The following is a 72089-nucleotide window of genomic DNA, read 5'->3' on the forward strand; positions in this document are numbered from 1 at the left end:
CCTGTGATAAGCTAAACTGCTATTTTTCACATTCTTGTGGCCTGTAAACCTTCTCTCAGTGTAGGAAGTTTTTCCCATGGACTGAGATCAAAGCCAGTGTCTCTCTGAGCTCTGGGCTGGGGTCCCAGACCCCCCTGCCCAGGTCCCTGACCCTCCAGGGCAGCCAAAGGAATGCCCTGGACTCCAACAATTTCGCACTGAAACAGTGAAACATGAAATGAAATTGTGTCAGCAGCAAAGAGTGAAGTATTTTGCGGTTGGATGGCCGCAGCCCAAGGTTTCTGGCCTTCTCCTGGAATGGGTGGTGGGCCTCCAGCCCCCGAAGGCACAGAGGAACGTGAGAGCCCCACTGCTGCCTTGAATCATCACCCTGAGAGGCCACACCAGAGCTGGTTCTGACTGTGTACTGCTGATAAAGGTCCCTGTGAAACAAACAGGCAGTATTGGTGTTATTATTGGCAATATTATAAAGTCATCAAAAACCAAGACAAAATGCCAGCATGCTTTCTCTGTTTCCCAAATCTCCCATATCTGTCTGGCCTAGGTTTTATGCTAATTTCTTCTGAAGATGTACCTGGCTTGTTTGGACGCTGGAACTGTAGTAATTGTAACTGAAGCCTTGACATCCCCATGTAGCTCCGCTGCTGGTGGATATCTCTTTGCAAATTGTCCAGATCATGAGACCTTGAAATTAATTTATATTTTGAGCTATAACTGCTATGTAACAGGATACACTTCAGCTGGCAGATGACGTAGATGCTGGTGTGTCTCTAAGTAGTATCTGAATATGTAGAGAAAGCCCAAGCTGGATTGTCATAATTTCACTGTTCATGAGTCTCTGGTCCTTTGCTTTTTAGTGTTGCTTTTAAAACACAAGCTCTGTATCTCAGGGGTGTACTTCTCCCTTCCTCCTTTCATGATCTTCCTATGTGATCTAGGGCATGTTTCTGTGTGGGTGGGATTACCTCCTCTTCACTTTGTTGTTTACAATTGCAATGTTTTGCATTGTTTTGTGTTGAAAGGAAAGAGGGGAAAAAAAAAAAAAAAAAAAAGACACAGCAAAACTGGAAATGTCTGATCAGCTTCCAGAATGATCTGGCAGCTGGTATTTTCTTCCCCATTTTCTATAGTCTTTGTTTTAGATACAGTATTAATAATAAAAATAACAGGGAAAAACCTCTGGAGCTTTTGGTTGTATTCATCTTTTTTCAGTGCCCGCTGGCACTATAAACATATTTTGACTTCTGACTTGGAAATAAACTTTCTAGGATATAACATCTTTGCGTTCTGTACTTGAATCTACACCATACTATGAAGCCTTTCAGAAAGCACTGAGACATAAGGTTTTATGGATTGATTAGTCTTTTTTTAAATTGTGTATGATATTGCAAACTCTAGTGTGCTGTCTGAATGCTCACTGAGAATAAACATTTGAGTAAGTGACACTTTTTTCCAAAACACTAAGACCATTTGCTCCTAATGAAAAGAATACTGACTAGGATTTCCAAATTTTGGGGGGACCCAAGTCCCATTGAAAGTAGTTCACCTTAAAACACTTCTGTCATTCTGACTGAGCTTGTGGCTTGTGGCAGAATTGTGAAAGACTGAATTCAAAAAATGCAAATCTCTGAAACAATCTTGTAAGAATTCTTGGAACTGCAAGCATGCTTAATACTCATATTTAACTTTCAACAATGTCTTATATGATGCTACAAAACAGCAGTGGAACCACTTGCTTTAGCCCAAAATACCATAAATGTATTTCTGCTGTCTTTGGATTTTGATGTAAACTTTATCTGAAACTTTAGTTTCTGAGTCTGTTGCAGTGCCAAAAGAGGCATGGGTGAGTTTCCTTCACCAAGGAGACCTCCCTGCTGTCCTGCACCAAGTGAAATGTGTGACTTGTCACTTCAGTGAGAACACTCACACCTGGGACCCTGTGACTGAACCTGTGGAGATCTGAAATGTGTCTGAAAATAATAGAGTGAAAAGAAATCAAGTCCTGATATGATAGCAAAGCAAGTTTGCTTCTGGAGTGTATTGAAAACAATAGAAAAAGTTCCTGTTTGCTCCAGACTGCTTTTTTCTACAAGGTTTGCAGTTTTTTTCCTCTTGATAGTGTTTTAAAATAATAAGAAACTCAGTGACTAACCCAAAGAAGTGATAATAGATTTTCTTGCATTATAACAGTGTGTAGCATAATGCCATCACTGAAAACCAATTTTATATTTGGACAGTTTGTTTTTAGAATTTCTTGAGAGGAAATTTAAAAAGGCTAATTTCCATTATTTCTATTTTACAAATTTTAAAATATTTCCTTTTTTCATTTTCAATAGTACTGTATAAAAGTTGTCCTATTCATATGTTCTGTTCACTAGGTATAAATTTTTCTTTCTAATAATTCCTTGACAGGATCTATTTACTGTTATTCAATCAGCTGTATTCTTACAACAGTGCTGCTCTAAATCACTCTGTACTTGTGGCTATTTCCTACAAAATCATCAAATACTTACAGTTCAGAGTTATGACACTCTTGAGGGATTTGAAACCATCTCAAGACTGCAGAGAACCAAAAGGAGTCAAAGATGACAGTCCTGCTTAGGTGATGAAGCATAAAGAATTTTCTCAGTGCTGTAGACTTATTAATCACAAACAACACTTCCTAAATCAGATGTATTTTAATATAGGAAAAAAAATGCTCCTGACAATTTATTTCTTTTGTCATGGTGCCTAGCACAGGCAAATAGTAATACTTAATTAAAAAATAAAGATATTCTGAATGCTCTTTTGTGTACTGTAGTTGAATTCTAACTCCTGTCCTAAGTAACATGCACAAATCATGTGTAAATGTTGTCATCTGGCAAACACTGTCAGTCTCTATCTTCCAATAGAATAAATATATTTAAAGAACATGGATGTTAAATGTGTGCTATGTTCTAATTCTACTTAAATAATATATGTACTTTACTTAAATAATATATGTACACACATATTAAATTCTTCCCAGCAGCAACAAAAAAACTGAATGAAAATATAAATCTCACTTTTACTTCTACAGAAAATGCTATAGTAATAAAGTCATGTGATAAAGTCTTGCCAGTTAATGAAATGGAATATCTCATTATAATGATAATTTTTAAAAAGTCCAAAATGTAAATTCATACACCTTGTCTTTATCGAGTATCTTTCTCTGCTTGTGCATTTAGTTTCATTTATTTGTTTTTCATACTGTCAAGGAGGTACATAGCATGACTTGGAAAATATTGATCCAGGCAGTCCAGCTGGAAAAAAAAAAAAAAAAAAATTTAAAAACATATTTATGAATAACATTCAGCAAGGTTTTCATGAAAATAGATCTGTCAAAAATTGGATTGTTAAATTCACGAAGTGGATTGATAAGAAAAACATTCTGAAATAACAAATACCCATAAAGAATCTAGTGTCCCACAATATTTTGGTATAATACAGTATATGCGATACATACAGCAAATATTGTACAGGTTAAGCCTAGTTACCAACAGAATGTAAAAGGCAATTGTAAACTGAAATCACTGTCTGACAGGAGGTTTCTAGTGGGTCCCTCTGGGATTTATTCTCTGTCTACATACACTGTCCTTGGTGGTGTTAGGAAAAAGAGTATGAGATCATTGCTCTTAATATTAGCAAGTGATTAAAAAATAAAAGGTAAATAGAAAATATTGATGGGGACTGATAAGATATGCTGGGAAAATGAGCTCATTGTAACACAAGTGAATGTCAAGTCATGTTTCCAGGAACAAAGAAACCAATCTTAAAATAGGATTTCCTCCTGCAAATATGTCCTCTAGGACTAGGAAAGATGGAGGAGATATGGAGATATTAGTATAAACAGCTAGATCTGCATGAAACAACAGCATGATGTAAAGCCACTTGGGGATATATGAACTGAGAGACAATGTTACCATATTGATAACAATACTATGATTAATGCTGGATATGTCACTGCAGTATTGTTGACTGTACTACATAAAGGAAACTAGAAGATGCAGAGATCAGTGCAAAATTAGTCTGGTAGCTGAAATAGTTCTATAGTGCACTGGTTCTTAAAAATCCATAACTCCTTAGCACAGTCAAGTCAATTTTAAGGAATAACTTGGTATCTCAATCTAATGAATGTAAAAAATGGTGCAACTATAGCAATTCTTTGGACAGTATCCAAAGTAAGTAGAAAGTACAGCTTTTAAGTAAGAAAATACCTTATAGAGTGGTTTTTGTCTTCACATTTTCAATTGCATGAGTGTTTTTAAACCAACTTTTTAAAGTGTGCTTCTCAATGTACCTAAAAAAGAGGGAAGGCCTGACTCAAGACTTCACCAATAGGACTGTCTACCTCCTGCAAGGCTACCTCTGACTGCAGAATCAATAGCTGTTTCCTTGAGAAAAGAGCTCGGAAACAGGACTGTGCTGATGTACTGCTCTGCACTTCTTCCCTCTTCCTGGTCTTGCTGCTTTAAAACTTGGCTCCCTGGTTTTGCTCTTAGTTCCTTGGAGACTACACTGGACTGCTGGGTTCAGTGTCTGTCTTCAGAGGGACATAAATTCAAATACATTCTTGTCTTAACATCCAAAAAATGAATTAATTATAAAAGAATACATTTTGTACATATTTTTAAATCTGTATTTTAAGTCTTTTTTCTTTGACCTGGTTTTGTTTGGTTTGTTGGTTTGTTTGTTTGTTTTTGTTTGTTGGTTGTTTTTTTAAATATTCAGTGAGATTAAAAATGCCTAATTTATTTTCATGCTGTATGAAACACTGAGTTCCATACCAGGAATGGTATGGAACTCTTGGGACAGCAATGATAAGAAAGAAAACTTTTTGACTGGTATACTGGGTGACTGTACATGAAGTCATGGAAATAAAATCAAGTAACATATGTATGCATGCACTTAAGTCCCTAAGGTGTTTTCAGAACAAGCCCATTCTATAAAAGCCTTTTTTAATATGTTTCTTCATAATTTTGTCTTCAAATGCCATCTGACTTTAATAAAAATGCCCTGGCTGCTTTACAGGGCATAACGTACTGTTCCTAGCAGCCTTGTGCAAACAGCAGCATTTTTATAGCATTCTCTGATAATCTTTCAGAGCTGAGCACAGTTCCTGATAAACTGGTGTTATTCTACCAGGTTGATTGTGAGCAGTATTAAACAGGTAACATGGTATAAAACATGACCAGGATTTTACCTGCGGAAAATTTTAGACAAAGTGTGAAAATTTATATTTGAGTAGAGAAGAATTATTCTTCATGTGATTTTTTTTTTTTCCATAGGAGTCACTAATCCTAAGGACTATAAAAAACGTTGTGTGTATTCTAAATATTCTGTTCTGTTAATGCACAGATTTTAGCAAACATTTGCAATAGTGATGTTTATAAATTTTTTGTCATCAATTAAAAGATGGTTTTGCAATATTTTCCTCTGATTCCTGGGCTTTTTTTATTGTTTACTGGTCTCTGTTGTGTGATGTTTCTTTCAGAAGGTGTGCTATGCACAATAAAATTCTGTATAAAATTTTATTGTATTGGTGCATATTTTCCCAAGAAGTTGCATTCAAAATAATATTCAAACTCTACCACCAAATACTGCAGTTTGATAATGTTCAACTGCAAAGACACTGTTTTAGCCCAATATAGATGCTCAAATAAAAATTAGTAATTAGCACAGCCCATGCTGTCCACAGAACAGACTGTATCTGTGATGTTTTTATTTGTATGCGGCTCAGTATTTTTCTCTTCCATGTCTAAATTCTGTAGTGAAGTAGGAAGGCCATTGTGCAAAAACTTAGCCCCATATTCTTGGTTCCTTTTGCAGACTTTACATTTGTACTTGTAGAGGAATCTGAGGCAAGGCTTGCATAGGTAGCTGGAAATCTCTCTGCCAAGATGCTGCAGAACCTAATAGTCAGCAAAAGTCAGCAACTTCTGACATGGCTATACAAAATTCTGCTCACACACTTCACAGATCATCCCCTTTCTCTAAATGTCTTTTTGCTGCCAATTCATATGGAAAAGGTTTTCTAATTCCGCAGTTGTAAACTAAGGCCTGTGAAAGTATAACAGCTCATTTGGCTTTTGTTGTTGTTGTTGTCTTTCCCTCTTGCAAGTGTATGTCTAATATTCTGCTCAGCTTAAGCTCTTGCATTATTTCCTTCCACTAAATCTCAATTGGAGTGTCTTCTCACAGGTATGCCTTGCATTTTTCCACTTTTAATCTTATTTTCTTGCTCCTCTTCTTAGCTGATTGATGTCATATTAAATTTTTTCCTCTCTATCCTCCCACCTCAGTGTAATCTTTGATTTTCATTTATATGCTACATCATGAATGATAACATCAAATATGCCTAGACTGAGTACTTACCCCTGCAGTACCCCAGATGAAACCTCTCCCTCCCCTGAACTGATACATGGTCATTTATCATTCCCCTTTGTAATTCTCCTGGAAAGGTTAGATCTAATGGCTTTCTAAGCAAACACATAAAACCTTAACTTCCCTATCAGAAGTGAAGTGGTGGAAGACAGAGTTAGGACTGTCTTTCATCAACGTAATATTTATAGCCAAGCAAATGAACATTTCAGCTCTGCAAATCCTAAATTTGTTGCCAGACAGTATCTGGAGATTGTTTTGCATGTTTTGATTAAATGCAGATTCCTTAAACGTTTTTTATTGGTTTTTTGTTGGTTTTTTTGGGTTTTTTTTGTTGGTGGGGGTTTTTTTGTTTTTGTTTTTGGTTTTTGTTTTTGTTGGTTTTTTTGTTGTGTTTTTGGTTTTTTGGGGTTTTTGTTGTTGTTGTTGTTTGTTGGTTTTTTGTTTTTTTTTTTTTTTACAAAGCCAGGGTCCTGTTGTTGTTCTTGTTCTTTGTTTTCTCTGGTAAGGGTCTGTGATGAATGAGATGTCCAATTAATGACCCACATCACTGAATGTAAAAAGTCTCTTTGTTCATGAATATAGCAGTTCACTTAAATTGACTTTTTACAACAGTTCTGAGGCAAAATCTCAACCTTTGCTCAAACCAGACACCTAGGAGGCATGAAAAAACAATTCTCAAGCTTTAAAACAACTTGGATTTTTTAGATATGTGGGGTTTTTTGTTTTTTTTTTTGTTTTAAATCTTTCAGTCGGCCAGAAGCTGGACACAGAGAAAAGAGGTAATATTTGAATAAATAAGATTTACCCTTTAATATGTCCAGATTGATTTACTGATGTCTGTTTCCATGCTATTTGAAAAGAACATGCTTGATTCATAATCACGTGAAAAAGAAGGAGCTGGCCATTTGCAATACTTGAGCAATTGTATTATCAAAATTTCAATGGAAAATTAAGTGCTTTTTACTGCTCTCAAAAAGAGATGAGTTTCTTGTGGATTTGAGACAAATATAAGAATGAAAAGAAACCCGAATCAGGAAGAGACCAAACTGAAAAAAATACTTTTGTCTTTTCGAGCTGAAACTTCTTGCTGAATTGGAATCACCCTTTGGTGTTTCTCAGAGAACCCCTGGGATACACCTGGCTCATTGGAGAGAGCCTCGTGCCCCCTGAAGCAGCTCTTGACCCATGCAAGGGAGCCAGAAATTAAACTTTGAATGAAGCCACAGGTTTTACCAGGCTTGAAAAGACAAAATAATTTTACAATTCAATAGCTCTCACCAATGTAGCCTGATGAATTTCCAGTAACCCTTTCATATGACTCATGCAATCAAACATTGAGAATGGACAAAGGTATTTGCCCTGAAATACTGGAGGTTTATGAGCTCCATCAATATTTTTTGCTGGTGTAGTGTTTAATCAAAAGCAAATGACCATCAATTTTTTTATTGTGAATTGCAACAAAAAAAGGCCTTATGTTAAAGAAAAAAATATAAATTCTAGGTTTTGTTGGTGGGTCCCATGGATCAGATTGGTGCTGGAGAACAAACTGGCTCAGATGTCTGTAGGAGCATTTGTGCCCTTGTGGATTCTGTCCAGCTGTGAAGGGTTGTGCTGTTTTGTGCCCAAATTAGACCCCAATCGTACCCACCCCGACGCAGGAGGGCACCATCCGGGGGGGGGAGGGGGAAGGGGGGGCGGAGCTTACTGTGCTGTGGGTGTGGCTAAGTGGTACTCTAGAACACACATCACCACTGGGGGCAAGGCCTCGGGAAGAAAATGAGCCTGCCCCCAGAGCGGGTGCCATTTTCTCTCTTTGTTGCAGGCAGAGTGTTGGGATTTGCCCCTGTGGATCTGGTCCTTCTGCTGCCTTGCAGGTCCCTCTGCATGTCGCAGTGTCCACCGTGCGCGTGGAAGTGCAGGCTCACGGGCTAACTCAGTTCCTCACTGCGGCACACGCACTTTTAGGTAGGAGTCACTAGTTCGACTGGCTCCCTCCTCCCTGTGGGATCTTGGTTCCCCACACCCTGTGACGGACTTGATGGTAGTCACGACCACGGTGACGGACAGAAAGGCGACTCTCTGAGTAGGGTTAACAGGGTTTTATTGAGGGGGAGACCAAACGGGAACTCCACACCTGACCACTGCTACTCAGGAGAGACCCTGAGCAGTGGTTGTGCAGTAACTTTAAACGGGGGGAGAAACAAGAGGTGGTAACAACAGATTAACCAACCAGGCTAACTCAGGGTGGAACTAGGGGTGTAAACATTCAGCAGGGGAACCACTCCGTGATGGGGGAAAGGGGATTTCCCGGGCACCAGCCTATCACTTGACACCCTCCCTGGAACTTTCCAGAATCCGGGGAAGGGTCCCAAAGTGACAGACAGGGCGCCCAAGGAGAGAGAGAGAGAGAGGGGATTGACAGCAATATATAACAAACATAAGGGGTAAGAACCATTGGGAAGAACGGGGGTACAGGGAACGAACAATTTTTCAAAACTTATTATAAAAAACTGTAAATTAATTATATAAAACACTTAAAAACCTAATAAAATAACTTTTGCACTACCACATCTGCACTTCTCTCCATAACGCTGTTAGAGGATGTGGTGCTGAAAGGAAAGTGGCGAAACGCAAGTCGATGGGTGTTGGATGGCAGCACCAGCAGGGAACGGACTGGTGGGGGTGATTCCCAGTCCAGCTGAGCTGAGCCAAATCCAGCCAAGCTGAGCTGAAAGGAGCACAGCAGAGCAGTAGGAAAGCAGTGGCAACCTGTGGGAATGACCTCCAGCATGGTGTGAAGATATAAAACTCCAGAACAGGCGCATGTGCAAAACTGAGCCCAGCAGAGCAGCGACACTGCCCAGCTTGGAAGATGTAGCTTTTAGGGGTTTCTCACTGTTTTTTGCTGTTTTGGGCTGGGAGGGGCAGAACACTAGCTGTGGGAGCTCCCTCTCACCCTCACCATCTTGCCTTTGTTCCTGATGGATGTGTGCCAGGGTGCACAGGAGGTCCTTAAAGTGCCTTTGTTCCTGGCTGCTACATGCCACAGTGTGCAGCAATGGTTGCCATTGTATCTTTGTCTGGGGAAGCCAACCTGCGACCTACAGAGAGAGTCCATTGTCTTGGTTTTGTTCTTGGTGGCGAACAACTTTTTTGAGGATAAAACACCTTCTGTTTTTGTATACTTTTGTAATTAATATTGCTGGTGTTACTGCAAGTTTCTTATTCCATTGGTTTTTGCCTTCAGTAAATTATCTCAACCCACAGCCTCTGCTTCTGTTCCTTCCTCACTGGAAGGTGTGGGGAAGAAGGGGAGCAGCTTATTTGAAGGTTAAATTCCTGCTGGTGTTAAACCACCACACCTTCATCCCGCTTTCTGCACGGCTAGTCCTGCACTGCCTTCTGTGCTGCAGCCAAGAGGCAGTCAGCCCCCAGCAAGCTCCCACAATCCTCACCATGGAAGGCACTTGGTGGGTGCCTTCATCACCCCCGGATGGGTCAGACAAGGCCATGTTGAGGCACTGATGATTCTCAAGACAGCTTCTCCTTCATACAGCAGCAGATTATGGAAAAAAATGCACAACATGACCCCAGAAACAGACTAAAGTTGGGTGTGACACCAGATTTTGAAGGGTTTAATGATTAATTTGGACACTTAGGGGACAAAATCTGATTCTTACCTCTGATTGATGATTTCATCTTCCCAAACGTATCCACATGCATGATACCTATTACAAATAATAAGTATTAATTATACTCCCTTATGATAATTCCTTAATAATTACTTAAGATCCATTACAATTTTAACACTAATCAGAGCAGGGATTGTATCATCATTGTCCTTCTTGTTAGCTGAGTGGTTTAATCAGTGTGATGAAGTGACATTTTCATTCTCCCCTCTTCTGTTTCAGAAAAAGTGTTCTCTGAGCGGTCACTCCTGAAAAAATCCTGGAGTAGCACATCCTTGCTTGTCTGACCACAGTAAGGAGATCACGGGCAGAGACTTAGTTTCCCAGATTCTCTTCCTGTTTTTTTCTTTCCAGACCAGTTTGAATCCTTTCTACTAGATAACAAGACAATTGAAAGTCATGTGCTGTCATGCTCAGTAACAGTGCTCAAATAATTTAACGTCATGTTTTTTTCCTGCTAAAACTCTTATGAATGTTCTGAAAAGCTCTAAAAGAGTTTATAACCTTGTATTTCTCCTGTGTTGTGTATTTTGGTTTTGTAGCTGCACTAGAAGGAGATGAGCTGCTGTGAATTAGTTGCTACACAATACCTGTTATGTCTAAGCAAAAGCTGAGAGGCAGTATGCAAAACAACAACAGAAACATACCCTTGGCTGCATTTACTCAAACATCAGGGCAGGGAGAGGAAGATCAAGCTTAATAAAAGTGTATAAGCTTCGAGTGGGAGATAGTTGGATTGAAGAATAAATGCTTATGTTCTGGATATTGGTCTTGCATTCCACTTTGTTTCTATATTATACACCAGGTTGCAGAACAATAATTGAGCATAAAGGGGAAGTAGATGGAGAATGAAGTTACTCCAGAGGAGAATATTGCAAATGCTTCTACATAGTGCTGTCACTAGAAGCAACAATACAAACCATCTTTGGTACCTCACCAAGCCACGCTCAGATTCTGAATGGCTGGTTGCCTGTGTCTTCCTTTGCAAGACTTTATTTAACCCATTGTCCCAGGCTGCAAGCAACAGATCAGCATTTAAGTATGTATCTCACTAGCAAACTGCTGACTGTGGCTTTCTAGTTCATATAGGCAGGCATGGGCAGTGTTATAAAGCATTCTTGACAAATAATATAATACTTCACTAATAGGCTCTGTATTAACCAGAGGAAAGTTTTTAGTAACTTGAGAATCCTGTTAGCTAGTGGTGCTTGAAATATGATGACGATTGCTCTAAAAGTTGCTTTATTCTGCTTCCCATAAGACATTTCCTGTCCATAGGAGTCACTGGTAGGTTGAAATATCAAAATATTCATGAGAACTTTCATCAAATATCAAAAAGCTCTGTATTTCCCTAGAGAGGCTATTTTGCCTATCAAAGGATGTGAGAAATTATCCAGAATCAGTGTTGCCAGAGCAGACCCTCCTGCTTCCTCCTCTCTCCCTCCCCTCCTCCTTCAGCTGCCTCTGAGGCTGCAGCTCTCAGCAGCTCTTTCTCCACCCAAGTGCAAGTCAGGGTGAAAAACAGCAGGTCATCATAACCCAGCCAGGTCTGTCTTCCCCTGTCAGCATGTTCCACTAGCACCTTTAAAACCTTGCTGCTGTTTTGTTTACTTTGCCCTTTTTCACATTCCTTTCTCTGAGAGTGACGCTGGGGTAGTTTAACAACTCACTGCTGCCAAGAGGGAGGTCCTTCTTTTCTCCTGCTCCTCTCTCAGGTGCTCATCAGGCCTTTCACTGGTTCAGCTTGTGAAGCCAGCAGGAAAATTGTCACTTTTTTTTGGTCACCTTAGCTGTCTTGCCAGGGAACTTATCTAGCCCAGCACAGGGCTGAATTTCAGAGTCTATGCGAGGAAAAGGGGTGAAGATGAGCGAAGGTAAGGGAGGACAAGAGACTGTCATTCAACACTGGTCTGCCACTAGCTTGTTTTAGGTGGTGAGATGTGACTTCATCCTAAAATTCATTATTATCCTGAGTGGAATTAAAAAAGAGTAAATGTAAAACCCAGCATAAAAGAGCAATGTGCGAATTTTTTGTCCATACACTGAACTAGTCTTCATAAGAAAGAAACGCATTTTTGTGCATTAAGTTCTCTGATCCCTAAGAGACTGGTTTTTCAAGTGGACACCCATGTGTTGTGGCTTCCTTAGGCTCCTGAAAAAAATCAGTTTTTCTCCTTTCTATTTAATTTTGCCACTTCCTTTGCCTTAGATGTCTCAGAATTTGGCACCAAGAAGGAAGTTTTGAACTTTCAGTGCTTATCTGTTAATGGTATTAAACCATTGCAGAGGAATAAGAATACAGGCTTTTAGGCCTGGAAAATCCTAGTTCTTTTCTTCATTGTTGAAATAACTTCCTGTTTCCCACTTCCTATCCAGTGCCTTCTGAGGAAGATTAAGTTGATGTGACTGCACTTATCATCACATTAAAAACAATGTGACTGAGAGATGAGTTTTCTCCTGTACAAGTGTGTAGCAAGATTAATTTCTCCTGTCTGGAGAAATCAGAGTTCTAAGCTGTGCTGCAGAAGCGCTGGCTTGTGTTACAAGTCATGTGGTCATTAATTCCTGAAGAAAAAAGGTAGCCCATCCCAGTCAGTCTGCTACATAAAATACGTGGGAGACACATCCCTTATGAGAAATGCTCTTGAGAACACTTTTTGTTACATGTCTTGCGCCAGTGTTTCTATAGAGCGCACTCATTACCTCTAAACTGAAAAAAGTATATACCTGTTTTTTTCCTTCTATTTAATAATAATAATTGTCTTTTCAAGACTGAAAACTTTTCAAATATTCTTTTTTCCAGTTTTTGACTTGAAGGCATAACCCTTTCCTTTACAAAATCATCCATGGATCTCTGCTGATCCACCTAGGCTTTTACATTTGCTCATTCCTAGTTTATGTTAGGTTTAGATCCTCCAGATACACCTTCAGCCTCCTGGATCGTATCCCAAAACCACAGCTTCTACTGAGAGGTAGGCAAAGGAGAAAGAAAATCAAGTGTCCCACTAAACTCAGATGAGGACAGGCTAAGTTGTACAGGGAGAGCAATAAGCAGCTTTGTCCCGCAGCAGAACCAGAAACAAATGATACACACCTAAGCAGAAGAACATATTTATACATTTATCTGTATATAAAAGCCAAAGGCATCCACAGTCCAAAGTCATTCTGGCAGATGAAGTCTCTGTAACTGGTGTCACTGGAGCCAGATCAAGTCACATGAGGAAAGAGAGGGGGTCATTCTTGAAATATTGTACAGATTTTCTTGTTTGTTGCTGTTTCTTCCATGAACACATTACTTCTCAATTTCACAGAACAAAGTCTTCAACTGAAAGTCCTCAGGCAAAATCTCTAGGATGTTGGATGAAAGCTGAAACAGGGCTGTTACTTGGTGGTGAGACATCACTCACCATAGCAGACACTTCACCTTCTCCCCTGTCTTTTCCCCCTCTGAACATTTTCATACAGGAGAAGTTACTCCAGAAGGTATTGTTTGGATGCTAGACAGCTTTGGTCATGCCTGAAATGCTATTAAAATCTGTGTGGGAAAACAGAGCTCTTCACCAGTGTCCAGAGTTCCTTGCTCTGCGGGTGCCCTTCCCTGGGGCTGTGTGCCACTCTGCCATGGGTGTCACAAGCCTGGTTTGCTAAACTCCCTTGGAGTACTCCTGCAGAGTGAGCATTTAGCCTTCCTCACAAGGAGGATGGTCCCTGAAGCTGGAAGGAGAGGCTGTTTCACACTGCAGGAGGGATGCAGTGGCGGGGAAGGAGGCACTACAGCTGCCCCTGAAGAGGTTTTTAGTGATAGCTAATAACATTTTAGGTGCTAAGGGAAATGAAGGGAAATGCTCGGATTTGGTTGCAGAGCTAGCTTGAATGGTGATTGAATAATATTGGCTTTCTGCAGGCCTTCCAAGCCATGGGACAACAATCAATCCACAATCAGACACCACAGAGAAGATATTTACTTGTGTTCTCTTTAGCTCTGTTTTAGTGTATCCTTCTCAGATCTGGCTTAGCAGGAACTTGGACTTATGTGGTATTTTTGCTGCTTTACTGTTGTGTTTGTTCGATACAGATATTTTCTTAAGCTGTAAAAATAGCCTGTGTTTCACAGTAGTGCTAAAGCAGCAGATAAAGGCAGATACTCATATCTATCTAGATGGGACTATTATTTTTCTGTACCTCATTTCATCCCTAGAGACCAAATATGTCTATAAAACATTAGAAAACTGTGAAAGCAATGTGAGCTCCTAAGGGTGATAATGCTATATAAACTAAACAGGATGAAAGACATCCTGGTGAGTGTACAGACTTGCCTATATCAGTTACAATGGTACAGATATAATTGCTTACAGTTCTAGCCTCAAACATGAAAAAGGCCTGCCATTTGGCCATTCCACATTAAATAAACTAGAGATAATGCTTTGATGTACTGATCTTCTTTTCCTTTGAGGGTACCTATTTAAATCTGGTAACACCTTGCCTGTAATGATGAACAGTGAGGGTCTGAGTCTGCTTTCGGATTGGTGAGCAAGGTCAGATAGTAATCCCAGCACTAATGAAGTTGCATGAAGCTTGGTACTCCCTGCTTCACAGAGAAAAAACACACAGCTCTGCCTAGCACCAGGTCACAACTCTTGAAGTCTGCTTAATTTCACCTGAAGTTATCTCAAAAGCTTCTCCTGCCCCTGCCCAAATGATCCTTTGCTCTGCACAAGCCAGATCTTCTCTTAACAACTTTTGTTAATACAGTTGTGTGAGCCGGTAGTGTAATTTATTTTTTATGACTCTTTTACTAGGACAGATTCCCAAACATACTCTTAGTTGAAACATCAAATCCTCCTGCCAGCAGAGCTTGTTTCATCCAGGGGACGGGTGAGGCATTCCTGTCGATAAGCATTGCATCTGTACAGGAAGGATCTCTAAGGAGAAGGAGCTTCACCAGCAAATCCTTTTATTTCTTAAGAATGGGTCTTAAGCCAGGTTTGCATTTGGCTCTGTCAGGATTCTAGCACGTTCCGTTGACAGTTCAAGAGATACAAAATATATCTGCAAAAGTCAGCTTTCAAGCTGGTAAAAATTCTTTATCTGAAAGTGACTGTCCTTAAACTGAATACGTAGGACCTGCTGTTCTGAAGTTTAGGCATCACTCCACCATGGTACTTTAAAAACATTTACTTGCGAGAGTTTGCTTCAGACAAGGTATTTTCAAGTCAGCATTTCTACATGATGCCTTAAGTGAAGCCTTCAAATTTGTGAACAATGATTTTCATAGTGTACAAATGTTTTTGAAAAATTGGCCCTTACCTATGAATTACTAGCTAGGGATAAAAAATAATGTTTTGGGGTTTCAACCTTTTATTTTTTTTTACTTTGATAATAAATTTGAAAATTTTGGCACAGAACTTTGGTTTAGATCAAATCAAAGAAAACCTTAGGCATTGCAGTAAACAAAAATAATTATACCCATAAAACCTATTATTAATAAAATAATGTTGCCATATATCAAGAGAGGTGAACTGAAAAATCTAGTCATTTCAAAATACTAGCCAAACCCATAAAGATGGGGGGGCGGGGAGGCAGGGGGTTGAATTTAAATTAATTTTTTTTTCATCATATTCTTTTTCAGAATGACATTTAAATTAGAAGTTATAAATAATTCCAGTCTCTTCTTATGGTGAGTATATTATGTATCAATAACTTTGTTCAGTACAGTCAGCCTGTTCTTGCTTTTTTCATCTGGTTTTCAAGACAGAAGTAGAATTAAAGTAAACCCAGAAATACTACTAGGGTTTTTTTACTTGGTGTGTTGTTTTTAGTTGGTTTCTTAAAATGAAGGGGTTTTTATGGTGATAAGTATCTAATTAACAAAGAAAATTACAAGGATGGCATTTTCATTCTTTTGACCATATAAGGCCTTATGCAGAATTCTTTTGTTGTTGATCTTCCTTACAGCAAAGCTCCACAAACCTTTAGTTGCCATTTTGCTCCTCCAGATAAGAGAGAAGCACTGCTATTTGGTCTAGGTTTTGGCTTAAATAACAAATAATTTATTAAGAACAACTATTTGATATGGCAGCAGTACGATTTCCTTTAGCCACATGCCGGGCATTAAGCTGTCCAATAGTTTATTCTCATTGCATGCAAGCAGAATATTCCAAGTATATCTGAAAGGCAGAGAGCAGTGAACTTTTTAAAATACTCTGTATTATTTTATTTAACAATCATTGGCATAAGACACTTGGCGCAGGGTTCAACCCTGTTGCATTTAGCTATTGGAAAGGTTGCCTGTCACTGCAAAATAACTTCTGAGTATTGACTGAGTATTGATTTCAGTGGGACTGACTTCAGTCCCATTGATTTAAGTGGTGTTTGGGCATTTCTGAAAATCCCACTCGACATCTACCTGCGATGTTAAATGCCAAATTGCCTTAGAAAACCCTGTCTCTTGGTCAGTAATACCACATTTTCAAAATGCAGTGTAAGTTCCTGTGTGATTTAAGTAGTTTTGAAAGTTCGGTCCATCTGACAGCTTCTTTAGGGGAAGTACATACATTGCCTCCTTTCTTGGGCCTTGAACACATGTAGGGTGGGACAATATTTGATCCATCTTCATTACCAGAAATTATCTAGTATAGCTTATGTTCTTTGGTCTATTTTCTTATTTAGATGCACAGTTTAAAAATCAGCTTTTGAAAACAGAGTTGGTATCACAGCACAAGTACCTACACGTTAGGAGAGATGTGAATCACACTCTATGTGAATAGACTCAATGTACATAGGCCACAAGGAGTGCAAAATTACAGGGATTATTTTAAGCCTCTTCAACCTGTTTCACATTTGCTGAAGAATGAAAGCACATGTATAACTTGGCTTAATTAATATGTAATGATTTGGTATCTCACAGTTACCTGAGGATTTCTCAGCTCCTAATATGAACTCTCAAACTTATATCTGGTTTCCAAATACTTCCAAAAGGTGTGCTGTCAGATCTAGAATCTGACCCAATAATCCTTTATGGATATTCGGAAAAGTTCAGAGCTATTTGTGCTTTCCAAAGTCTAACATATCCTAGAATCTGAGAATGTCATACTTTGTTGCCTTTAATTGTTTGCAGGTTTCCGTTTTAGGCTGCAGTATTTATTTAATTAATTATTTGTGTTGCACTAAGCCACAGGTCTGAAGAAAAATGGACAAGATTGTGATGGCTGATTACTTTCTATTTTTTAATTGGTATGCTAATTAATGTTATAACAATATTATTTGCATGGGGTAGATATTGGATGTTAGGTATGTATGTGCACTGTCCTGCATTGAAAGACAGTTTTACTGCTTTTCACAGGTCTTGTTTAAAATATGCAGCACAATATTGACAGATGATCTAGTATTAAACCTAGTCTGCTTATCAGTTCAATAGGAAGGATGAGAAAACTCCAGTACTCCAGCTGGATTGGATTCTACCCTTTTAAACTATTTATATTTGGTCAAACACCATGGAAGAATGCACACCATATATACAGATCTTATTCCTGAGGTATCTCAAAAAGGAATTTCTGTTAATATTTTCGTTCTTGAGAAATGAACTACAAGGGTCCAATGTATACAATTTTTTCCCATCAGGAAAGGAAAAGAGAGAGGGAACAAGGCTGCTAAAAATGTTGAATAGAAAACAAGGTGTGGTCAGGGAAGGAGTTTGTGTTCCTGTGTTTCCTTTGGTAACACATAACAGCCATTCCACCTGTGTCCTGGCTTCTTACAACCACAGCAGCCTACTGTATGCAAAAACAACCAAATAATAAACTTCTTACAAAAAAATTAGCACATGTATTTATTTTTTCTCCTCTTCTTTAGCTGCCGCTCAATCCAACTTTCCTTTCCACTTGCCTGGAAGCAGCTGTGCTTCCACTTTTTAATTGGAGAAGCAGTGCTGCTTCATATGAGTAGCATTGGCTTTTGGCAGCTTGAGATGTGTTAAATTCAATCAAAATACCCATGAGCAGCAGAGAAATCAGACATTTTTTCCTTCCTACTCATTACTTGTGAAACCTGAATCTTTTCCCAGGTAGCAAGCCTTTCAATTTTTAATTCACTTTTTATTATTTTTGCATTTAACTAGGTTAAGTGTAAGAAAGATAATATGTTATGTATCTACATGTATATATAGATATATATGGATTTGTGTAGATGAATGAGATTATTTTAAGCAAACCACTTATTTCCCACCACTCATTTCCCAGGCTGGTATGTCATTGTTATGAAATGTCATGTCTCTTTGCAGGCTGCCTGAAACTGATTGACATAACTGGAGAGGATGCCTTGGAACAATTTCATGGGAGTTGAGGGCATTTGGAAGAAACCTCACTTGTCTAAAAAATCACAGTTTGAAAGAGGGGAGGGAATTAAATGTCTCGGCATAAAAAAAAAAAAACCAGGATTTTGAGGCATGTAAGGTTTTGTAAAAACGGTTTCATTTCCAATTCAAGATGATATTTCAAATTAGAGGAGGAAACAGAATGCCCTTATTTAGCATTTTGACACTGTTTTCATGAATAAAATAGGGGATAAGTCTAGTCATTGGCTAAATTGGAAAATATTTTAACTGCCTGGTGAAAACAGGTTGCATGATTTTGTCAAGGCCCTGTGCATACTTTTATGAGCAACATCTCTATACATCAATCTAAATATTCTACTTTGCACACATTTAAGTTAACAAGTCTTATCTCTCTAACTAATGTTGAATAATGGAGAAGGACTGGCAGAAAGAAGCAAAATCTGTGTCATGGATTTGTATGTTAAAAAAAAAAGTTGAAAAAACAAAGTTAAATCATAAAGCCTGTCTTGTTCATCTGATGTCAGAAGAACATGAGACTGAGACAGATCATAGTAGGGATGTAGTTACAAGATGCATACCTTATTAATTATTATTTAAGTGTTGTCAGCTGCAACATCCTGCACTCAGTTTGGATAGCTCTTCTGTAGTCTGTATAATATCTGTGCCATCCTCCCTACAGAATCTGTTGACATGCAGAATGGTTTAATTCTCAGAAAAATAATCCATAGCAATAGTGGGGAGAGCTGAGGACACATGAGTGGAAGGGAGCACTTGTGTACCACCAAGCACAGTGAGAAGGTGTGGTGATGCAGGCAGCTGGGCAAGGAAGATGCAGATACCCTGGCACAAAGAGAAGGGGAAGTGGAAATATGGCTGCTCGGCAAGGAGTGTCCTGGCAGCCCACAGGGCAGCATCAATCCTTCAGTAGCTTTGAAGCTTTGTCCTTGGGAGAGGGTGTGATGACACTTGCAGCCCTGGTCTACTAAAATATTAGTTAGCAAAATCAGTTTTTTTCTTCTCCACACTAGAACACCCATCCATGCATCAGAAAGGTGCTCTTAGTGCTGTTCAGATTGTCTACATAAATTCACACTTAAATAATTTATTGAAATATATATTATGTAGTTGTTATACAGGAACACTTTGGTTTGTCATTGAATATGTATGAGGCAAACACTTTCCCTTAAATGATTGCCTGTGGATCTGCTTGGGTTTGTTGTACCAATTTGTATATAGGACATGCTCTCCTGGAGACAAAAAAAAAAAAAAAAAAAAAAAAAAAAAAAAAAAAAAAAAAAAAAAATCCAAGCTACAAAAACCAACCAACAAAAAAACTTTTATGAAAATATATAAGAAATGAAAAGTAGTTTCTTAGTACAACATGAAATTTTACTTTTTTTTTTTTTTTAATTTCCAACGCTAGCATAAATTAGATGGACAGAACAATCCCCATGCTATTTTCATGTGTATGTATTCAAAGCATCTCAAAACAGAATGCAAGGAAAAGGTGGAAGAGGGAGAAGGCAGAAGGAAAGAGATGCAGGTGTGGTCTTTATGACTTACTGTTTTAAATTCTTTTCTATTATAGCTGTAAAATCTCGTGGGATCCAGCATGTCTGCCAAGGGTGTAAAGGAGGTGTGAACTTGATCCACATTCTTTTCAAACTGAAGAAGTAAGCTTTTGGGATTGCACATCAGTGTTTCTGTTCTAGAGGACAATGATTGATTTAGATTTCTTCCCTAGAATAACAGAGCCTGGCTCCCTCTAGAATCAATGGAAGTAGTAAGACTGCCATTGTAATTATTTAACTCAAATGTTGTGTCTGCCTCTCTTTGAGTGTTTAAGGGGTCATAGGCTAACTGGTCTGGCAGACCTTGAATTAATTGCTCTGACTCATTCAATGCTTTCTTGAATTTCAATTTAAGTACCCACTATTCATTCATCTTAGATGTCACAGATGTCACAGGAGATAATCCCTCTACATATATGTTTAGTCCCTTAAGCGTATTCTTTAAAGAGAAGAACATTCACCTACAAAACAAGACAGCTGGAGTGAGGTGCTTGGATGTATTAGTTCTTGGTGTAGCTATGTCTTCCATAAAACCTGTAAAATTCACTTTTGCCTCAGTGGGAATTGAGGCTGCCAAGCCAGAATGCTTGTCTTAAAATTGTTCCTTATGTCCGCCTTCAAGAGTCTGAGCTGAACTGTAAAACCAAAACACCTTGATGCCCAGCAGAAACTAGCATAAAGTGAGGAGACTAACTCTGTAGAAATAAAGTGGCTTCTAGCAACTCACATCACAGTAGTTTCTCAAGAACAACAATATTTTAGAATTTTGGCAACTACATCTCTGCCTAGAAATTCTTAGGCAGTTAGTGTATGTTACTGAGCTCTCCAGTATTTGAAATCCTGCTGAAGCACAGAGGTAGAACATGGATGTCTGATCTGCTCAGGTACCTGAATGGTCTATAATTTGCCTTATATGGACAATTTAGCTAGTGTCAGTATTGCAGAGATGAAATAGGTACTGATGAAAATGTGGGGCCACGAAGCAGACAACACAATGAAACCTGTAGCAAAATATGAGAGGCCTCTAGAAATATCGGTCCACTACTTGCCTACAGAACAAGAAAATAAGTAGGTGTGATAGATTTGATGGCTCTTATGGAACTGGCACCTCCAACATTTTCCACCAGGTGAAAAACCTGACTGTGAGACATTTCTCAGGTGCCCAATAAAACTTTTAAGAATCTTGTTTTGGAATAATCTAAGCAGGAGTGAACTTGATTTTTTCCAGATGCTTGCTCTTTTCCTTGTTCTTTTGATATATTCATATGCAGTTCACTTTCTCACTTTAATCTCAGAGGTTAATTTCTTGCTCCAAAACAGTCCAATGGAGCAAAGTTCTCTTAGGGTGGTGATGATCAAGACGTAGACCTAATTCAAAAGTGTTTTTTCCTCAGACTGAAAAGACCAATTTATATTCTTACGGTGTGTATGAGGTGTTAGTGAACTGCCTTAACTACTGTACCCTAGACCAGAGGCCTGAATTCACACCTTGCTGCAGATTTGTTCTGAGGTTTTCTCCCTGTCACTGGAGCTGTAACCAACATTTGACTGAGGAACCACTGGACATCAGATGTTAAAACCCATCCATTTATCTCTGTGCTTTTAGTTAAAGAAGCTGGCATGCCTCAAGTACAGTGGTAGGCAAAATGTGCTCATGCCAGCCACAAACTGTATCAAACTCTTCAAATTGTGACTTCTGCAGATGCTTGGCTTTCAAATAAGTAATTTTTGTAATTTAGTTATATGTGGAAAAGAACCCCTAAACTAACATTCACTAATATGTGAAAGGAGAACATGGACATGCCAGAGAGAGAGAAAGCATTCAGTAGAACAGTAAGATTTGAGAAAAAAGTGGCAGACAGCTAAGTCTTTGGAGTGCCTTCTTTGCCGTAGGTTCATGCTACAAAGTCAGAGATATTTGAACAACAACTGAACTGTGTGTGCACAAAGACACTGGATATGAGCTGCATGCTCTGGAGAGTTCACTAATGCCCAATTCCTGAAAATAGTGAATTTAATGTGGGATGGGTCATTGTCTTCTACAGCACGAAAAAGATTTCTGTATGATTTCTTTAGTATGAGAGATCATATGGCAAAAACATTTAAAGTAGCCAGGTAAGGTTCTGACCGTACTCTTCCTAACTAGAAATGCATATGCATATATTACTTTGTGTGACTGTAATGACAGAAAATTACATTTCAACACTGCATGCAGCCTAGATATTCTAGGAATGATACCATAGGCAAAACAAGGGTAGCCCAGGAGGGAAGAAAGAAATTATTTCTAAAACTCTATAATCCTTTTTATCTCCTATCCTAAAGTGAAGCATTACGTCCCTGCAAGAGATAGTATTTCTTTTTTCTCTTTCTTTATGTGAATTCACCCATCCAGAAGAGAACAGAATTAATTCCTTCAGAGTTTATTCCAAATAGATAGTGATTGAAGAAAAAAAAAACCCCTCATTTTTCTTTGCAACAAAATCTTCACTACACTGAGGAGTCAAATGCATCTCTTCATTGACATCTGGTAAATATAATAGCCATTATCATAAACAATGGTGTCAGTAACTGGTGATGGAAGAAATAAGGCAGTAAGGTCAGCAAGTACATGCTTGACGCAATACAAAGAATCAAGGTAGACTTCAGAACTAGAAGGGCTCCAGAAAGCATTCTTCATTTACTGTTACTAATCTCAAGCAAACAGAGATGACTGTTCTGTGTCGACAGCCATCAAAATCTTCCTCAGGAGCAAAATCAGGAGCACAACTATTGCCTGAAGGTGTTGTTGGAGGTTTGAGGTAGCCTTAAACAGTGGCAGATAAAATGTTATTTAAATATGCTTCTTAGAAGTGTTTTAAAAACTGTAGTATGACCATATCAAAATGGTGTGATGCTATCATATCATGTGCTGAAAGAGCTGCTGATTGGATTCCTGACTGGAAATTGATGATAGCACTGCCTGGCTACTAGAAGTGTCCCCCTAGGAAACCACACAGTCCAGATTTCCTTCTCTGCTAGCAAGAAACCCTGGAAGCATGGGTTAAGACAGAGTCATGATGTCTTTGTGGAACAGGTGAGAACACAGGCAGCAAAGCCCAGTTCTTTATAAAGTACATGGCTTTCCCAGAGAGGATGTGGGGTGGGAGGCTGGTGAGAAACAGAGCAAGACAAGTTTGAAGGAAGATTTCTGTCCAAGTAGGCATGCCTGGATGCTGTTGAAATGCTGTATTAATGTTTTAGCCTCTATATAGGAACTAACAGTAACTCATATTATAGTTTGAAAGTTTTCCTGGCTTCCCAAGTGTCCCAAACAAGTTGTAACTTAGGCTCAACAGAGGGTCTTTGAAAAGCTCCCACAGCAGTCTGATGCAAGCACTGGAGATGAAATACAGGCTTATGTTCCGTCCAGCCCCAAACTACCAGGGAATAACTTCACAGCTTCCTCTTGAGGTGTTTTTCTATGTCAGGATTTTCCACACTGCTCATTGCCACCATGCATGATCTTAACCTACAGCTCCTCACTGAGACAAGGAGGCACAAATATGTGGCTTTCTTGAGAAGTTTAAAGAACCACCTTGAATAAGCTCAAGTCCTGAGACTCATGTATTAGACCCATTAGGTTTTCCTTCCTCGCCTTACCTCTGGGATTGGAAACAGACCACAAACCCCACACTTCTCAGAGCAAATTACCTGCTTTGTTATTCTGTCTTTCAACCTTTGCCATAATTTCCACTTCATTAACATTGGCTGAAACACTTCACTGAGTTGCACTGCTTGGGCAATAAAATGTGTCTGGTGAGTAGGCCAGACACATCTTTAGCCATCTTTAGCCTCGACCATACAAAAGAGCAGGATCACAAGGCTCTGTCTGTTCTCTCATGAGTTATCAGTGAATACTAGCAAATACAGACTATTTATTTTCTTAGTTGCTTACCAGCACGTTGCAGTGTCAGTGTGTCTCACCACACACAGTGGAAAATGTTTTTCACTCTATGCTAGTGGGCAATAATTTCAAATGGACAGGCTGTGCAACACACTGCAGGCTAAATCCCATCTGTATTAAGTCTTTCCTCCCTGAGTCAAGCCTTGGAGTGATGAACTAGCCAGCAGTTCAGCCCATCTGCAGATCATTAATGGTACATGTGACAAAGAAAACACCCGAGCAGGGAAGTAGAGTTCACAAGCAGGTGCTGCTGTCTAGGGAACAGGTTGAGTTCTGTAAGGCACCTGGAAATTCTCAGACCACCAATGTTTTCAGCAGAGCATGGCAATGCACCTCCTGTGCAGTGCTCTGATAACCTAAGCTCAGGTGTAACAGGGGAGAGATGCTGAACTTCTGTGAAGAATGTAAGAAAATGAATTAATCTCCCTCCAGTTTTGAAAGGTATGTAATAGCTGAATCCTGAAGCATCTGGGCTGAAGCTGAAGATACTCACCTGAAGAATTTAGTTTTCCCCACTTTGATGTCCCAAAAGCAGTGAGGTACTACAGCAATGTTCCAGAGATGCTTGCTCTATTCTGCTGGTGAGCCAGTTCCACAGAACTGGAGATAGAGGGGGTATACTGGATTTCCATTAACTTAAAGACAGTCCATAGCAGAGCAGCATAACAAGTAGACCAGGTTAATAAAGGTAGAGTTGTTTTGGGTTTTTGTAGAAATACTTGCAGCTTTCCATAGGAATGTGTTGAAATGAACATTCACCAACTCCACACAGCTGTTATTTACAAAAGGAGATAAACACTTTCCTTTACTGAGAGGTTGTATTTGGTACTTTATTTATCAAGGCACTTGGGAGGAAAAAAAAAAAGGTAGTTTGTGTCTAAAAGCATCAGAGAGAGCTGGAGTGACAGATGTGAGAGCAAGAGACGGGGAAGGTGGTGGGTAACTGGCATAGCTGGAGAATCAGCTGTTGGCTTCTGCTTGTGTTGCAGGGTGAGCTAAGCAGAGTCCTGGCAGGGTGTGTGTTTTCTTTGCAGCTGTTTCAGACATCTTCCACTGCTATTGTTTCAGGAAAGTCTCAGCTTCTCTGAAAGCCCTATATAAAATGGATAGAATGAAATACAGAGTCACAGGCTCAGAGGAATAGTATTAGTTCAAATCACCTTCAAGCAAATGGGAAAGTTTAAGTTATTGTTTGCCTTATAATTTCAAAATTTCATTTTTCTTGCTTTGTTTTTTTTTCAGAGTGGAAGCCATCTAAAATCCAGTGCCATAAAACCACACTTCCAAAACACTATGGCTTTACAGAGGTCAAAACAGGTGTCTGTTTTTTCTTTCATCCCTCTCTGTACACTGTAGTAATAATACATCTGCATTTTTATTCCTCAGCAAGTGAGACATGGGAAATGAGGCGAGTAAAGGCATTATCAAGGGCAATAGACAATGGAAGGTTGACCTAGGTATATGTTTAGCTAAATTAAGGATGGAGAATGTGGGAGAGATAAACAAGCATCCAGGAAGACAGCTACTGAATTTTTCCACTAGTAACATCTCTTGAAAGCTACTAAAGCACCACTCAAATCTCTTTGATCTAAGAAAAGACAAGGTGGAGTGCACAGCTTTTTTATGCCCCTAAGCAGCTTTCCCCTCAGAGACAACTGTGTGATCTGCTGTTCATAAGGATATTTGAATGTGAAAATCAGGAATTAGGTGAATTAACCTTTATACTAAAGCACCTCAAATACCTCGGGTTCAAAAGCTTAAATTGCACTTGAATGTTGTTGAACTACTTTTCCATTTATCGGTCAAAAAAGGGACAGCAAGAAAGAACTGAAGGAGAAAATAGGCTGGGATGGAGCAAGTACCATGAGGAAAGAGATAAACAAATAAATTGTGACAGGAGACCAAAGCAGGAAGGGGAAGATATAACACAAAGAGAATATGGTCTTCAAGACTATATGGAGTAGGCTATTGCTTTAAAGTATTAAATATTCTGCTCCTCCTGGAAACATAAACGTGATTATTTTCTTAAAAAAAAAAAAAAAAAAAAGAAAAATAAAACAAAAAACCGTGTATGAAAAATAATTTTCACTTAAAAATAAAGAAAGGTGGACTAACAGAATTAAAAGTCAGTGAGATTCATTTCCTCTGCAGAAAAAATGCAGAAGTTTAATGAGATGCCTGTGAGCACCTACAAGATAGCAGAGCAATAAATTACCAAGTGGAAGGAAACAAAACATGCCAGATAACACTACAGAAGGAATTAAAGTTAATAGGACTTCTGGATAAAACAAAGAAGTAAGTGTCATGCATCTTGACATCATTAAGATTTTTGACACTGTCTCACATGATGTTCAATAAAAATAAGTGAAGGATACATGTCAGAATGTAACTGTGTGAGAAACTACACAAAAAGTAGTTACCCCAAGTTCACTATCTGACCACAAGGGTGGATTCTTCAAGCTTTTTCTTGGGCACAGTTCTAACATTTAGTTTAATTAAGAACCTAGATAGTAGATTTCACATGATACCAAGTCAGGATGGACTGCAAGGGCTTTGGAGGATGAAAATGATCTTTTAAAAAATGGGGCAATGGACTAAAGCAGAGAGGGTGCAATGCAGTGTGGAAGAGCAGGCAGTGTGCTTGGGCTTCGAGGAGGGCTGCAAGATGGTGGAATGGATGACAAATTAGTTTTTCTTCAGTGGAGGAGCTCGAGGCCAGAGCAAACACAAAAGGAACGTGAGTGAGGAAGGTCAGGCTGTTACCAAACCCCAAACATCATACTGGGTTGTATAAACAATGTTGGCACATGTAAGAAATATGAAATAGTCCTTCTGCTTTCTCACCTCATCTGGATCACTGGGTCCAGTTTAGGGCACTGCATTTCAAGAAAGATGTGAATCAGTTGGAAAGAGTCCAAGGAGACAAGCATGAGTGATCGAGGGTCTGGAAAACATGATCTGTGAGGAAAGACTCAAGGCAGTGAGGTTGTTTAGTCTAGAAGGAGGCAAACTGAAGGGATATATGATAAGTCTTCAAATGTTTAAAAGGTAGCTGCAAAGAGGAAAGTAATAAACTGTTGTGAATGTCCAAAAGAAGTAGCGCGCTTAACTTTCAGGAAAAGAGATTAAGGGTAGACAAGAGGAAATGTTTTCTGTGATAGTATCAGAATTGATTGGCTAGGAAGCCTGTACAAACTTCACTGTATGAGGGCTGATAAACAGGTTGGACAAATGTCTGTCAAGAATAATTTAGGAACAGCTGATCCTGACTTGGTGGAGGGGATGGCCTAAACGATCCCTTGAGATGCCTTCCAGGCTTATTTCTGCAACATTATAGTGAATGGGTAGAAGAAAGCTATGAGTTTAAATTCATTAGGACAGGTGATACATGAAAGAGTCTGGGAAAGAAATATTCATGCATAGAACTTACAAAATTTCAAGTTACGTGTGCATGATCTCCCCTTCTTAAAAACAAGATTTTCTCATAGGAACAGGGGCCAATCTGTCACCCAGTTAACATTTCAAGCACAGTAGAATTTGGGGATGTAGCCTCTCTGTTGGACTGTACCAGCTAACCTTTCTACAAAATTAGGATGTCTCGGACCACCCCCGTATGAGATAGTGATTAACTACTTGTTTGGGGTTTTGTTTGGTGAGTTGATTGGGGTTTTTTTCCCTTGGCAGTGAGATAGTTGTATTTAGTCAAATATGCTTCTGGATAGGTCAGGACTGCTATAAGTGAGCTTACTTACCAGTACATATATGTTTAAAATCTGATTCCAAAGCAGGGCTTATTTTAAATTGTGAGTCTAAAAATACTTTGAAAAATGTTCCCTTCTTTTTTTTTCATAAAAGGGCAATGATGTGTACATGACTGTTTCATCTTCTTACATAAGTTTGTAGTAGACACTTTATAAAAAGAAAATCTTCATGATATGTGACCTTCATTCTGGATCTTTACCTGTCCTTGTGATTTGTGCCTTCCTTGCTCTGTCCTGAAATTTCTATAGAAGCATCTCACTCTGTACACTGGCTAATCTAATCTAATCAATTAAAAAGGGGTTTTGTGAAAATAATGCAAGTTTTTTCAGAATTTTTATAGGCCTACTGGTGGCCATTAACAAAGTTGTTCCATCTTTATGAAAAAAGTCCTAGTTCCATAAACTCACTGAAAATTATAGAAATGCAGTGTATGTAAGACCTTCTGATTCAGACCCCTGCAAATAACTGCATGCTCTAGATCTCTGTGTATGGTTCATGTTGGATGCTTGTGAAATACTTCTATCAGCTACAGACAGTTACCTTAAAAGGGATCTGCATCCAGGTAGATGGTTTATAGACTGTCACACCACACTGCTGGTTTAGATTTGAGGAATTGCTTTGGAAGAACAAGGCGGGTTCTATTTTTGACATTTCAGCAAGGAGACCACTTGTACATTATGACCCAATTTGATTTACTGTAAGAAAATAAGAGTGCTGTAATTTGTAAAAGACATTTATTACATGAGTCAAAAAAAAAAGTGAAAAAAGGGGAGGGAAGGGGGGGAGAAAGCAGCTTAATGTCTCTGTCCATCCCCATCTGGTTTTATTTTAATCTCACTCTAGTCACATATGAAATTTTGCTTAGCTGTCTTCATTTTCTTAGTCAATCTTGATTAATGGCCTTCAAAGTAAAAATAATTGGACTGCATCAGGCTTGTTTTATAACTCTTGTTCACAAAGAATGTGAAAGGCTGGAAAATGAGCCTAAACAGAAGGAATGCATTACGTTAGCCTTTGAGAAAGAGCAGTCCTCCAGTTGTGTTTCACTGTGTATTTTTATAACAGGCGCCTCCTTGACTGTCCATGATATTGCAGATATGCGGTGCCAAAAGCTTTTGTGTACTTCATCAGGCTGACCATGTCACCTCGCAATCTCCGGCAGCCGCGTGTGCGTGGGGCGGGAGGCAGAGCCAGCCCTGCCGGGCGAAGCGCCCCAACGCCACCCAGCCCCTGGGCATGGCCTGGAGCAGGCGCTCCCTGAGGCTGAGGATGCTCTTGGGCAAGGGCTCTCTTAGCGGCTCTGCTCCCACTCCTCAATAAGGTTGCCATGAGATGTAGGGAGCACAGAATAGTAGTCATATGTTGATTTTAGCAGAGGTGAATTGGCCCTGTGGCTTTATACTTACCTTTATTCCCCTCCAGTGAAAGCAGTCCTGCTAGAACAATACAGTTTTACTGATTACAAATTCGGTATTTTTAAAAATCTGTTACTTTATGAGGGATTGCGTCAATTTACCAAGCTCAATTTACTTTTAAATAAACAGAGTGTACGCTTAGATTTAAGGAAACAAAAAGCAGAAAAAACAACACAACAAACAAAAATCTCATACAAGACAAACAAACAAACAAAAGCCTTTTTCTTTGGTGTAGTAGGAAAGGACCTGATACAGGAAGTTTTTTTTCTGTTGGGACAAGCATTGTTTCAGACATGCACTCTTGCTGTCAGAAAGTACAGGAGATTGAGTGTAGTTCTTCCTTTGGGTAATGCACAAAACAGATTATTGTGCTTGCATGCTTATGGCAAGATTCAGTATTATGTCCTGCTCACCAAAAAGGAAGTCAGCTTTCTGTTGCACAGCCCAGGGGTGAAAACAATTACTTTGATATTAACCAAAGAAAAGGAAAATTTCTTCTTTTGAATTATGTATGTTAAGTTAGGAATACTTGAGTTACTCATGACAGTCCTGTGAAGTTATACCATATACTATTTCCCTGTACAATTTTGAAATAGGAACAGTTTATGCTTTTCCTGATGCTTTTCATGTAACAGCCTCAACATATGAACTGAACTTCCATTAAGCTTCCTAAGATTTCTCTGGAGTATGCATATGATATAGTTATAATACTTTTGCCAGATATGGCTGGATCCAAACTTGGTCTGGAGACGAACATTTTCCCAGAGTAGCTGAGACCAGCTGCCGAGTCCTGTATCTTCTCTTCTCCCAGCAAGGCAAGCCGGGGTTATGCAGATGGTATTTTCATGTCAGTGCAGATCAAGCTGTGCATTAACCTCATGGCATGGACCAAAATCAATCTGCAGGGCTGCCTGTATTCAGTGGGAGAGGAATGAGTATTTTCTTCTTTTCACAAAGTGGCATGTAAAATACAGATATCAAGGGATCCTCTTGCCTGCACTGCAACATTTTATGTGCTGTTCTTTTAAAAAGGTAGCCGTGTATCGTAACCCAGACACATGACCTTCAACAAAGCACAGCTCCACCATGACACTCCTCCTCCATAATGTGTCACCAGCTTTTGGAAAGTTGGTCTTATAGCAACTTCTGTTGGGCTCAGGGCAAGTAACCAAGATCCATGAAAAGCAGAAAAACCTCCACCATCTTCCTCCCCGCTGCTGGCTGGAACATGTTGGATTCATCCACTGCAAAATCTTCTCAGACCCTTCTCAGACCCTTCTCAGACCCCTTTTCTTCAACAGAATTCTTGACCTATGTGAAGAGAGGAGAGAGACCTTTGCCAGTCACAGAACTAAGAAAATATCACCAGCTGGAGAAACAGAAGCACTAACTCCAGAAAGTTTAAAACTTTGGAATTATGGCAGTGCCCTCTTGTTCCATGGCCATATTTTATGAGAATTGTTCCCACTATCCAAAGCTGTGTTTCAGTTTTAGCTTGGGGTACATTATATCATTGTTCCATTAGACAGCTATAGGATGCATCTACCTACAAGAAACTTCTGTGTCAATCTGCTGATTCATTTTTCACATGGAAGAAATGAGAAGTTTCCATACTTTGTTGCTGTCCACATTACAGCCACAGTCTGAGTAACCAATCTCTTCCTTGCACTCTGTTTGCTTTTTTTAGAGTCCACCATGATATCTCCTCTGCTCATTCTTTGTCTTGGAAAGGCTTTGCCACTGGATACTGTTGTGTTTGTGGATGCTGCTGTGTTTGATGATTTTGCCCAAGTGCTACTTTTAAATCTTACAGGTATAGGAAGTGGTCTGAGCTCCAGCAGCACCATATTGTGTGAGCAGCCCAATGCTGGCTCTAATGACCTGGACTCCTAATGGTAATTGTCAATGGAAATCTGCCAGGTACATGTCCTAACTGGCAATACCAAAGCAACAAGAACAACAAGAATATTGATAGTGGTGCTTAGATTAGAGAGGAAAACCTAGAGCATTCTGGTCTGATTTATAAAGTCCTGCTTATATCCATTTGCTCATATTGCTACTTCTTTTCGTAATTCACTCCAGCCACCTGTTTTGCCTTAAATTTCAAAAAAGTAAGCTTTTGGGGGTAACTTTTCCATAAGTTTTCTTTAAAAACTGCTGAAGTCCTTAGAATAAAAGAAAGTTTTTCATCTCATCTGGATATGATAGGATTTTTTTAGAACCAGTTTGTTTGCTTTGCAGAAATAAGTTATTTTTGGTGTTGTTTGCTTCCCCTTGATTTGAAATTAGTTTTTCATTTGGATTACTTGTTTCCAATTTCCCAGTCAATTATTTGCATAGTTCAAGCTGTAACTGCCCATGTGAAACTGAGTATTCTGTTCCACTTGTAGTAGAAAATGACTGAAACTATCACTGGATTATCTTATAAATCATCAGTATATTATGTCTTATATTGTGTGCAGAAGGTGTGGTAGAAGTAGGAAAGGTATCCTAGACAAGGGTAGCAGATATCCACAGGTATGGTATGGCTTTCATATGCAAAGAGACTGAACAGAGTAGGACTTTTCAGCTTAAAAAAAAAATATATATATAAAAGAGGTACGTGAAGGCATGGATATCTCAGAGGCTATAAACAGGGAGCTCACTTTTTCTCTCAATAGAAGAATAAGGGGAAACCAGTGGTGCTACTAAACAACAAATCTAAAAGACAGAGAAATATTTCTCCTATTGCAGCCACCGTTTCATTTTGTAATGCACTTTGTTGAGGAGGCTTAAATTTAGAGATGATCAGTAAGAAATTGGACTTTCCCATGGTTTTATCAATTTGAAACAAAATTGAAACAAAACATCCAAGGGAAATAGGAAGTTATTCCCTGCTGCTTCTGCTTCTTTCTCTCAACTGGTTTGGCTTCACAGGCAGGACCTGGGGAGCTGGCTGGGAGCTGTTGATCCAGTGGATTGGCCAGGACATGTGCTGGTCCTGCCTGGCCAGGAACACTGGCCAGCCCAACATCAGCAACTGTTTTCAGATGTCAGAGAAGAAAACCCCTGACTCAGTGACACACGTGTGGTTGCGTCCTGTGCAGAAATGCTTTACACACGTGTGTGGTGAGCACAAGTGTATCAGACTCTTTGAAGTAACAAGGAAATAGAAATACCAGAGAAAAGTAGTTTGGAGTTTGTTACACTTCCACAATATTTGCCTGAAGATGCAAAACAATTACCTAATTATTGGCATTGGGAAAGGAGAAATCACCATGCACAATCTCTGTGAGAGTCCTCAATGGCTATCCTCCTTATTTAATTTTTCCCAGGAAAAGCTTTTTGGAGGGAGCTGGTGCATAATGAAGAAAGCTGAGAGTCATATGCATATTTTCATACAATATTTTCACAATTCCAATGTGGTATGTGGTAGAAGTAGGCAGCAGAACAGTGGGAATGTGGCCATTATATATTTTATAATTTATAAATTAGTTTCCTTTCTTCTGTTTTCTTTTTATTCTAATTGGCATATCTTCCTTTCTGAAAATTGATTTTTCAGTTCAAAGCAGCATTCAAAGGAATATGAAGAAACTGAAGATATTTTGAATGCATTTACATACTTCTAAATAACTAATCCACTTTTTCAAAGAAAATGAGAGACAAATATTTTCATTTACCCTCCTCAAAAGAAGCTCTGAAAACATTAACACTTTCATCCAATTTTACTTATGCCAGCAATTCTGTTTTTTCTGCAAGAAGTCTGCACTTATTTTTGCCTCAGTCTAGGACACGTCTCTTGGATTCTCAGGTAATAGTGCGGGGTATGTAGGTATGTACAAGTAGCTTATAGCTGCTGGACTTAGGAGTTGGCCTTGCCTTGCTCTTTGATCATGAGAACTTTTTGAATTATTAAAACACAAAAGGATTTGGGTTTTGCAGAGCTGATAAACTTACCTACGCTTGAGCAATGGACTTCATGTAAACACTGTTAACAGTGCCAGCAGCCTGTGACATGCAGTCATTTCTAGTTCATTTAAGGTTCAGAAATGAAGTCACCTTCATGCTAACAGTGGATCATTCACCTCATACAATTTAAAATGTTATTGCTCATGGTGTTGCTGGTATAAAATGTCAATATGATGCTCACCTTGGATGTGGGAATGGATATTAGTCTGAAAATGCTTTCTGTTGGTTACTCAGGCTGAACGCTACCAGGTAAAACGGCATTTGTTTGTTTGTCCAAAAAGATTTAGGACTGCACATCATCTTTATCCATGGTAAATATTTTGTTATATACAGTATACTAATTATTGTTGAACTGAAGTGTTTTTCAGCCCCAGTGGCATAATGGAAATTATACTTCAAACTACATAATATTCTTGGAAAGGGAATATAGACTTAGTAAAGAACATAATCATTTTGCTATAATGATAACATACCTATTTACATAATGATAATGTACATATTTACTGCCAAGAATATTTGTTCTGCATTAGTGTTCATAGTGTGGCAGGGAGAATTGCAAAATGGAACTTCAGTTTGTGCCTGGTGGCTGTCGTCTTGCAGGAGAGCAGAGAGGGGAGAGCAGGTGATGGAATGTTTCTGGAAAAGAGAAAGAAAAAGGAGTAAGGCCAGGTTCTAGATTTGCATTGCATCCAAAATCTGATCTGCACGTGTCCGTTTGCTTTCCTTTCTTCCTTTTTTTTCTAAAGGACCTTGTCTGTTAAGTAAGTGAAAATCCTTTGTGAGACTCCTGGCAGCAGGCATCAAAAAGATGCTAAAAATCTATGTTAGCTATGTGTTCTTTCTTTGAATGCATTCTCTAGTAATGCCACTGTTGGAATCATTTAATCTGATTGATTTAAAAAAAAAAAAATCTACATTTTTTATTTCATTTCGAAACCTGTAAATCTTTGTATACATCTAAAGAAGCAGGAAATCTTAGTCCTGGAGGAGACAGAAAAAAGTTAGGAGACACTCTTTGGTGAGCTGTCATATGTTTTCTGAACTTTTTGTAATAGGAAGAAGTCTCTAAAGACCCCTTTTCTTCACTCCTCTAACAAAGGCATGTCCCAGTTTATTAAAAAATCATACACAACAATGCTGCATGCCAGATTTTATAGCCCTAATGAAAATTTGGTCGAGAGCACAAAAAATATCTGGAAAAATGCCTGAAATTTCCCTGTCGCAGATGTTTCAACAGAAGGTGCTTGCATGCCATTCGTTAATGTAACGCCATACGGGACTCGGTATGACCACTGCAATAACCAGTAAGTAACACACGCAGTGTGCGCATCACTGCGCCAAATTTTCCGTCTGTTGTGTGGGGCTTGCATCCTGTGGATTGAGACGTACCTTGATAAAACTGTATTGTCATTGAATGATAATATTTGTGGATCACTCTGCTAGAAAACATCCTATCAAGAATGTGGGAGGTCTGTGTAAAGTCGGTGCAGCTCATTGGTATTGCAGTCGGTTAGGAAGGATGGGAATGTTCGTATTTATGCCCCTTTTTTAGACTGTCTTTCAGATGCCAATTTACAGGAGCAGCACTTCAGATATTAAAGCACTTTCTCTTTGAAAGAGGCTGTTGAATTTTAATCTCAGACATTAAGTAATTAAAAGGGGCATGTGAAATACAGTAATTATCGATACAGTGGAAAAATTACACAGATATAACATTCTCCTGGGATAATTATTTATTTTGTAAGTTTAAAAGAGGAATGGACTAAGAGGAAAAAGAAATAAAATCTGGAGTACAGTGTACTTCATCAGCTGCGGTTTTGTATCCAGAAAGGCAGAGAAGCACCTAAATAACCAGATACATACATTTCCCTGCGCACACAGATGAATATTGTCTTCTGCTCTTGAAAGGGAAGATGTAGAGTATACTGCTTTGATTTTTATATGTCTCAGGGAGCTGATGTGGATTCATCCTACGAGCAGAAGTGGGAGTTACGTGTCCAAATCATCCATGCTGTGGTGGGGATGTACATGAGTGCTTCTCATGGATCAAACCAACACCCTTAGAAACACTTCTGCAAGAGCTAAATCTTCTAAAGGGTTTGAGATGCATCTCTGATCTTTCAGTCTTCCCCTCTATTTACACAGTAGGATTTTCTGGACTGTTTGCTGGCTCTTTTGTGCCACAATTATCAAAACAGAAAAAAGTGCTGAGTCTGACTTACCTAGAAAGTGGTTTTGGGTTCAATATTGAGGAAGGGCTGGGTTTCAACAGCAATCAGACTTTTCCTGTCAGCTAAGAGAATCATAAAGGTGCCATCATATTTGATTAAACATGTCTCTAGGAGATTGCTTTCACATTTGAAATGAATCTGGAAAACAGTTAAGGGCTTGACACAGAAGGAAAATCACTGAAACAGATTCAGATCCTCGGGTTGTGAAGCTACATTCAGGGAACTTAAATGAAAGGCAAGGCTTTGCACTATAGTGGTCCTACTAGACTAATATCCCACTCAAGTAAAACCAGTTAGGCTATTTATGCTCTTCCTTTACTACAAATGTCAATTCTTTTCTTGGATAGAACTAAATATAGATGTTTCTAAGAACACGTAAGCCATAATAACTGGAAATCATATCTCCAGACAAATGGAGACTACTATATCATAATAGACTGTGCTTTTTGTTTGCCAAGCACTATTTATAGGAAAGTGCTACTGTTTGTGGGGTTTTGTTTGTTTGTTTGTTTTTCATTTCCTATGTGCCTTCATGTATAACTTTTCATTCATAGTTCAAACCTTGGAGCTTCAGATTAGGTTTTGGCCAGTGGGTTTTCATGACATTATGGATTCAGTAGAGTGCCCAGGACATTCCTATTCAGGAGAATAATCTATCTTTAACTGTTCCATAGCCAACTTCACAGATAGGTTTGCTGCAGTTGCCAGAGAATGAAGAGCTGGGGTGCCTCCACTTTTGGCTGCTTGAGGCATCATCAGCTGCCCCTGCTGTGATTTCAGCAGCAAAAAGGACCAGGCAGCCCAACTCTCTGATGCTGGTCTCCATCCCAGTTCACCTTCTTTGGACCACTCTTCCTGTGGCAGGAGTATCCTGACCATTATCGAGTTTCTGCCATGCCAATGTTGAAAGAACTTGAGTCTGCTCCACCATCAAAGGTTTATAGAATTTAGGGACTTCTGCATGAAAATTACATAGAAGCCAAAATATCTTGTCATGTAGAAATTTTGCTTAATATTATCTCCAGAAGAACAGGCAAGTACGGCAGAACTGTCTCTAAAGCCTTTGCAAACTGAACCTCAAGAAACTTGCAAACAAATGTAATTGTATGAATGAAAAAAAACGTAATTATCCAACCTTTCCTTTGATCTGGGAAGAGATCAGCATTATTAGAATGGCTTAATTTCAGTAAGTCAATGGTATATGTTGGTTCTACCATCATTATCTATTTTTCCTGGATATAAAATTGATTGAATTTGCAAATCAAATTTCTCTACACTCTATAAACCCTTTTTTCTGGAAGTTAAAGTAAGTGGTGATTATAGAATTGTTCTAAGGAAAATAAAAATATGGGGAGGTGGATTCATAGGAAAAGAAAAGAAAAGAAAAGAAAAGAAAAGAAAAGAAATGAAAAGAAAAGAAAAGAAAAGAAAACAAAAGAAAAGAAAAGAAAAGAAAAGAAAAGAAAAGAAAAGAAAAGAAAAGAGCTCTTTGATGAATGCCCACCAGGTGAAAACATGCTGTAAGGGTTGTGTTCTAGCCTGGTGTCTCAGAAAAAAGGTGTGCTGTTTTATTTCTCTAACCATATATTTATTTGTAATTTGTTTTGCCTTTTGTAAGATTTCTTTTTGTTTTTGTAAGCACTCACCTGATCTATTTTCTCACTAGCTTCAGTAGATAGATTCCTTTTTATATTGCCTCTGGAAGTACATAATTTTCTTCAGGTGTTTTAATGAACTTGGACAGCATTAAGGGATCAGAAAAAATAGAGTTGAAAATGACACACACCTTCCACCCCCACTCTCCAGGAATTCCTTGACAAATGGGATGATCCCTGCAGAGCTACTACCTTCATCTTTATCTCCCAACACTGTTTGCAACTAAAGTGTTTGAGGACCTGAGAATGATCCTCTGTGGGATTAAGTCCCCTTTATGGCAGAATATGCACACTTAAAGTTGATGAATCAGCAAGTACAACAGTGGGAATTTGCAAAGAATTTGCAGGAGCCCTGCCCAACCCAGCCATTTACACAGGAGAGTAAACAAGGGTAGTGCAGGGAAGAAAACCAAGCAAAATCATCACATAAAGCATGAAATTTCCATCCTGGCTGATAAAAAGAGGACCCAGACATCTGCAAAACAAGTTTGACTTTACAAGATTTCAAGTAAAATCTTTCTATGGGTAGAGATGTTAAGGCTACACAAAGGCAAGGGCCTTTCCCTCCTCTCAGGTGCCAGGTTATTGAGCTCAGGATTGTCTCTGATTCATTGATTTCCTTTCTCTTGGTGATCAATCTTCCCCCCAATGTCTCTTTCATTCATCTTCATTTTTTATTATCTTGCACAACTTTTAACAGTGATAAGGCAGACTATTAATTGTGATATGGTAGTGCAGTTCACAAGAATGTGGTTTTTTGGAAGGAATGAATCTCTTAAAACCTCTGTACTTTTTTTTTTTTTTTTTTGTGTAGTATGTAGCAGGTATGATGGTCTGCTTGAATGTTTCTCATTAGCAACAACATAAGTGAGAATTTTTGTGCAAACTTGGTGTGCATTTCTGTGTGCATGTGAGTAAGTAAAACAAGGAAAGAGCAAGGGAGAATTAGTTTCATTCATTAACCCTGAAATTTCCATTAAATTTGCAAAGTCAGAGGCCAGCTGTGTTACTGTTAATCAACATAAAAAATATTTACCCTGTGGCAGCAATTTTCTCAAACACACTGCACTGTGGCAAAGTCCCTATGAGTCATTTTGACACATCGTAATTCATTTGCTGAAAGACCATTTTGTATATAAGAACCACCATATACACACTGCAAATTTCCGGTTTTATAGGACACTCATCTTCAAGAGCATATAAAGAACCTCATCCATCTCTTTGCTTGCACGAGGCTGCTCCTTTTATAGTAATCAATACTGTCCGGTACATTTCTGCAGAATTCAGGATATGATGCTTTTGCTATTTATTATGAAACTGGAGATGAGAACATTTATAGATTTTTATTTCGTTTCATCTACCCTACACTCAAAAATGTCCACAAAGAGTTTTTTATGTCTGTATTTTGCTTACTTCATTCTCTGTACCCAACAAGATTTCTTTTAGAACTCCTTATCATAGCCTCAGAACTTCCATCTGCAAGAATGTCTTGCTTTTCTACAAACAGGTGGTCAACTTCTTTATTTAGCTAAACTAAACATCTAAAGCTGTTATTCTTGGAAAATAGTATGGAATGGAAAGGGTTTACTTTTTGGACAAGAAATGGCTGGCAAGGAAATTAAAAAAATAAAATTGGTTTTACCTTTCCCGCCCTCCAAAACCAAATAGATTGGTACTGCTCATCCTTGCCTTGATTCTGCACAGGAGAGTGGTAAAATCCTATTGGTATTGGTTATGATGAAATGGCCTTACAGGACAAACAGATCTTTCACTCTAGCTCATAATACTCCCTTAACAAATCACATGATCATTTGTCATTAGCATCTATGTGTTTTTTCCTTCCACTGTCTCATTTTATACTTTTTTTTTTTTTTTTTTTTTAATTTCATAACTTCACTATGGAGCATCTCACTGTAGGTAGAAACTGTCTGGGAACCACAATATTACTTATTTGTTGTAGATCCAAAGCCTTGGAAAGTATAATTTTTAAGTCATTTTCCTAAAATCCTTTTGAAATATCTTCTTTACTGTTCAAATACTGTTATTAAAAGATGGGTAACTGAAAGGTAAAATATGACAAAGTATGAGGGAAGAAGCAATAGAAAAATGAACTCTCCAAATACAGTGTATATATATATATATATATATATATATATATGTATATGATAGAAATGTGAATAAATTCTTTCTATAGGGTAGGAAACAAGAATAGTAAAAATATTTTTTAAGAACGAGAAAAGTTTTGAAGGTTGTGTGTACTGTCTGAACAGTCAAGAGTTTTTATTTGCAATTTTCCAGGTGATATTGCCTATCTGATCTAGCATCACTGGAATCACTCTGCTAGTGTTTCACTGCTGGAAGGGAGCAGTTCAGAACTCCTCTGTTCATCTGGCTTCTCAAACATAATGTAATACAACGTGCACAACTGCTCAGCATATTTACCCAATCTGTATATTGTATTCCAGCTTGCTAGTTAACACATGGGATGTCACAGAATCACAGAACAAGCTGAGTTGGAAGGGACCCACAAGGATCATCATGTCCAATTCCTGGCCCTGCCCAGGACAACCCAAGAATCACACCATGTGCCTGAGAGCATTGTCCAAATGCTTCTTGAACTCAGTCAGGCTGGTGCTGTGACCACTTCCCTGTGGAGCCTGTTCCAGGGGTGCCCAACCACCCTTCAGGAGATGAGCCTCTCCCTAATATCCTACCTAAACCTGCCCTGACACAACTTCAGGTCATTTCCTCGAGTCCTGTCACTGGTGACAATTACATACCATTTCATACCATAGTAGAAAATTACACTTCTTAAAGAAATGTATGCAGAATATTAAGGTTCAACCTGTTAGTATTTCTGTATATGTTATAAGGTTGTACAACTCTGTAAGCAATTAATTTTTTTTTTTTTTTTTAATTAAGACTGTTTGATTGATGGAACTGTAACTTAGGTAGCCTTCATTTCTTTGGGAAAGGTACTCTTCTTAATGGGACCGCATGTATTTCCTCGAGGTGTGAGCTACACTGCACTGGAAAGAAACCTGAAGGCTATCAAGTCCATCATCTTTATGCCTCAATACACCAGTGGACCATATAGGCAAGCCTTTTTACTCTTCTTATTTGCCTTTTTGAGGTAGCCATGCACCAACATACCACAGAGAGATCCTTTCTGCTGTTTTAAACATGATAACACCCTCATACAATATTTGCCCCTTTTTTAATGTTGTTGTTTTTCTTCAGGATCATATTGATAGCTCACAGTCATCTGTGGCTGACTGACACTGCCAAGTCCATTTCTTCTGTCATCTCCTGCAGGTGACTTCACATGTCCTAGCAAGCTGTTGTCAGAAGCAAATGAGCTGCTGTGGATTCAGACCTGTGCAAACATGTTGGTTATTGCTACTTGCATGCCTCCTTCCCTCCAGCATCAGAGCTCGCTGGTCTTACACCACAAATTAGCTTTATGTCTGCAACCTAGAGGAGCCCTAAATGAGATGCCATGAAATATCATCTTGCCCTCGTATCAAGAACGGAGATGAGCCTTTCTTGAAGAGGTGGACAAGGTGTGCTTCGCTTACTCCTGAGAAGTGCTGTACTGTAAGTGACAATGTTTACCAGTGGAAACCAGCCACCCAGCTCTGGCAGTGTCCCAAACTGTTCCTATTCCAACCAGCCACACGCCTTACTTGTCACTGACGGATTCACGGTGTGTGTGCAGTGGATGACTAGTGGTGGCTTTGTGTTGCCAGGGCACGATGCCACAGAGCTGCGTTTTCCCTCCGCATGGCCTCCATTTGCCTTTTTCCGCATGATTATCACCCATCTGTTGCCCTCTGCCATGTGTGGGAGGGCAGCAGATGGGCCAGAAAACTGGAACACAGGAAAGCAAGTTCTTCTGAGAGGCAAGGAGAGAAAGCGTAAGGTCAAAAGAGAAATCCTTAGACTAGCTCCAGGAAAAGGAGCACTCCATGAGAGCATACTTACCATCGATGGAAACTCCAGAAAGAGAAATTAGGCAGAAAGGACACCAGTCAGAAGGAAACAATGAGGATTTAATGCTGTTGCTTTTCACCTACAGAACCATCAGTTTCATTCAGTTTGTTGACTTACCTGTAAGGACAGTAGTATTTATTTACCTACGTAATACATCATTGCAAACCCATGGTTGTTAGACATGTGAACAAAACAGCTATTTCCAGGCTGCAGCTGTGTCACTGTAGCTTAAAGGCTACATGATGTGAGTAAGAGACCAAGATGTTTTCTACAGAGCCATCACAGTGCCCTCAGCATTTGCGGCCTCTCTAATAGATTGGTAAGAAAAATAACAGTCAAAGTAAGTATTTCCTAACTAATGTTTTCTTTACCTGCAGGAAAAATAACATTTCATAAATGCATGTCACCAATGTAACAGAGATCCTACAGGTAGTAAACCAAGTCATATTTCTTCAGCACTAATTCTACTCGGTTCTCATCAACAGATGGTTGTTGATGTTCCCATTGGTCATAAACATACTCATTAGGCTTTCTCTTTTAATTTATTTCTTTTTTAACTGACAATACCAAAAATTACTTTGAAGCAATTGATGTTTTTAGCAGGGGCAGCTTGTGAATTTGTATCTCTTGTATTTGTAGATGTCAGTGTCATTCAGTTTGATTCCAGTGAGAAATTAAAGTTTATGCTCTCAAATCCACTGACGTTAGATGCTGATTAAATGAATATTTCAATGTCCCTCCAGCATCAGGTAGAAATAATGTATGCAACTCCCATATCCCCTCAGAAGGAAGGCTCAGGAAGTATTTCGTAGAATATGCAAAAGCTATGCTTGTCTTTATCTCCACCTCTTCCGCTTGCCCAGCCTCAAGGCAGATAGAAGTATAAAAAGTTGTGCCTTAAACAGTATTTCTGAGTTTTCTCCCTGATTATCATGAGTTCCCAAATACCATAATATTCAACACTCTGTGAAGCTGAGCATCACTGAATTGTGGAGACCTGAGTATTCAGCAAGTGCTCAGGACATATACAGCATTTCAGAGTTTCAAGTCCTCACTCAAAAGAAAGTAAATGCAAAGGGAATTATGAGTTACACTGGAGGGGAACTTAAGATACAGGTGGCATGAATCTAATGAGGTGAAATGAGGTAGTGTTCAATGAAAGAAAAGAAGACACAATTTCAATATGTTTGGAAGCATCCAATTAAAATTAGTGATATTTTTCTTGAATGGCTACATGTGTATGAGTATGATATTTGTAATTAACGTTGATTAATGCTTAACTCTTATTTGTGATTAAGGGCTGAGGATCTGAGGCCTTCAGCATCACACAGGATCTTGCATCTTCAGGGGCAAATGGACTGCATGCTACCTTCAAATAATATCAGATGCTAAACTCAAAGTATTTCCTGATGTATTCCTAAAAAAGAGGCTTGTCAACAAGCTTTATTCTTTCATCATGAGCAATAACCTGTGGTACAACACTAAGCTACAACAGAGCTCTGGGTGATTAGGGCAGAGGAGAACAAGGGAAGTCCTAGTAATGTCTCAGGAGGGTAGAGTAATGGCTTATGTTTCATACTCTGAATCTGCCAGAACAGGAACTTGAATTTAGGTCCTCCTTGTTCACAGCTAACCAGTCCTCTACATCCTATCAGGTAGGAGCCAAAAAGAACATTTTCAGTGAGGTGTCACTACCAAACACGTTGGAATTGGACTCAGAGTCTCCAGGCGTAAGAGGTGAAGAAAGACATGAAGCAAATGTTGGCAGTCAGCTGGACAGGGGCCCCATTTCTGGTTTGGGGTCATTACAGTTTGTTGACACAAGCCATTTTTATGTTATTGAAAAATTTATTTTTCCACTGCAAAAAAGGGAGAAAAAATTGAAACTCTGAGAGCTGTGAGAAAGTGGAGCTGCTGTCCCCTCCTCAGCTCCTTGAGTGATTTCTGGTTCACACAGAAAGTTGACCGACCATCCTTTGGGCCATCTTGCCATGCAAGCCTCTGCAGTAACAAGTGCCCTGTTTATAATCAGTACTAAGATACAAAAGAGACATCTCTGGCTCCTTCCCATGCTCTGTAGTTAACAAAAATCTGTTCAGAGGTTTGAATTTCCGTGCAAATAACCCCCTCATCTGCAATAGTCAAAGGAGTGGAAAATACAGGAGAGTCTTTGGAGAGTTAACACCCAGACCCTGTGAACATGAAGATGATTATTTTCCTCTATAAGGCTTTTTCACATGTGATAAGCTTGGCATGTTGCCTTGGTTAAGTGTCAAGCCCTGAATGTTTTTGGTTTTGCCTGGTGGTCCTGAGGAGTTACTGGAATACTTGTTGGACCTGTTTTATATCACTGTGTGCACTGATAGTGACATTGAGAAGAAACAGGTAGAGGAGTGGAAGGGGGATCTGGATTTTCTCTTGTTCAATTCTGATAGCAGTCTCCCTGTCTGCCCAGGCAGCCCTACAGCTTCCTTCAGTCTTTCTTTGGCTCTTTGACTGTGCTTTTTACATTATTACATTGTAATCTCTTCTTGGTTTTTTGTTTTTGGTTTGGAATTTTTTTTTGTTTTTTTTTTTTTTTCCCTCTCTTGCTCCCAAGGGATAGTTGTCAAAACTCCTTATCTGTTGATGAATGAAAGGAATTTTTGTCTCCACTGACTGGAACTGGTTAATGCATTCTGGACAATACCACCGGGTCACTGAGTCAAGTGAACAGCAAAAGTTTAAATACATCGAAAGATTTTGTTTGGTGCCAGTTTGTATCATCATTTGAAGATATTTTCTGCCATGCAAGAAAGTGAAAAAGACAAGACTGAAGGCAGTTGCAAAGAGTTTCTAGAACTGAAGAATAAACATTACCAAATCCTGCAACTTAAATGTTGGCAGTAGAAATCAAAAGAGGAATGCTTTAACATTTGCACAAAAAGGCATTTTCATTCTGTTGTTGGAACACTTTTTCTCATTACTGTTCATTAGAGTCTGATGCCAATCATGTTGTTGTGTGTCTGGTGTGAGAAATGGTACTTCTGGCCAAAACCTGCTTATCTGGGTAAAGACAATAGACATTGTCTATGAATACAAGACCCAACAATAATAGCTATGCTCTCTGGCAGTGAACCAAACCCAATTCTATAAGGTCCTGGGAGTTCAACATCTGTCGAAATGATACCTGGCAGAACTGAAATTTAAAGTAGTAAGAAAATACTTAAAAATTCTGAAACCTAAAGCCCAAGTTCATTTCTATTTTCAACATTTTTAAGTTACAGTGCTGAGAACAATCTTGAACCTGCCTTTGTTGAAGCCAAATGTGCTATTGCTTTCAGGCAGCATGAAGCCAAGCTCTACCTATTTGTTCCAGACGCAGTTCTACCGTGTCCCAATCTTGGATGACAGCTGTTTGGGACAGAAAAATCTTTGTTTGAAAAACTAGATAAGATGCGTGTGTCTGTGACCCCTGAACTCTCCATAGTTCATTGAAATTATTATTAAAAATGATGACTCATAAATTCCTGTGTTGATAACACTTCCATATGACCATATGTAGTCATAGAGAAAATTCATGTATTTGTGCAGAAATGTGCATTACCCCAAGTAGAAGCTTCATCCCAGTATTTGCACAAACAAAGCTCTGCCTGGATAAACATGAACAACAGACAATCAGCAAGCAAGTATTCCTTTGAATGGAAAGTCTTGGCTTGGAGCTTGAGCCAGACTCCTGGAAGCCAACAGGAGTCATCCCATGGATTGCAATGAGCTTTGTATCATGCCCTTTATTCACAGCAGTGTTTGCAAATCATCTTTTGCAGTATTCACCCAGCTGAAATCATACTGCAAGTATATTCATATGGTATATTCACATAAATATGTGCTGTGATTCATAAACAAATTACATTTGCATCTGTCGACTATGGCTGAGGAGCAACAATAAAGAAAATAACAACAGAGAGGAAAGGGAGAAAAAATGTGATAATTGTATGACAGTGAAAGGAAGAAACTCAACTATATTTCCATATCAACCCAGGTATCAGGTAGCAAGGGCTTAAAAGGTTCCCTTAGAACTTTAAAGAGAGTTCTATGCAGAAAAAAGCTATTCAATTCCTGTAGACTAAAAATGCCATTGTTTATTTCAGACCATTTCAGGAAAATGTTTATACAGTAACTTTTGAACTTTCAATCCCATCTCTTGCACTTCCAATACTGTCTTGACTTTTCAAGAATGTCCTTTTTATACAAATGAATTTTAGTTCGAAAAGCCAGTATGAATGACAGAAGGATTGGACACAAAATTTAAGGTTCTCTGGGCACAGCTGTTGCATTGCAGTATAATATTGCATATTAGGGAAAATAAAAGGCTTTCTTTGGTGTGTGTATGTACATGTATGCTCACACTCTAAAAGAGCCAGTTTTAACTTGAGAACAAGAGCCCATTTTAACTTGAGAACAATAATTTTTACTTCTGTTTCCTTAGAAGAGTGCCAGAATTTGTTTATATTAATTCTTTTTGTACACTTCCTTCTAAGCTGAGAAAATGACCTCTCGGCTGATTCCACCTCTGGTTTATGAAAAAGTGTCAGTATATATGATTAAAGAAATACCTACTTAATCATCTCCTAGGTATGCCAGGACTTGTAGAGAAGCAAGCAAGGTCCTTGTCACCCTCTCACCCAGACATGTGTCCATGCAATCCACTGAGCTGGCTTATGTGCAGTGTTGTAATGCTGTTTCTTCCCAAGCCTTTAGCACAGCTTTGAAATGCATTACATGTTTTCCCCTGTTCTTGTTCGGAATCCCATCCCCTCAGTACAGACTATCTATAAAAGAAGGAATCAGTGTTCTTAAAGCAGACTAATTGTGTTGGATGCCCAATTAAAGACAAATTAAATGGGCCTGATTTAATTTCAGAAGATGTGGAAGCACACCATGGTAAGACATCTTGGTTTAGATTTCCAAAACCAATCTTATCTTCTGAAAATTTTATTCCAGAATTTTATAAGCCCTTGGCTGGAAGGACCGTGGAAACCTTCCCCATAAGACGGATTCTCACGACACAGTGAGAGTCTGTGTGAAACCTCATGTTGCCTGTCTTTGGTTTAAGAAATAAATGAGTTAATCATGAAAGCACATATCTGGGGAGTTTCAAACTATAGAATCGTGCAGGCTTTGTACAGCTGGGCACTCATAATCAGTTGTAGCATAAAAAGCAGAAAGGTCCTTATTACTTTCCATATAATTTTTTATTTCTCTCCAAATATCAATGTTATATTGACTGTTAATCTGAAAAACCTCATTTAATGTCAGCTTGCTCACAGTTATGAAAATTCAGGTAATGTATTCCTGCTACTAATTGTATTTGAGAAAGTGTTATTAATTTCATATATCAAGTTCGTAGTGGCCATCTGTTCCCTCCGAACTGCTGCGTCTCCCTCCATCTGCCCTGTTTTTCTTCTGCTAATCGGGTGGCAAGGGCTCAGATGATTGGGAAGTTTCACTCTGACTTTTGATTTGTCACTCATCATCAAGCCAGCTGTGCATTTTTAAACAGACTCTTGCAACGGGTGGTGCTGAATTTAAATCTTACTGTCTGATTTTTTAAAAAAACAAAACTTTTTTTTATTAAAAAAAAAATCAAAAAGAAGACAGATTGTATTTTCTACTGTGTAAAATGTGCTTTGCTGCCACTAATTTGGCTGCATCTGCACTCTCATGAATAAAGATGACGGTACATGTCCAGGATATTATTAGGGACTGTGGAGAGTGGGGAAGAATTTCAAGTGGGGAAAGACACCACAAGTTTCTAGCGCTCAGAGTAGTGAGCAAGCACATGTCAAGGTTCTGGCTTCAGCTGGCTCTGACTGAAGTTAGTGCAGACCTTTTCAGATACACATAGTAGAAAATGTTCATGCTTTAAGTAGAGAAAATTATTAAAGAAAGGTAGAACGGTCTTTAAATGCTTTTCCTCCTTTATTCCCCACGAATCCAGACACAATGAATAAGGATTACTAGTGATCACTGAAGAACTTTTATGGATCTATGTTTCGTATTGCTGTGAAATTCACATTTTCCCTGTTTTAAGAATGAGGGAACTATCAGACAGTCGCAGGCTTTGAAGTTCTTGTGAACCCCAAATTCCTGGAATACCCCAAGCATTCCACCCCCAAGGATGACCTATAGCAGGTGCTGGGAACAGGGAGACCTGTGGAAGATCAGAACAATCAGACAAGATGAACTCCACACTCAAGGAAGTAACTTTATAATTTCTGGTAATAAAAAGGTGGTTGAAATTCTCAAACATAGCTTTTATCACCATTCCAAAATCCACATTGCTTTTAGCTATAATGATTCTAGATATTTCTGTTATTCATGCAAATGCTCAATTCCTTTTGACTGTTGTTGAAACGATTCAAACCTCAAGTGAAAGATTAAATATTTATGCCTAGCACAGAGGGGACACTGCAAGAAGCGATTGGCTGAAATTAAAGCAGACAAACTTCAAGCTGTACGAAGGGAGGAAATTCCCAGACAATGAGATGTATTAAAGTATGGAATAAAATTGTAAGGGATATTACGAAAGCCTCGCCACTTGGCCCATTTAAAACAATGGCTGACAAAACAGCCTAAAACATGCTGCAGTGGAAATAAGGTGAACAGGACAGTTTATCAGGCTCCTTCTACATCAAATTTCTATTGTTCTGCAATCTGATTTATGAAATCAAGACAGCACAAGAACGTTGCAAGTGGTATTTTATCATAGTACCTGAAGCATATGATACTGTTTTACAACTCAGAGGTGAAGTTTGATGGCTTCTCTTTGCAGGGGTTCATGAGAACATTTCCTCTGCTTTGTATTTATGAGAGGTCTGAAAAAAAGATCACATGCGGAATCCTGTTTGCATTAGGCAGAGACAAAAAAGAGAAACTTGCCAAATCTATCACGTACTCTTTGCAGTGTATTCTCCACACAGAAATATGTGTACCTTGGATCTTTGGGGTAGTTCTGTACGGGAGTAGGAATATTTTCTGTACTGAAAATTATTTCTGTTAAAGCTACATCTGAATAAAAGTATATGCAAATTTTATGTGCATCTATTGCAATATTACAAACATCTCTGTTTTGTTTGATTTTCCCATTTCAGCAGTCCCAGCACTCTGATAAAAAAAAAAGAAAATATTTAAAATGCCATGTTTCACCCAGGTCTAATCTGCTGCCAAGGAATACCACAAATATTACCTGTTCCTGTTGTGAAAATGTAAGTACAGGCAAACCTGTTCTGAAGTTTTGAGAAGTTAATCAAACATCTCACTTATCTTGCTAGCACAATCCAATAGGTAAAATGTTCTGCCCAGTTTCAATCGGTGGGAGCAGAAGGGGGCGGGAGCAGAAGGGGGCTGTCACAATGTCCCCTGTCTGACAGTATTACCAGGATTTTTACAATCCTGTATGCATCCTTTCATCTCATTTTATTCACAGCAAACATAGTTTTTGTACATCATTATAATGCATTGTATTCACAGGTCACAGCATTTGTATGCGCAGGGGACCAGTTAAGCTTGTGGTTGATCATTTCCAGGTAGACTTGATATGCTTGTGGGTGTAACCGTGGTAACTGAGTGTCACTTTTTTGGAACTTTTCCAAAGAAATGTACCCAAATACTAGATTGGCAGTGTGGAATGAATCTCTAATTAATTTAAAAATAAACCGAGCTACAGTCCAAGTTTTGCAAGGTAGCAAGAACTCCATTCCGATTTTGATTCTTGCCAAAAGGGCCCTGTAAACTAAAACTGAAACTTGACTCTCTTTTATCACTGAGCATTTTTATGTTACCAGTATTTTTTTTCTATAAAAAGGCATTATTTAGAAAGAAAAATCAGAAGTCAAAGCACAATAAAGCTATCCAGTTTTAGTACGGATTGTAATGTAACTCCTTTAATTACCTTGTATTTGTCTGTTTGTTCCACTGTACAGCATTTAAATGCATCTGATGAAGAGAAGAATTTCACTGTTGATACGATCATGCCAAAAAGTCACATCATATTGTTTCCTGGCTCCTCTGCAATATGAGGTCTAAGATGCTCTTATTCTTGAATTTTTCAAGTTGCAAATGTGTCTTTTTTAAGGTCTTACATGTGTTTGCTTTTGCTGAAGTGAACTCTATAATTGCCATTATTAATAGTAGTGACAAAATATTTACCTGGCATCATTACTTTGACTGCAGTCCACATGTGTAATCTCCTTCTTCTGTTTATCAGGTAAACAACCCTGAGACAATTAGTGTAAAGTAAAAAGCTGGAGTAAGATCAATATCTCCTGTAACGGCTCCCAGCTCATTACACTTCAGCACAGCTATACCTTGTTGTGCGAAAGGAGTCCATCTGTCTTTCCAAAAATCCAGTTAGAAGTCACAAACACAATGATTACACAACATATTAATACAACAAACAAAAGTAGGTAGAAGCAGCAGATTAAAAATGTTGGGTAAGAACACTTGTAATAAAATTAGCCCTTGTAGAGCACACTAACTCTTATCTTGTGGACATTTTCAAAACAGGGAAAATGCACAGCAAAACAACCCACATATAAAGCTGTCACAGAAAGGTAGTTTTGCTTCTCATACTTGACTTGGAATTCAGAAAGGAAGAGGTTGCAGTACTCATCAAGGCATGTCTCAAGGTGATTTGAATGTAGATGGTGGCCTGGAAAAGAAGGTTAAATAAAACCAATATGTTTATTTATGGGTCACATTCCAACCTCAGAACTGGTGTAAGTGCCCTAAATATTTTAAGTGGCACAATATTCTAGCCAAGATGAGGCCACTACGTCACTGGTCTGCCCTGAGGAGTCCCCCTTGCAACAGAAGAGGCATGCCAATGTGCAGTGATGTTCTGCTGTCTTGGGGGCACTGACAAACACCCAGTGCAGCAGGATTCAGAGCTTTTCACCAGGAGAAAAAGACAACTTCCCTGAATTAACTAAACATTTCTAGTCCATTTGTGAACTTTTCATTGTTTTTATCTGTGATTTGTCATTGCTGAATCCCTGAAGAAGGTGATCAAATGGGGATGGAGACCAGATGAAAGAAAACCGTGCCCTAACCTTTTCCTCGTCACAAGGATAAGAGTCAGAATCTTAAAGGAATGTGTCTAAATTCATTGATGCCACTGAATATTAAGTGTCTAAACACCTTTAAATATCCAGTTTCAAAGGACTAGCCTAGAGGTCATTTGTCTGTAAAGAATAGGTTTGCAACAGGAATAAACTGATGCATCCTCTAAAAAAGCCTTGATTAATCCAATTCCATGTTTTTGAAAGGGGCACCACACTACTTTCCCTTCCAGTACCTATGGCTGTGGACAACTGACAAATCTGGCACCATCAATAATGTGGCATACAATCTGTAAAATTCCTACATAGAAGAAATCCATGCTCACAATGGCTCTTTCAGTGTTTTCTTACCAACACACAGATCATAGATTATCATAGACTGCTATTAAAAAAACACTAGGACACTGAGCCTGAGAGACAACCCAGTCAAGGCAAGAGATCTGTATAATTAATGACTGATCAGAGCTGTTAGTGGCCAGAACATTCACATTTCCCTTCTTGAAGTCCATATGTGGGAAAGAGAATGTGCAATGTCTACAGAGAAAAGACAGAAGAGTACAAAGCCTTTATATAAAATTCTTTACCCTTATTTTATAAGAAAATCATTCCTGTGGAAGACTTCTTCATTTTCCAGACAGGAACAGGGAAGTACAGTATATGCTAGGTTAAATTACAGACCAAAGTAATTGTACAGTTTTTGTAATGCCAAAAATTGGAAGAGAAGTTGGGCTCTGGCCATGTGCATACCAGCACAGTAATAATTTCTTTTCCAAGTCTAGTCCTATGCCTTTTCAAATCAATTGTTAAGCTGCTCAATCAGATAATTGATGACTAACAATAAAACATGTTTCCCTCTTCTGACTTCTTTCCTATCCTTGTGACCAATAGGAAAAAAAAAAAAAAAAAAAAAAAGAGTTATACTATGTTTTGGAAATTTATATGTACATTTGTCAATAAGAGCAGACTTAAGTAAAAAGTCATGTCCCCAAGCTAAAATACCACTATCCCCTCTCTGCATGGGTAATGGAACAGATTCACCTTCACCGTAGCATTGGACTGAATTACATGTTACAGTCCTTGACATGCTTTGACATGACTAATGTGACCCAGCTGGTCTCTGCAGTAGAAAAATGTGAACATAGAATGTGTGCTTTATGAGACACACATATAAGTTGACAACAAAAAATACCCGTGGTTTTGTTTGTGTGATTCAAACAAAAATAAAAATAAGAAGGGAGAAATCCATGGGCTTATAAGGCTCTGCAAATGCACAAGCTGTCATATTTCAGTATTTACAAGTATTGAAAGGTAGTGGGTAACGGCGTGTTTGTAGACAGTGGGTTTCCAAGTGTACGTGTGTAAACTGTTCCCTCTGTCGTTTAGTGAATGACCATATAGCCAGCTTTTTTTTTTTACTGTAGTATTTAAGCAGGAACCATATGATACTATGTTTTATTTAAAATTGGGCTTGTACCACTGAGGCTGGAAACTTGTATCTTTAGAACAATTTCATATTGCGCAGTGCCACCATATGTTGCCTACTTTAGTGTTTTTAAAGAGATTGCTTACTGCCTAAAGGTAGCATGTCTCAAATTTACAAATCACATATTGCTTGAGGGTACAAGTGAAACCATTGATTTAAGAGAATGCAATATGCTTAGTTTAAAGGTGTTAATTCCACTCCATCATCTTCCAGCTTTCCTTACATTGAAATATACATTAGTATGGGACCAGGGAAATTAAAAATTGGGACTACAGGTTCTGTAATTGTGTTTCAGTCTTTAGAGGAAAGAAGAAACTGGCTGATTAGGTAGACAGATACATTTAGCATAAGTGTTCTTGGAACCTCTTGAAGTGAACACCCTGAATTATGAAGCTGGCCTTTTACATTTCTCATCATTAGAGTAAATGGAAAAGTAGCCACCAGTATCTTGCAACTAATTTAGCAGATGGACTTGTTCTAACATTTTCTCTGAATTACCTTGTGCATATTTTAAAGGGGAAACTTGTCACTTTTTAATATATTTTAATATTTAACTTCCTTAAAAAATTTGGATTGCTCACAGTAATTTAATATATTCAGTGTTTGCCTTCAGATAGCTGCTGCAAATTTGAAGATAGAAAAGTCCTAATCTCTCCAGAGGTAAAATCATTATCCTATTCTCTACTGCTTTATCAATTCTAAATTAAAACATTTCAAGTGATGAAACTTCAAATATTTTCCTTAAATATATACCATAACAAAATAATTCTCTCTGGCTTCATAGCCTAAGGGTGATGAGCAACTCTTACAATATTGTCATTATTATTTTATTTTGCTATATTTCTATTAAGGTACCTGATGGGAACTGATGCCAAAAATAAAAAAATTGTAGTCCCATTGGAGTGCAGTGACCCGTAACAAAAATGAGTCAGTCTCCGAGACCTCACTGTGTAGCCCTCAGGCATAAATACGCAGGTGGACAAAAAAGCAAACAAACAGTACAGAGTGCTGATAGAACCCAGGAAGTATCTGTGCTTATGGGTTCAGACAGAGGATCTTGCTTTCTTACTGCTTGTAAGGAGGGAGACTGGATGAAAACCAGTCTTGCCCTCAGTTTCCAGCATCATCTGTGCAGATCTGGACCAGCAATCCTGTCCAGCGCAGTGTGAGCCAGTGCGTTAGCAGCATGGAATGTTGGAGAGTTTGAGCTATTATAGAATGAAATCCCAGAATACTGTGCAACCTGGGGGTTCTCTAAGAGAGAGTAAGGTGCCAACTTTCTACATTTAATGGGGGAAAACATTCAGAAAAAGCTCAGACATGCTTCATAAAGAAGCCAACATCTGATACTGCTGCTACTGTGGCCTAATGGAAATAAGGGCGCTCTGCATGAGGGGCTCAGGACAAGGGTCAGTGTTGGCAGGTTGTCTGATCATCCCTTTTATTGCCTCAGTGTTAAATGGAATGCTGGTAAATACATCAAAAATGAACACTGAAGCAGAGCCTGAATAGGTCATGCAATTATATGTCCTGGTTTCTACAGTATTTCATTGTGGCTGAGAGATTGGAACGTGAAGTTTCAGAAATAATCTTTATTTTTTGCAAAAATCCTGTCCATGTTTCACATATTTCTTGCTTTCTTATAAATTTGAAAATAAAGGCATTTTTAAGCACTTTGGTGACAGGTTCCAGATAGAGTGTATTTTTTGGTAAGTGCTGACACCGGCTGCTGGGACTCACACCAGCAAGTCAGGTAATTCTTTACAGGAGCCGGCTGTGGCGTGTGCTGAACAGAGTCTCCAGTTTCCAAAGCAAGTGTTCACTCCATGCAGCTCACAAGTCATCCCCATTAGAACAGACCAGCACCGGCAGCGTCTTTACAATGCTTACACATCACTAAATAGTCTTCAAAAATACCACTGTGGCTTAATTTACTTAATATTAGTATACATGTTAACTTAATACCTTTCTTTCTTTTTTTAAAAAAGGGCAGTTCACAGGCAGCTTTCTTGTCAGGTAATAGCTCTCTGGATTAATTTAGAGAGCCCTTTCTTGTCAGCACAGGCGGCAGCCCCCCGCCACGGCCAGAGATTAGGTGCCCCCCAAGGCTGAGCCGAGCCGGTTGGCGCCTTTATGCGGGCGACCTTTGTGTGGCCCATGCTGTGGCTGCCGGTTTGAAGCCTGTGAGGAGGAGATTAGGCTGTCCCCAGCCGGCCAGCCGGCGCTGGGTGTGGCTCGCTCCCATTTTGGCGAGCAGATGGTGGCAGCCCAACAGGTGCACCCTGATGGTGGCAGCACGCCCGGCGCATCTGCTCGCCGGGCGAGGGGGAGGCTGCGCCCAGCCCCACACCAGCTGCACTGTACGGGGCAGGGCACAGGCAAGGTGCTGAGAGATGAAGGTTGATGACCTTCAACTATTAACCTTTCTACATTATGCTCTGGAAAGGGATGATACGGTAAGAATGCTTTGATCTGAATATTATGGGACGAAAAATGACCGGAGACTAGGAGGTGATTGATTACCAGCTGTAGGAAGTGGTGCGCAATTTGATTTTAGGCTCTCCAGCAAGTGGCAGGGTCTCTCAGCCACTAAAACCCACCATCTCCTCCTTTGCACCGGTTGTTTCTCAGGGCATCAATGAATGGAGACTGCGCTGGCTCCACATTATTTTGGTTTTCTACTCAGAAATAGAAGTAGAACAATCAGACTGGGATTTTTGAAGTCCTTCATGCTCAATTCCCCTCCCCTCCCCACCAAAAAAACCCAGTCTCTTATAGAAAGAACACAGTCCCTGCACTTGGGGCAACATCATATATTAATCTGTCAGTTTACCTACAAGCAGCACAAGAAGGAATGGACTCAGAATGAAAATAGTACTCCATTTCTAAGAAATGTTTGTCTTAGCTTCCAAAGTTTATGCTCTGTCTTACCTTCTCACTTTATACAAGTCTGTATTCAACTTTCCTTCCCAACTTCACCAGATTCATACTCTTCTGCCTCACACCTGCTTTAGTCCAGCCCTAGACAACCTCACCTATCACCCTTGCATAAACAAGCAGCTCCCCAGCTGATCTTCTTGGCTCAGATTTAGTGTTTTTAGCCATTCTCACTTTAACTCTTCTCCCTTCCTGTTTCCCCTTTTGCTCTGCTTTTGGTCTGACTGGAGGTAAGGTCTGCTCTTCCCCCAGGGCCCTTTAATTCTGCTGATGTTCTGTGTCCCTTGCAAGGTCTTCGCAAACCTGGCAGTTTCTGCTAGACTAACAGCTGTCTCCACCTCTTGTAGCTCTGGGGTTTTCCAGGGTCAGAAGCACATCACAAAGCAATGAATTTCACAACTCTCATGTGGAAAAAATACTGGCTCATATAAGCTTAGAAGAAGCCTTCTGGTTCAGAGGATACACAGGAATCTGGTGGAGTCCCACAAAAAGGAGATGCTAAAATGCAGCCAAAGGTGAGAAAGTGCACTGGATGCGTTTGAGGTGGGGTAATGGATTATTGCTCTACACCTTCCTGTTTTCAGAAAGCCTTAATGGCTGGGCTGAGCTGCAGGCAGTTGCTTATTTCTGGTGGTCAGCCTCAGTTCCTCCCATGGCTGGAGAAGGAAAACAGATGTAGCAAGAGGTGTTTCCATCAAAGTAAAAGTTGAACTACATAATGTCTGGAAAGACGAATGGTGGTGACCAGACTTGTCTGGGTGCCTATTTGTGGAACTGGAGAACAGCTCTAGTTGCAGTTACATGAATCCTGAGTGTCCTTTAGAGGGTTCATTTGGAAGACTATATAATTAATATTAAGCAGATTGCAGTCTCACACCAGAATTGCCAAGAAAGGTTACAACAGCCTTCCGAAGAGGAAATTCTTGGTGGGAACAGGAGCTGGCTATAGTGATGGGGAAATAGCTTCATTAATTGAAACCGAACTGAAGGAATCGGAAAAAACAGGTTACTGGATCTATAATTAGAATAAATTCTTATGTTCATAGGTCTCAATTCTTTAAACTCCATTATCCCTTTTTCATCTCTGCAAGGTATTGGTAGTTGCTCTGCACTTAAAGATATCAAAAGTCACTTTATTATGAAAGAGGGAAGGCTTCTTCCCTAATATATTTTATTAAAACACCTTTACTCCTAATTTCAAATGTTTATTCAGAAGTTTAGATAGGTGAAAAAAATAATCAGTGTGAAATTTTTAAAGAAATTATTACTGCAAATATAGCATTAATACATAGACATTATACATTAATACATAGACATTTTCAACAGAACTATTCATGTTTAATTTTCGTGATTTTTCTCCAGCAGGTAATAAATACTTCAGTCATCACAAATACCTATATAATATTGACCTCATGTTTCTGAGGATTTCACAAGCCCTAAAAATAAACCCTTGTGAATATATGTTCTGTCTAAATGCTTTTTAACCACTGCACAACATGCTTGAAAAGTGACAGTGTATCAGTAGAGTACTTTACGAAACAATGAAGGTAGTTATAGAGCAGAAGTCATTCCACACCAAACCCAACAAATTATAAATAATATCCATAAATCCTTAACAACTTGTGCATGACATTACTGTTTTCAAGTCTATTTAATTCTCTCACATTCTTGTCTCTAAGCTCTGTAAAGAGTTAGGCTTACTACTATATAAAAGTCTTTTCAGACCATGGCAAGCTTTTCTCCCCAGATTAAAGCCTATACTGTCTTTGCTGGTAGGGATGCTCCCATTGCAAACCCTGGGAGAGTCCTGGAAAGCTGACAATGCTGTTTTCCTTTGCAGGGTTGTGGAACTAGCTCAGAAGGGGTTAAGTGGCTGGAGACCAGCTGGGCTCTGTTAATCTGCAGGGACCAGCTGCTCTGTATAAAAAGGAAGACAAGAAGCAGAGTGGCTAGTGCTGAGGGAAAGCTGTGGGTATTGAATTGCTAAGTTTGGGAGAGGGGGTGTGGGCACTAGTGTATCAGCCTTTTGGTGTGCTGGAAAAGGAAGAAGAGCTCTGTAGGTATTTTGGTTTGCCTGAGGAGCTGCTATCGCTGCTAGTGATTGGCAGGCCACCCAGGATACTGTCTCTTAGTTCTTAGGCACTCCTGAAAAGATAGCCCTGTATGGTAAAAGCTGGTAACTGAGCAATCTGGGGTTATTAAGTCCCAAACTGTCTCTGATTTCAATTGAATGCTTTTCAAAAATGAAAAAATGGACACCGCCCCACCTCCCCCCCCCACCCCCCCCCAAAAAAAGAGCAGTGAATCTTTTGTTATCTTCTAAAATCTTGAAGTTAAGAGCCAGTGCCCTCTCCTTTAGCTGTCCTAGCAAGTTGTCTGATAAATACAACTTGTATTTCTCAAATGTGATTGTGCTTGTTTCTATCACATGACTTCACCTCCTGTAACACTTGTCTGTGACAAATAGGCTGCAGAAGGGAAATCCTTCAATAGGTTTTACTGCTTTTCTTTACATATTAACTCAGAGAGATTTTAGTGCTTATTTTAGTGAAGCTGCTTTGAATGAAAAAAAAAAAATCTGTAAGCAGAATTTGAATTGCATAATACAAAGCTATTAAACTATATTTAGCGATTCCATTAGAAATCTGCTGTTGAGCAAGGCAGAGCATATGGAGAGAAGTTGGTGAAAACCTGATTAAACATTTATATGGGGCATATTTTGATTTAACTTGCATAAATAATTCTTTTTTGTTGTTGTCATTGGGGGTTTTTTGTTTTCTTTCCTTCAAAACCACCCTTTTCTACGCCTGCTCTGCTAAAAATAATTCTACTGTAACTGCACTGAAGTAGTAGCAGGAGTGAGTGGGTATCTCACACCTACCCATCTGCACTGGAGGCTCTTCTGTCTCAGGTTTGATAGGCCTGTACCCTTTTGAGAAACAAAAAACTTTATTCCTATAAAATCTGCAGTAGTTTTCTTTTGTCCTTGCAAATAATAAAGTAGTGATGTTCCAAAGGCAGTAATTATTATGCAGAAGTTAAGAGTCCAGATCAATAGGAGAATTTCCCCAAAGCTAATGGGAATTACAGCTCACATATTAGATGACTGATCTATTTTCTAAACTCAGTAATAGTTTTAAAAGGAGATTCATTTCTGAACTTTACTAAAGTCTGGGTTTGATATTCTAGTGCAGACTCAGTTTTTGTACTCGGTTGGGATTCAAAGTCCGATTTGCAATAACAATAAAGGTCTTTTATGACTCCTTGGTATTAATAATGTGGTATAAAGTGGGTCTAAATCCTGTTTTAAGGCCCCCTCTTGCCACTAAATGTATGAGGGAATTCAAGCTTTTTCTTTAAGGGTTGATCTTAGTGAACATTCAGGTGCCCCAAAGCACGGATTTTTCTCTGAATCTCCTGAGAACAAGGTATTTCACAAAAACTGTACCTCTTATCCCTCCCACTGAGTTTCAGAGTTCAAACATTGGCAATTTCCAGTATCATCTTTTCTTGTCTCCTTGTTACAAGTAATATTTCATTACCTGCAGAACAACCAGTGCCCACTTTCCAGCATCAGCATTGTCCCAAGATTTTTTCTCTGAGTGCCATCACTCATTACAGCAATGTGCTGCTCTTTCATGGTGGCCCAGCAGATCGCAGAAACATGGGGCTCTGGATTATTACCAGGGAACAGAGTCACTTTGGGGTCATTATCAGAGAAATGTATTACTTTTTTTTTTTTTTTTTTTTTTTTTTTTTTTTTTTTTTTTTTTAAGGCATATTCTCTCCAGCTCTGTGTGGCAGCTGTTGTCTTCTGAATCCCATCTAACTTCTGCAGCCCAGCGGTTTCAGCTGACGTATTTCAGCGGGGAATTAAATTATGAAATTTTTTTGGAAAGAAGCAGCTAACATCTTTTGAAACGGAAATATTATCTCCTGGGTGGAACACACTGTGTTGAGTACTGAAGGGCCTTATGAAGCTGCTCAGATAAAAGCTTCTGATAGCGTGTGTTTGGCGAGGTATTAATCATAATGTGGTGAAGCAAAAATCCACCCCAAACTCAGAGAGGCTGTGCAGAGTAATTCCTCTGATATTTTGGCCAGCCTATGGACGATTGCTTTTGGCTTATATGAAAGCAGCCTGTCTGTTAGGCTGCGACAGTGAGCTCTAATGAAAAACAATACTGTGGGCCTGTGTCTTTGACGGTTGTATCTCATCATTCCTGCACTTTTCAGCGTGGTGAGAAGTTTGGTACTGCAGACCTGTGCTCGGGCAGTCCTCGCAGCCCGGTGTGTGCAGGGACCGCTCACAGGTAGCGCTCAGCCAGGGTCACACCCACCGAGAGCTGCCGATGCTGCAGTAGCGGCGAGCGTGTGGGGGAAGCTACGCTGGTTTCTGAATTTCATTAAAAATCTGAGATGTCTATGCACACAGCCTTATTCACAGTTTTTTCTGTATTGTGATTTTAGGATATAACAAGGTGTTAACAAGAAAAACATGTTTTCATTAAAGCTGTATACAAAATGTATCTTTGCCCTGAGCCCTTCTGTGTGTTTATTTTTCTGAAACAGTCTGTTACTTAAAGAAACAAACAAAAACTGAAGCAGGGAAAGAAACTTTTTCCTTTCCGAGTGAAGGTCCATTTTCAACCACCCTTTTTATTTCCAGACACTGAGGGTTGTGAGCTGCTGGGTGGGCTGTACTGGCCCAGGTGAGGGCCACACCTCACCTGTTGAACTTATTTAGTTAAGCTGTTGTAAACATTTACTCTGTTTTCTTTCTCCAAGTGAAAACACTGTAAAAATAATGGCTGCCATAAAGACTGCATTAAACACTTTCTAAAAGGTTACAGTTTGCAGCTGTGAGGTCGCTGCCCTCTGATTACACTGCAGCTCTGCCTTTCCCCCTGCGCTCGGCGGAGCCTGGGAAAGCATTGCCCTGCCTTCCATGCTGGAAGCGTTTGGCCTTCGGGGTGTGGAGCATTTCCTGGGGGTCAGGACGAGGATGAGAACCAGGTTGTGGAGGCCTGTTGGCAATCTGCTCTGACCTGCTGTGGCTGTGGGCTTGTCCGTACCACGCAGCAGTGCCCAGTCATGAGGTGAGGGTAGCAGCAGTGAAGGGAAATCTCGCTGGTAAGGGTAAGATACAAGAGAAGACAGCACAAAATGAGGTGAGAAGATGACATACAGAACTACAGAAACGGGAACTCCCATAGGAGACCAAGGCAAGGAGTGTTCTGCTGATTTGTGGTGGGCAGAGGAGGAGATGAAAACTGGAAGCTTCAGTAATTTTAACAATTTTGATTAAAAGAGGTGTGGGCTACAGGTACAGACCTAGGTAAGGAAAACTTTCATTGGTCCAAGCTGGAGTTCATAAAGGGTCATCTAAACCCCTGCCAATGAGGAATGACTGGTTATGAGCAAGCCCTTAAGCCTACTTTCCCCATGTCTCCCTTGTCTGCCTCTCTCCTCTGCCTCCCTCCTCATCTGTACAGGTAGTGCTGCAAAAAACCCAGGCTCCTCATTCAGGTCCTTTGGAACTTGAAGTAAGAGCTGTGAAAGAGTTGTGAAGGAGTTATGAAAAGAGAGGAATAAGCTTGGACCTGAGAGTGTGCTATTTGTTACGCTTCATATTTGTGTGTTCTGTACCTACAACTGTGCACAAATTCACTTTTATGATGTGACAGAAGATAAAACAGCCTGTTTTGTCCCATATTCCCAAAGCATTAAGGATCCTTCTGGCGTATATGCTGTGCTCAGTCTGCTGCAGGAAGGACTTTCCATTTTTTAGTTATTTTTTCGAAGTAAGGATTTAGGCAGAACTTCCCTTTTTGTTCTTAGCCTTAGAGTCCTTTTGCTGTTGTGGTTGTTTTGCACTGTGGTATTCCTCACATTTTAGAAGCAGGCAGCTAAAATCATGCTAGATTTTAAAAAACAAGCAAACCTCAAATCTCTCTTAACTAGAGCACGTGGATTGACTAGAGAAACCAAAAAGGTACTCTGGGGCAGATCCTTAGGTAGGTGTGATATCACGACCGACCCTGTGGAGCCATGACCTCATTGGGGGGCTTTTGTATCCTTTGGATAGCACAGGTGGAGCTGTGTGCTTTTCAAATGCAATGGACCTCTAAGCATACATTCCAAAAAGATAAAATCCAGTCCACCAGGAATAAGGGACATAACAGACAGCCACATGCTGGGATCAGTCTGCTGAGAACTAGACATACTGAATTGGTTCTCTCAGTTAACAAGCCCTCGTATTTGTTCCTGATCACTTATCCTCTACCTTCAAGTTGTCATGCTTTTTTTCTCCCATGCCATAGACTTGGAGCTTGGGAGAGGTAAAGGCCTTTGGGACAGTGTAGTCGCTGTGGAACTGAATGGAACTGGGGGAGCTGGACTCTCCATCCCAGCCAAGAAATGCATCCTGGAAGGAAGTTTATACTTAAATTGGAAATTAGTTTAGCACTCACATTTTTGCCTACACTAACAGTTTGGGGAGAGAAAGAAAAAGAATACTTGTTGGCAAGTAACTATTGTAGCTGGGCACATGAAAAGCAGTTTTAATCCACACTTAGTTTAGCTGGCAACTGTCTTTATCATCTGCTTGGAAGGTGCTTAATGAACACAAGGAAAAGAGCATCCCCTTATACCTGCTGCTACAAGGAAATGCAGAACTGAAGGGAACATTACTGCTCTCATCTGAAATATGTGGGGCGAAGCTGCATAAAATTTAAACCAGTCAATGTGCATGATGTTCTGTGCACTTGAGGACACATGGTGCTACATCGCTACTTTGTGCTTATTTTTTCAAATCCATTAGTGCTGCACTTTCTTGAAATGTTTTATTCAAGAACTGAAGGAATAGTTTTGCTTTGTATTTATTACTTAACCTTTATATTCAGAACCTTTATTGCTTAGCCTGAGGAAACCAGATTGGTTATACCTTCTACAAGTTGGTAGCCACAATGTGGGAGGCACAGCGCTGTCGTCAGTCTGTCTGTCTGCACAGGGCTCTTGCACTATTAAGGCTCTCAGACCTTTCTCCCCTGTGCCACCTTGGAAAGGAGGTGTGTGGTGATGCTACTCCGACTTCTCCCAGCGCCAGAAACAGCAGAGTGACTTAGCTTTGCTCAGGATAGCTGGAGAAGAGTTTTAGCCTTTGGCTTTTTGTCCCCTAATTTGTTGTGTATAAGTCTTTAAAGAGAAATTATTCGTGCTGTTTGAGCCAATATATTGCCTTGCTATTATTTATAAAACTGCAGATGTATTTTTGCATCTGACAGTAATCATTCAAATACCAAGAGGGGGTCTGCTCTTGCCAGCATCTGTTAGATCTCTACTATGACATCAGAAGAAACTGGTTTAGACTGGCAGGAGCAGACTTTATACCTAGATTTGCTTATTTATGCCCAAAGGATCTGTTGCCTTTCTCTCACCACGCTCAATTTTGTGTTGCACAAATGATGTCAGGCAGAGAGTGGGAGAACCAGCTCATGGTACCATGAACCCTGAGCACTGTCAGCCAGTGCTGGCTCTGGGAAATGTTGGCAGCCAGTACATTGTGCAGCAACATGGAATCTGTCATCAGCTCTGTGTGCAGAACGTCCAACAGAGGAGCACCTGTTTCAAAGGGATGGAAAGGCACTATGGCCTATGGTCCTTGAAACATTAGATAAAAAGACTAATGTAAAGATTTACAGATAATGAGAGGCTCCATTTTATTCTGCAGTATATTTTCTGTCTGGAGGAAACTTCAGTCTGAGAATGTAGTTACTCTTGCCTGATATAAGCCAAATAAAATGACAGTGTTAGGCATGTGGCTACCTAATCTCTCTCCTTCTTGTACTCTTTCCATATATGTTGAAGAGACACTGACACCTCCAGCAGTAACTGGCTCCTTAAAATGGAGTAGACCTTGGAAGGTGCCTGAAAGAGAGCCCATTCAGTGGACTGGAGTGGATGGGCCATGTCTTTGGACAGCTGGTCTGAGGGGAGCTTTTAGACCTTATCTCATTAGAAGACACATCCAGTGCAGTTATAATCTCTTCTTCTGGTTTACTTATGTATCATTTTTTCTTAGAATATTTTGAGAAAAAAAAAAAGTGAAAAAAAAAGCATGCAAAATGTTGAGAGTGAGACCACAGGGGCTGGACAGGAGGTTCTGTGGATATGCATCCAATAAGTCTCATGCTCATACAAGTATCTCTTCTGAGCTTGGCCTGTCAGAATCTATTAGTGTTATTCCAAACAACGGTGTCTGTTTTGAGCTGGCTGGGAAAAATTCATTCTCCATGAGACTTTTTTTAATCTGAATGCCTGAAAGTGGACACCTTCATATATCCCCTATTACGATGCACCTTGTTTATATGAAATGCCTGCAGTTTGTATTGCAAAGGCTGGACATTTCAAGCCGACATTCTCTAATGGGCATAATTTTTTCAATAGACTTTTCATGAGATTACCCCACTTTCTAGAATTCAAAATGAAACATAAATCCTTCCTGTGGGCTGTTTTTTTCCTTTGTCTTCTGCACTCTTTCAGTCATATCTATATCTAATCTATATCTATATCTATATCTATATCTATATCTATATCTATATCTATCTATATCTATATCATCTATATCTATATCTATATCTATATCTCTATATCTATCTATCTATATCTATAGATCGATAGATAGATAGATCTCCTTTCATTAGACAGAGAACTAATGACAAATAACATTCAATAAAGGCCTAAAAAGAAAACATTTTATTGTTCTCTTCTTCAAGTATAACCAACATTTCTTTGTAATCAGCTAAATAAATTACGTTTGTTGCAGGAGTCATTACTGGGGCAATTTCCGCACACTGCTTGTTACAAATAGACTAACCCGATGCCTACAATTAGAATAAATCAAGCCAGCTGAGAAGGTTCAAATACATGACACAAACTTGACTAAATAGCAACATGACATAAAGGGATGCTGTAATGCCTCCATGATAATAGTATGCAAAATGTAAAAGACCGCTTTTCTGTATGCTGCCATATGTCCACTGCAGTTTGTGGACATATGGACGTAGGACTCTCTCATGTGTAATGTATATCACACAGACAGAAATAAAACAGGAGTAAAGGGCTGATATCATGAACACTGTTTAGAGGACAAATTAAAATGTTTGTTGTGGCAAAAACATGGGTGTACTAATTAATAGCTCTAGATTGCTTAGTGGCACTGGCTGCGGCAGCCTCAAGTTTTTGATAGGTTTCAATAAAAGACAAAGCTGAATGAAATTAAGTCTCTGAATATAAATGTAATTGCCTGGATAAGGTCTCCTTTCTGGGAGAACCATTGCTTCATCTTTCAAATTGCAGTTTACAGTATGAATTCAGGTTATTCACGAATTTACTTATGGCGCTAATGTATTTATTGCTTTCTATTGTTGCTCACTGGATGCAAAAGTGGAGTTTGAAACAAGCAAGGAATAAGAAAGCTCACAAGAAGTTTTCATATTGATGAAAACATTTGGAACATAAAGTTTAGTTCTTAGCCAACAAGAAAGTGATAATGTACATCGAGTGATATGTGCATGTTGTGCTTTCATTCCTCTCAAAGACAGAAGCTGCCTGTTAAATATTTTCTTGCCAGCAATCAAAATGGTATAGGCTTAAACCTTGTCTCTGGGAATCTGGGGAGCTGATCTAAATCAAAACAGATGTCCTCTTCACTTAATAAAGCCAGCTATTTGCATCCTCTTGTTAAGAGCTACAGGCTAAAGAAAAGCTACAGGCTAAAGTAAGACTACCTGGCACCTAGAATGAATGGCAAACAGAATTACAAGTTAAAAATTAATAGTATGTTGTTTCACTGTACTATTTTAATGGTTAATTTTAAATTTTTCCTTTTGTTTTGCAAGCAGAGCTGGAAAAGTACATCAAGTTGTGGAAAGACAAAAGGATTTTTATGGCAGACAGAAGCTGTACCCTGAATATTAAGAACATGAGTGAGATCAGCAGCTAATGTGCACATAGCAACTTGCTTCCATAGGAGAGACACCAATTTCTCCCCCAGAGAGATTAATCTCCTCATACACGAGTCATTCAAGCACGAAGAAATATTCTTTGGACATGGTACACCAAATGGAAGCCCATACATCAGACAATGATGGTGTATTATATTGAGACATTTATGGGACTGGGACATGCCAGCTGGGATGTGCAGCTTTAAGGGAATTAAAAAAAAAAATAAATAAAAAATTGCATTTTAAGGTGGATCTGCAGAGAAACTCAAGCAGCCAACTCTATAAATGGGTGTACATTCAGTTCTCCCTTCAAATGTATTTCTGGCACGAGGGGGGTCCCTTCTCATGGAAAATGTTTACTCACATTTTTATCTTGGCTTTTTTCAGCTACATGTCTCAGACTTCATGACAAAATGATAGGATTCTTGCCTCTTGTGAGAGCTGTACTCTTGCCTGGCCTCACATCCATGCTATAAGTCAGGCTCTTTTTGAGTTATAGTCATACTAAAGGGTTTGATATATCCTGCAAAGGCCGTGAACAATGGAAATCTGAGGTTTTCTGAATAAGTTTTGGAGCATGGGTTGCAAAGTGTTCAGAAACAGAGATTGTTAGCTTCTGAACTGGAGACAGCAAGGCAAATGTGGGTTTTCCTACTTTTACCGAGGAAGACTTTTGGTCAGTGTTTGGCTGAGCAAACATGGCTGGGCTCCCTGCAATGCAGAGCCTGTCTTACTTCTGTCAAGCAACATAAACCTATTTGTTTATTATTAAAAAACAATTGACTCATAAATCTTCAGCTACACATCTTCACTGCAGGCAAATAGTGCTCAGTGGCCACGTTTTTTCATCTGAGAATACTCCCATCTGCAAAATCTTCCCTGGGTTGACAGGCCAGGAAAGGAAAAGCACTGGTTAAAGCAGGTACTCTCAAACCAATAGGAGCACTTCAAATGCAACTTCTATTTTTGCAAGTATATAGATGCACTAAGTAAATTGCTATTAATTATTCTGTACATAATTAACTTTCTCGGCACTTAGGCAGTACTCTTTCTTAGGCAGACACACACAAGTCCTGGTAAGTCAACCGATGTATTTCACAAAATATGACACTCAAAGGCTTTCCCAAAGTGATAGAGGACAAATGTGCCTGGGTTAAGGATCCATCATCAAGGAGTTCACTCCAGGAAGGGGCACACAAATGGCTGAGTGCTTACCCATCTAAGACAGCACTGAGGGGGACTCAAACTCGCAGGTAACCCCAGAAATACACCTGCACTGTGGACTGGGAGAACAGAGCTGTGGGATTGCTGTGGTAAACATTTCACATTTGAAAGAACTTGATAGAAGTTTCTGATATTGTTCATATGGTTCAATCTTTTTTCAGAGTTCAGAGAGCATCTGGATGATGCTCTCAGCCATGTGGTTTAGTTTTAGGTAATCCTGTGAGGAGCAGGGAATTGGACTTGATCCTCATTGGTCCCTTCCAACTTGAGATACTCTGTGATTCAGTGACTGGAAGGGGCAGATATGAGAAAATGCATTTCTCTATTCCTAGTTTCTGCTGTTCACTTGTGGCCTCTTTAATTGTTCCTGTTTCTATTTGTCTCAGACTAGTTTTGGAATATTTTCTTTTCTGCATGCTTCTCTTGCACAACAGAGATGGATGGTAGAGCCCACTCATAAGAAATATCTTTCAGACCATATTTATGCTTGCTTTTGGGATAAAGATTTTCCTAGGGCAAATTATCTGTCTTCTCTGGCCTAGATTTTTAATTCCAGCTTTACAAGAGGCACAGATCTCCCTTTGTAGCACTTGTATCAGTGTGTAATGAGTGTAATGAGTGCAGCCCTCAGGACAAAATACGGCAGCTGAGATGTTACCTGTGCTCACTCATGGCTCTGTCAGCTCCCTACAGCCCAGATTGCAGTGTGATTTCTGCCTGAAAGTGTAGCATGAAATGGGCATCCACTAATCCTGCACACGGCGTGAATGACTGCTCTCCCCACTCCCAGACTCTGCCAGATTGGGAAGCAAAACAAAAACAGATAAGCCCTCCAAAAAGTTTAATTTTAATAAAGACAAAAAACCCTCCTCACAATCACAAAATATTGATCAAACTCTTCCAAGTCTGTGTCCTTTTCATTTGCCATCCTCTCTCTTACAGACTTGTACTGCCATTAAAAAAAAAAAATAAAAAAAAAAAAAGCAGCAACAAACTTGCAGGTTTTTACAGACTATCTACTCTCTTCAAGGCTTGAGGTTGTGAGTGTTTACCTTGAGAGGATCATCTTTTCATGTCATAAAAATTTCTACTCATAGATAATGTCTATCAGGCAAGCTTCCTGCTTGGGATATTTAACTCTACTTCATTTCCCTGGCAGGAAATCTGGATTCTAAGAATGTTTCAAAATGTGCTTTAATGGATGGTTGTGAAACATTTTCAATTTTAAATTCCACTTACCTGTATCAGGAAAGCTGTGTGTTTTTTCAATAAAATATTTCATTTTAAATTCATTCGTGCCTCAGAAACATTATATTTTGATATATGATATACAGTAAGAAGAAATCATACATATTTTATGCGCAACACATTGAATTTGTAATATGTCTGATAATGATTTTACACTAAGTTTCTATTCCTCTACAGTTGCAGAGGAATAGCAATGTAATTTCTGTCCTGAGCTAGACAGAGTCTGCTTTAGTGCTGCTCACTTGCTTATACAGTTGTGGGAAACCTATAAATCTGATTTGAGTCTCTGATGAGACTTTCATACACCAAGGAGAAAAATGATATATAGTGATAAAATGAAATCCAGGACTTGTTTTCTTCTGGATGATTCTTCTCTTTTAGTGTTTGGAGACTTCACTCAGGCTTAAGTACTTTGTGTGTGTATTTTGTTATAGATATATTAGGAAAAGTTTTTCACTAAACATGCCTTCACTTGGCAGAGAGGCTTTTTTAATGATTTCAGCAGACTGAGTTGGAACAAGTGCTCAAGCTGCTGTAAGGAGAACTAATTATTAGTTTTGAGGGTTTATGTATGTATATTTATACATGTATCTGTAAAAACATAAGGGAATAAATGCAATGGATGCCTGGTATCCTCTGCAAGTCCTGCGTGAAATATAAGCGTAGCAAAAGCATGGAGGTAGGAAAGCATCAGGAAAAATGAGACTGAGAGCTAGGAGTTATTCATTTTCCCACAAGATGGTTCTGACTTCCTGCCAGAAGGTCAGCATCTGATAAAGTATTTTACACTAGTGCCTTTCTTTTTTCCCGTGAACCTTAAGAAAGTGAAGGATGTGGGCTTAAGCTGGTAGAAGACAGTCATAGATTTTAATTTCAGCATAAGACCATTGAGAGAGTGGTGGATAAGAATATTTTCAGTTGTGAAATAGGAGATGTAAAGTCTTTGTTAATGCTACGCAATAAATAGTGGTGGCATTTTTATGGCACATTTTTAGAATTTAAAAGGGAATCCTCTTATTTCAAAATGCAACATCTAAACATGATCTTATTAACATCTTCAAAGGGAGAGCCAGTAATTCCTCTTCCCTTTCCTGTCTCCTCCTCCCCTCAGTTCTCAATTTTTCAAGAAAAAGAAGTTATATTTAGGAAACATATCTCTTCCCTCACAGAGATCCACCACAGCTGGACTTCAGTCCTGCCATGCAGGGCAGGATATCACTGTACTGTGGCTTTCTCTGTTTTACTGAAAACATACATTGAAGCCTGTGGTCAGGAAAATAGGTGACTTTTGCTGACATCTCCTACTCCTGATACTTAGTAAGCTGTTCAGGGGCTGGCACAAGAATGGGACCTTCTCCGAGCCACTTGTTCAGAAAATGGGAGAAAGTGTATGCTGAGTGGTCTGAGGGGAGTCCCTCCAGAATGTCTCCAGTCAAGAGTTTCTGGTTCTTGCCTTGAAGGTGTTCCAGTCAAATGCCAAGCATTCCTAGGCCATCCAATTTAAAGAGTCAATTAATTGCAGAACAGGAGGTTATTGTGGCTATTATCTAAATAATAGCTTTTACACTTAAATGAGTATGAAAGAGGGTGAAGATTAATCCTCCTGTAAGTTTGTACCATTCCTAGAACATCAGAGCTCTGATTCCTGTAGTTATTTATGTTGTTTGAGTATTCCTGATTATCATCACCCCTTTATTTCTGTTCCTTTGCTCAAACTCATCACCTACACTATTCCTGGACAGTGATCTCTCCTTCTGGGTGCCTTTTCTACAGCTATCTGCATGCAAGTATTCTTCATCCTTCTGGATGCCATGGCACTTTCTAGGAGAAGAAAAAAAAAAAAAAAAAAAAAATTTGAAAAGTGAGGATCTGTGTTTTTACTGCTTTTCAGTGACTCAATGAGGTAGACATTGTCCTCTCTATAGACACAGGCAGCAGGACTACATTTTTCCATTGGTGTATCGAAGCTAGGCCTTTCCTGGGGAGAAATTAATTTTTCCTGTCTACTTTGAACCTAACATTAGAGCAATCATCAGGTGAGATTGTTTGGAAGGGGAACTGCCAGGTCACCGTAAGGATATGTCAAACCTGAGGACTGTCATCAGGTTACAGGGAGAGCCCATGTGAGACCCTTACTGCCAACTAAACTGCCAGCTGCGGCAGAGGTGATGGTAATCAGCATTATTCCAGGTCTAAGTGGAATATTCACCCGTGGGCATGGGTTACCACGTGGGAACTTCACACACTGTGCAAACACTGGCTGATATTCTTTCATCCTGGCCGGAAGTTTCTGGGTGGGAAGTCTAAGGTGGAAAGTACACAACTGTTATCTGAGAAGTAGCTTTTAAATAAGCCTGAGCTGTGTCAGTGATGAGCATATAAACTGCTATGTTGTTACCCATGTAATGTGGGAATTTCTTTCCCAAAACTGGATGATGTGTGTCAGAACTAGCAGAGCTTGATTTCCTCCAGGTGTGCATCAGTCAGGCTTCTCTGTTGTCTGATCAGGTGTTGCTTTTTGCAAATCCTTGTCTGTGTTTTCTGTGTGAACTTGGTGTGAATTCTCTGTGTGAAAAAGAAAGAGCTCATTCTGCCTCTCATCCTGCAGTGGGAGATAAATAGGGTGTCTCTTTCCTACCTGGCCACCTAATTTTCTGGAAGCTCTTGTAAAACAAATTATTTGAAACACAAATCCACCCATTTTGGTTGAAAATGGCGAAACAGTTCAAACTTTACAAGCAGGAAGAAGTACATCCCAACTGTGTGATCACTCAAACCTCATTTGTAACCAGGATAAAAAAGGACTTTGGTATCTGAAGCCATCAGGTACCAGTCAATCAGACAAAGTAACAATAGAAAAATGCCATCAAGAAAGATAGAAAAGATTAATAAAATATTTAAAACTTGATTCTTCCTCAGCTTGAAAAGGTGAATTAAAATGCATCAATCAAACCCCTGAAATTTCTAAAACCTTCAATTTATTCTTATTGTCAATGCATGGCAGGGAAGTAGCCTTCACCCAGAGATACCCACTAAAATGTAATTAACTTTTTGTTTGTGGAAGAACTTTCTTGGGGAATTTCAGATGCTTATTTGGAGGTCTCAAGGGGTATTGAATCTTTAACAAAGACATCATTTCTCTTCAGTGTTCATTTGTGAGTGGAATTAAATGAGTGTTAAGAAAAGTAAAGAATCTAGAGAATATAGCTAAAAACATCTGGTTTCTGAGTCGCTCAGATTTCTTCATTCTCCTGGGAGATAACTATCTGACTAGTTCTGCAGCTAACACGCTGTCCTCTAGGGTAGACAAGACATAGATTTTTAGCATTAAACCTCTTAAAAATTGGCAAAAAACCAACATTTCCTTGATTTGTTAAGGATGTGTTTTGGCCTTGGAAAATTTTCAAGGCTTTCATATGTATCTATCATAATCATGAACACAAATACACAGAAAAAAATAAAGACAAACTTCTTATTTTCTTCGCTCCAGATGACCTTCAAAATTCCTTAGCTCTGAAAATCCGTACAACCTTTACTGTGACCTGTTCTGTGTTTCTGAGAAAAAAGGGAAATTCTAAGATAATTACATAGAACACAACATGAATTCATGGAGCAACAGGTATTTCTGAAGTACCTACAGTAGTCTTCACAGAATTTTTTTACCTAGAAGGAATTACATGAAAATCAATTAACTTGGGTTAAGAACTCTAATATTGATGAATCTTGGTAAGAAATTTGGGGGAGGTAAATCCATAGAGCTCCAGTCTCCAATGTATTAGAACCATATTGCATACACTAGGCGAGAAACGGTCTCATGCATACTAATGTAATTTGACTTTAGCTATGGGATTTTTAAAAAGGTGATAATGACATGTACATATCTTTATAAAGAGATCTACAGGTGAAAGCAAGAAACATGTTAATAGCTCTACTTTACAATGAGCAGTACTGATTCTTGGCTGAATGTCTTCAAGGATTCTGCAGGGAGATGCTTTGAATAATATACAGGAGGCCTAGCCCAGAGGTTTGAAAGCAATTCTGATTTGATTGTTATTGTAGTATTAACAATTTATGTCAGCATGGTATTTGTTATAGATTTTTGGACAATATTTTGTTTCTACCTGTGTCATAGTGTCATATCATGCACTTAGTTTATACTTTGCTAAGATACGACATTAAGTAGTGTAAATTTTCCCATTTTAATGTAGAAACATAAACATTTGTGTTTCTGGAATCAAGCTGTGACGCTGGTAGCTTCTGGGAAAGAATAGATGCTTTCTTAACATCACCCACTTCAGCTGGCCAACCCAGGGCATTTTCTGGATGTGAGGAACAAAGATTAGTGTGCTGTAAACACAGTGGGGATTTACAGTCATACTCCATCCCTGCTGCAAGCCAAGGGTACGTGCAGAGCTGTGCTTCTCAGCACACAGTCTGTGTCTACATGTGTCCTGGGTTACAATGTAAAATGTGCCCAAAGTATGTATTCAATCACCACCTACATGAGATGTTTAAACTAGGTTGGGCAGTGTTTCCCTTGCCCCCTCCCTCCAGACTATCTTCTGTTAATGGCCCATCAATGCCCTGCTGCATGACTCATAGATAACTCTCCCCAGGAGCTATCTCTGTTTAATGGGCAATCAAGGACCCATTGCAAAACTGATAAAATGATATCAGTCCATTGTGAGATGCTCTGCCCAGGGGGAGGAGGCAAGCATTCCCACCTGGATATAATCTGGGATTTGGGACAGCACAGGCAGCCTTACCCACTGGATTCCCAGAGGACAAGAGCTCCAGACCTTTCTGCAGGAACACTGCTTCAACAAGACTGCTTCATCTGGACTGCTACCACCATGGTGTCAGGTTGTATTCTGACTGTGTCAGTGATCTTTTGTACTATTGCATGTGGGTGTTTTTTGGTTTGTTTGTTTGTTTGTTTTTTCTCTCCTATTAAATTGTTTTTCTGACTTGGAGTCTCTCACTGGTTTTGCCTTCAAGCCAGCACAACATGGATAGTGGGGGTGGGCCAGTGATGGTCTCCCCGAAACTGTACACCGGGTGCTAGCAACCAGCCTTGAGTCTGCCCAAAGGATTCCTGGAAAAGCTTGGCTTTGCATAAGATCACTGAATATACACAGGATTACCACT

Source organism: Hirundo rustica, chromosome 1, assembly GCF_015227805.2.
Source record: "Hirundo rustica isolate bHirRus1 chromosome 1, bHirRus1.pri.v3, whole genome shotgun sequence".
NCBI lineage: Eukaryota > Metazoa > Chordata > Aves > Passeriformes > Hirundinidae > Hirundo > Hirundo rustica.